At 49.7% G+C, this 51,085-nt stretch overlaps 2 protein-coding genes across 3 annotated transcripts; one reads left to right on the top strand and one right to left on the bottom strand.

Annotated features, from left to right (window-relative positions):
• Positions 1-23,462: 23,462 nt before the first annotated feature.
• Positions 23,463-23,975, bottom strand: LOC129041349 (golgin subfamily A member 7-like). Its single transcript, XM_054496861.2, has one exon. The coding sequence runs from the start codon at positions 23,973-23,975 to the stop codon at positions 23,622-23,624; it is 354 nt and encodes a 117-aa protein (XP_054352836.1). The 3' UTR covers positions 23,463-23,621.
• A 4,423-nt stretch (positions 23,976-28,398) lies between these two features.
• Positions 28,399-45,540, top strand: ASL (argininosuccinate lyase). 2 transcript variants are annotated; one of them, XM_054495120.1, is made up of 17 exons: positions 28,399-28,501; positions 28,684-28,738; positions 34,440-34,634; positions 35,006-35,089; positions 35,541-35,597; positions 35,728-35,825; positions 39,227-39,304; positions 39,386-39,463; positions 39,956-40,008; positions 40,349-40,411; positions 41,422-41,536; positions 41,706-41,790; positions 41,889-41,948; positions 42,225-42,308; positions 44,620-44,700; positions 45,142-45,248; positions 45,353-45,540. In XM_054495120.1, exons 1-17 carry the CDS (start codon positions 28,410-28,412, stop codon positions 45,495-45,497), a joined length of 1,530 nt encoding a protein of 509 aa, XP_054351095.1. In that variant the 5' UTR covers positions 28,399-28,409; the 3' UTR covers positions 45,498-45,540. The 2 variants fall into 2 exon arrangements, with proteins under 2 accessions (XP_054351095.1, XP_054351097.2); XM_054495122.2 differs by lacking the exon at positions 42,225-42,308 and having other exon boundaries at positions 28,408-28,501.
• The last annotated feature ends 5,545 nt before the right edge of the window (positions 45,541-51,085 follow it).

The following is a 51,085-nucleotide window of genomic DNA, read 5'->3' as shown; positions in this document are numbered from 1 at the left end:
TTTTTTTTTTTAGTAGAGATGGGGTTTCACCGCGTTAGCCAGGATGGTCTCAATCTCCTGACCTCGTGATCCGCCCACCTCAGCCTCTCAAAGTACTGGGATTACAGGCGTGAGCCACCGCATCTGGCCCCGTCTGGCTAATTTCCAAAAAAAAAAAAATTATTTGTTGTCCAAAGGGTCAGCTAGAATTTTTTTTTAATTTTTTTGTGGAGATGGGAGAGTCTCTATGTTGCCCAGGCTGGTCTTGAACTCCTGGCCTCAAGTGATCCTCCCACCTCCACCTCCCAAAGTCCTGGGATTACAGGTGTGAGCCACCGCAATGGCCTTTGTTCCCTCCTTTGTAAATAATAAATGTGTTAGATAATCCTCATAAAGTGCCTGACACTTTATTAATTACTGTGGCAGTACAACCATGACTCTCTGTGAAGTAGATTCCATTATTATTGACATTTTATAATTGAAGAAACTGAGGCAGTCTTGGAGAGATTATGATTTACCCAAAGTCATTCATCTAGTAACTTGTCCAGTGGGTATTGAACCCCAGTCAATCTGAACAAATACAAGGGATGCATTAACTAGAGACTGATGAGTGGATGAATAAAATGTGCTACATTTGTACAATGGAAAACTAAAAATAAAAAGGAGGCCAGGCTTGGTGCCAGTACTTTGGGAGGCAGGGGCAGGAGGATTTCTTGAGACCAGGAGTTCCAGACCAGCCTGGGCAACATAGCCAGACCCCCTACCTACAAAAAGTTAGCCAGGTGTGTGGTGGTGAGCACTTGTAGTCTCAGCTATTTGGGAGGCTGAGGTGGGAGAAGCACTTCAGTCAGGAGGTCAAGGCTGCAGGGAGCTATGATCACATCACTGCATTCCAGCCTACAGAGTGAGAGACCTTGCTGCAAAAAATACATATAGATAGATGGATAGATACATGTTACAACATGGATAACCTCCCAAAACATGACACTATTAATAAGTGAAAGACGCCACACACAAAATAATACATAACACCTGGCTGGGTGGCTCATGCCTATAATCCTAGCACTTCAGGAGGCCGAGGTGGGCGGATCATCTGAGATCAGGAGTTCAAGACCAGCCTGGCCAACATGGTGAAACCCCGTCTGTACTGAAAATACAAAAATTGCCAGGCACAGTGGCTCACGCCTGTAATCCCAGCACTTTGGGAGGCCGAGACAGGCAGATCATGAGGTCAGGAGTTCGAGACCAGCCTGGCCGAAATAGTGAAACCCCGTCTCTGCTAAAAATACAAAAATTAGCCAGGCATGGTGGCAGGCGCCTGTAATCCTAGATACTCAGGAGGCTGAGGCAGGAAAATTGCTTGAACCCGGGAGGCAGAGGTTGTGGTGAGCCGAGATTACGCCATGGCACTCCAGCCTGGACGACAGAGCAAGACTCCTTCTAAAAAAATATGTATATACATACTGTAGGATTCACTTTATATAGAATGTCCAAGAAGAGGCCAATCTATGGATACAGAAAGAAGGCTAGGAGAGGGGTTGGGGGCAGGGATGGGCAGTGACTGCTAATAGATATGGAGCTTCTCTTTGGGAAATGAAAATGTCCTAAAAGTATTATGGATGGTGGTGGTGGTTGCACAACCCTGTGAATATACTGAAAACATTGAGTTGACACTTTAAATTGCAAATTGTACAGCATATGAATCCTATATTAATAAAGCTGTTAAACATTTTTTACTCGGCTGAGCGTGGCGGCCCACACCTGTAATCCCAGCAGTCTGGAAGATGAAGGCAGGTGGCTCGCTTGAGCCCAGTTTGAGACCAGCCTGGGCAATGTGGCAAAACCTCATCTTTACCAAAAAAAAGAAATTAACCAGCGCAGTGGCTCGCACCTGTAACCCCAGCTACTCAGGAGGCTGAGGCAGGAGAATCGCCTGAACCCGGGAGGCAGAGTTTGCAGATCACGCCACTGCACTCCAGCCTGGGTGACAGAGCGAGACTCTATCGCAAAACAACAACAACAACAAAAAAGTACTTAAGAGTACTTAACCTGGCCTGGTTAGTGTGGAGAATTCCCTGTACCTTCATTGAGAAGATGGGGCCCCACAAAGATGCTCCTTGTGTTATTCACTCAACAAGTATGTAGCAATGGCCCATTGGGGGCTGATGATACAAATGTGACTAACACACACCCTCTGCACTGGCTAGCTGACAGCGTAGTTGGGGAGCCAGCTCTGGACATAAATAACCACAATGCATTGTGTTTTGACGCGATGGGGCAGGGGAGGGAATGACTAATGAGATGGAGAGGCATCCCAAAGCCATGGGCCTTTGAAGTGGGTGAGGGGAAAAGCACACGAGGCCGAGGGATTGGGTATGGGCTTCAGTGGAAAAGAGCAGTGCCTCTGACAGCCTCCATGATAAAATGGCTCAGGTGTGACTTAGAGTAGGGAGTTAGCTGGGTGTTCAAATGGTACCCAGGAGGCCGGGTGCAGTGGCTCACACCTGTCATCCCATCATTTCGGGAGGCCAAGGCGGGTGGATCACTTGAGTCCAGGAGTTCAAGACCAGCCTGGCCAACATGGTGAAACCCCGTCTCTACTAAAAATACAAAAATTAGCCGGGCATGGTGGCTGGCGCCCGTAATCCCAGCTACTCAGGAGGCTGAAGTAGGAGAACCGCTTGACCCCGGGAAGCAAAGGCTGCAGTGAGCCAAGTAAAAGTTCTTTTTACCGTCTGCACCTCTGGCCCTGAATAGTCGCTGATCACCATGACAATTAAGGTTATGGGCCTTGAGATGAAAAGAAAAGATTATCCTGGATTTTCTACATGGTATCAGCCTAATCACAGGGGTCATTAAAAGCATAGAATCATTCTCAGCTGATGTCAGAACCCAAGGGAGGTGTGGCTAGGGAAGAATGGTCTGAGAGATGCAATGTTCCTGCCTTTGAAGATGGAGGAAGAGACCATGAGCCAAGAAGTGTAGGTAACCTCTAGAAGCTGGAAAAGGCAAGAAAACAGATTCTCCTCTGAAGCTTCCAGAAAGGACTGCAGCCCTACCAACACCTTGATTTTAGCCCAGTGAGACTCATGTAGGACTTCTGTATTAGTCCGTTCTCACACTTCTATAAAGAAATACCTGAAGGCCAGGCACGGTGGCTCACATCTGTAATCCCAGCATGTTGGGAGGCCGCAGCGGGCAGATCACGAGGTCAGGAGTTTAAGACCAGCCTGGCCAACATGGTGAAATCCCATCTCTACTAAAAAAAAAATCCAAAAAAAATTAGCTGGGCATGGTGGTGCACACCTGAAATTCCAGCTACTGGGGAGGCTGAGACAGGAGAATTGCCTGAACCCAGAAGGCGGAGTTTGCAGTGACCTGAGATTGCACCACTGCACTCCAGCCTAGGTGACACACACACACACACAAAAGTAAAAAGAAAAATAGAAATACCTGAGACTAGGTAATTTATAAAGAAAGATTGTTTAATTAGGCTACAGTTCCATAGGCTCTAGAGGAAGCATGGCAGCATCTGCTTCTGGGGAGGCCTCAGGGATCTTCTACTCATGGAGGAAGGCAAGGGGTAGCAGTAGCAAGAGAGGAGGGGAGGAGCTACATACTTTTTATTATTATTATTTTATTTCTCTGTTTCCTTTGAGACGGAGTCTCCCTCTGTCGCCCAGGCTGGAGTGCAGTGGCAAGATCTCAGCTCACGGCAACCTCCACCTCCCGGGTTCAAGCGATTCTCCTGCCTCAGCCTCCTGATGAACTGGGATTACAGGCGTGCACCACCACACCCAGCTAATTTTTGGTAGAGACAGGATTTCACCATGTTGGCCAGGCTGGTCTCGAACTCCTGACCTCATGATCTGCCCGCCTCAGCCCCCCAAAGTGCTGGGATTACAGACGTAAGCCACCACACCTGGCCTTATTTAATTTTTTTGAGACGGAGTCTCACTCAGTCACCCAGGCTGGAGTGCAATGGCACAATCTCGGCTCACTGCAACCTTCGCCTCCTGGGTTCAAGTGGCTCTCCTGCCTCAGCCTCCTGCATAGCTGGGATTACAGGCACGCACGACCACACCCGGCTATTTTGTATTTTTAGCAGAGACAGGGTTTTACCATGTTGGCCAGGCTGGTCTCCAACTCCTGACCTCAGGTGATCTGCCTACCCTGGCCTCCCAAAGTGCTGGGATTACAGGCATCAGCCACCGTGCCCGGCCGGAGCTACACACTTTTAAACAGCTAGGTGTCGTGAAAACTCACTCATTATTGCAAGAACAGCACCAAAGGGATGGTGCTATACCATTCATGAGAACTTCGCCCCCATGATCCAATGACCTCCCACCAGGCCCCATCTCCAGCACTGGAGATTACAATTCCACATGAGATTTGTGTGGGGACACAGATCCAAGCCATATCGACGGCTAATCCAGTGGTTCCCCAACCTTTTTGGCACCAGGAACTTGTTTTGTGGAAGACAGTTTTTCCACTGACTGGGAGGCAGGGAGGTTTTGGGATGGTTTAAGCACATTACATTAAACGTACACTTTATTTCTATTATGATTACATTGTAATAGATAATGAAATAATTATACAACTCACCATCATGTAGAATCAGTGGGAGCCCTGAGCTTGTTTTCCTGCAACTAGACAGCCCCATCTGGGAGTGATGGGAGACAGTGACAGATCATCAGGCATTAGATTCTCATAAAGAGCCCACAACCTAGATCCCGTGCATGTGCTGTTCACAATAGGGTTTACGCTCCTATAAGAATCTAATGCTGCCACTGATGTGACAGGAGGCAAAGCTCATGTGGGAATGTGAGCAATGGGGAGCTGCTGTAAATACAGAAGAAGTTTCGCTCGCTCGACTACCACTCACCTCTTGCTGTGCGACGTGGTTCGTAGCAGGCCACAGACTAGTACTGGTCTGTGGTTCAAGGTTTGGGGACCCTTGTTCTAACCTATAAAATTTTAAGACAATAAATTTGTGGGGTTTTGTGCAGCAGTTTGTTATTGCAGCAAGAGAAAATCAGTACATTCCCGTATATATCTGTTGTTCTGTGCAGACTGTCTCCTGCTTACTCAGGGTCCGACGTTACAAAATGCTGCTTCTCCAGGTCCGTCTCCACCTTTTCTGCAGGAGGCTGAGTACCTCTCAGATACCTCCTAGATAGATCCAGGTGTCTCAAAGTATGATATGCACACACACACACGCATGCATGAGCACCCCCAGAATCTGTGCCCCCAATGGTGGCTGCCACCGGCCTCTGCAGTAGGGGCTGCTATCTTGCTGCGGCAGGCCAGGCTGCTGTTATTCCTGTGCCCTGAGGCATGGCCTCCTGCCTGACAGGATTTCTGCAGATGCCTTGAGATGCTTTAATTTATTATTATCTTCATTCTCTGGCTGCTGGAGTCCATGGGGCCTTGTAGGGGGACAATCAGAGTGACAGTCACAGTGTTCCACTCAGGACTGCCCCTTGGACCTTCCAACCAAGCAGGAGCCTTAACTCTGCACCCGTGGGAGGAAGGACTCTGTCCTGGAGGCTCCATGGTCCTGAGGGGGCCTGCTCTCCACTCCCAACCCAGCCTTCCAGGCAGGCCTGTCTCCTGGGGCTCTGCCGTGGGCTTTTTCCCATAAACATACACAGTCCCCAGAAAAGTGCTTGGGATAGTGCTTGGCACTTAGTAAACACTGCATATGAATGCTTATTGGCCAGACGCCATGCCTATGCCTGTCACTCCAGCACTTTGGAAGGCCAAGGTGGGAGGATTGCCTGAGTCCAGGAATTCAAGACCAGATGGTGCAACACAGCGAGACCATGTCTCTACAAAAAATTAGCCAGGCAGGGTGGCATGTGCCTGTAGTCCCAGCTATTCAGTAGGCTGAGGTGGAAAAACCACCTGAGCCTTAAGGTTTGAGGTTACAGTGAGCAACACTGCACTCCAGTCTGGGTGACAGAGGGAGATACTGTCTCTTTAAAAAAAAAAAGAAAAAGGTTGGGCACCATGGCTCACGCCTGTAATCCTACCACTTTGGGAGGCCTAGGCAGGCAGATTGCCTAAGCTCAGGAGTTCGAGACCAGCCTGGGCAACACAGTGAAACCCCATCTCTACTAAAATACAAAAAAAAAAAGAGACCAGGCGTAGTGCCCCAGCAATTTGGGAGGCCGAGCCAGGTGGATCACTTGACGTCAAGAGTTTGAGACCAACCTGAACAACATAGTGAAACCTCGTCTCTACTGAAAACGCAAAAATTAGCTGGGCGTGGTGGCACTTGCCTGTAATCCCAGCTACTCAGGAGGCTGAGGCACAAGAATCACTTGAACCTAGGAGGTGGAGGCTGCAGTGAGCTGAGATCATGCCACTGCACTCCAGCCTGGGTGACAGAGCGAGACTCCATCTCAAAAAAAAAAAAAAAAAAAAAAATGGCTGGGCACAGTGGCTCACGCCTGTAATCTCAGCACTTTGGGAGGCCAAAGGGGATGGATCACCTGAGGTCAGGAGTTCGATACCAGCCTTGCTAACATGGTGAAACCCCCATTTTACTAAAAATACAGAAAATTAGCAGGGCATGATGGCTTATGCCTATAATTCCAGCTACTTGGGAGGCTGAGGCAGGAGAATCGCTTGAACCCAGAAGGTGGAGGTTGCAGTGAGCTGAAATCACGCTACTGCATTCTAGCTTGGGCAACAAGAGTGAACCTCCGTCTCAAAAGAAAAAAAAAAAGTGCTTATTAACAAATCCTGGCCAGACACAGTGGCTCACGCCTGTAATCCCAGCACTTTGGGAGCCCAGGGCGAGCAGATCACCAGAGGTCAGGAGTTTGAGACCAGCCTGGCCAACATGGTGAAACCCCGTCTCTGCTAAAAATACAAAAATTAGTCAGGTGTGGTGGTGGTTTCCTGTAATCACAGCTACTTGGGAGGCTGAGGCAGGAGAATCACTTGAACCTGGGAGGTGGAGGTTGCAGTGACCCAAGACTGTGCTTCTGCACTCCAGCCTGGGTGACAGAGCAACACTACGTCTCAAAACAAAACAAAACAAAACAAAAACAAAACAAAACAAAAAAACCCTTTATATTTTAGTCTAGTATAATTTCTATAGCACAGGGATTAAGAAAACAAGTCCTGGCCAGGTGGGTGGCTCACACGTGTAATCCCAGCACTGTGGGAGGCCAGAGCGGGCAGATCACCTGAGGTCAGGAGTTCAAGACCAGCCTGGCCACCATGGTGACATCCCATGTCTACCAAAAATACAAACATTAGCTGGGCGTGGTGATAGGAGCCTGTAATCCCAGCTACGCAGGAGGCTGAGGTACGAAAATTCCTTGAACCTGGGAAACAGAGGCTGCAGTGAGTTGAGATCATTCCACTGCACTCCAGCCTGGGTGACAGAGCAAAACTCTGTCTCCAAAAAAAAAAAAAGGAAGAAAATAAATAAATAAACAAAAAGAAATTGACACTTTTGGTCATAAAGCTTGAAACTTACATTTTATTTTACCTGAGTTCCTTCCTCAGGAAAGGATCCCCAGGCCTCTCAAAGTTTATCAAAGAACTGAAACTCACCAGGTCATGGAATCCTGACAATGAGACTCCAGACCCCTCATTCATCATGATTGCTTCCTTACCCCTCCTGAGTTCCTGTGTTCCAACACATAGTTGCATTTCTTCCCTGCTGTATAAACTCCTAATTTTAGTAGTCAGGGAGATGGATTTGAAACTGATCTCCCATCTCCTCAGCTGCAGCACCCAATTAAAATCTTCCTTGGCAATAATCATTGTCTCAATGATTGGCTTTCTGTGCAGCCAGCAGCTGGAGCTAGGCTGAACTCTGCTGCTTTGGTAACACTAAAAGAATGAAATGTGATCATATACACGCAGTGGTTCTAAAACATGTCTGCTAATTTTTTTTGAAATGGAGTCTCTCTCTGTCACCCAGGCTGGAGTGCAGTGGTGTGATATCGGCTCGCCACAACCTCCACCTCTTGGGGTTCAAGCGATTCTCCTGCCTCAGTCTCCTGAGTAGCTGGGATTACAGGTGCCCACCACCAAGCCCAGCTAATTTTTGTATTTTTAGTAGAGACAGGGGTTTCACCATGTTGGTCAGGCTGGTCTCAAACTCCTGACCTTGTGATCCGCCCACCTTGGCCTCCTAAAGTGCTGGGATTACAGGCGTGAGCCATCGCCCCCAGCCCATGTCTGCAAATTCTCTGACACCCCTCATGGAGTGGAGTCTAATTCCTCCTCACCTTGAACATGGTCTGGCTTTCGTGACTAACTTCCTTTTCTTTTGAGACAGGATCTCACTCTGTTTCCCAGGCTGGAGTTCAGTGGTGCAATCACAGCTCACTGCAGCCTCAACTTCCTGGGCTCTGGTGATCCTCCCACCTTAGCCTCCTGAGTAGCTGGGACCATAGTTGCTCACCAGCACACCCAGCTGATTTGTATTTTATTTATTTATTTATTTATTTATTTACTTACTTATTTATTGTTTTTTGAGACAGAGTAATGCTGTTGTTGTCCAGGCTGGAGTGCAATGGCGCGGTCTGAGCTCCCTGCAACCTCTGCCTCTCAGGTTCAAGAAATTCTCCTGTCTCAGGGTCCCAAGTAGTTGGAATAACAGGTGCCTACCACTACTCCCAGCTAATTTTTGTATTTTTTAGTAGAGATGATGTTTCACCATGTTGGCCAGACTGGTCTCGAACTCCTCACCTCAGGCAACCTGCCCACCTCCGCCTTCTAAAGTGCTGGGATTACAGGCGTGAGCCACTGCATCCAGCCCTGACTCACTTCTAAGGAGTAGAATGCGATGGAAGAGACCTGCATGACGGCTGAGGCTGCGTCAGAAAAGGTGATGCAGCTCCCACGTGGCTCTCTCTGGGAATATGGGCCACTGAAGCATAGAGCCAGGCTATAAGAAGCCCAGCTGCCTCCAAGCCACCGTGCTGGAGGGATTACATAGAGAGACCACACGGTTATACTGTGAGATGTCCTGTCTGTACCAGCCCTCAGCCATTCAAGTCTTCCCTGCCTAAATACAAGACATGTGACTGACGAAGCTTTTGAAATGATTCCACGTGGTGGTGCGCACCTGTAATCCCAGCTACTCGGGGGGCTAAGGCAGAATTGCTTGAATCCAGGAGGCAGAAGTTGTAGTGAGCCATGATCAAGCCACTGCACTCCAGCCTGGGCAACAGAGCAAGACTCCACCTTGAAAAATAAAAATGAAAATGAAATGATCCCAGCCTCAGCCAGTACTGTAACCATAGGAGGAACCCTAGGCAAGACCTCCTCCTATGTAATTCAACACCCTGAAGTATCAGAGGTAATAATTCTGACAGTTGTTGTCTAACAATCTGGGATGTCTCCTTACACAGCAAAAGACAACAGATAGACACATATAGTACTTTGCACATGAAAAACACTGAAAACATAGCAGTCCTGGCCAGGCACATTGGCTCACTTCTGTAATCCTGGCACTTTGGGAGGGCGAGGTGGGCGGATGACCTGAGGTCAGAAGCTCAAGACCAGCCTGGCCACCATGGTGAAGCCCCGTCTCTACTAAAAATACAAAAATTAGCCGGGTGTAGTGGTGGGCACCTGTAATCCCAGCTACTCAGGAGGCCGAGGCAGGAGAATTGCTTGAACCTGGGAGATGGAGGTTTCAATAAGCCAAGATCATGCCACTGCACTCCAGCCTGGGCAACAGACTGAGACTCCATCTCAAAAACAAAAACATAGCAGTCCTAATTGTTATTATTTCAAACCAGTTTTATCTTGACCCACTAGGACCTTATGTATTAATCATAGCAACTATTATTTATTGAATACTTAGTATAAATCAGACATAGCACATATGCGCACACCTTGTTATACTGCTCTTTGATTTATTGTGCTTCACAGAAACTGCATTTTTTACAAATTGAAGGTTTGTGGCAACCCTGTGTTGAGTAAGTCTGTCAGTGGCATTTTTCCAACAGCACGTGCTCACTTCATACCCTTTGTGTCACAGTTCGGTAATTCTTACAATATTTCAAGCTTTTTCATTATTACTATATCTGCTGTGGTGATCTGTGATCAGTGGTCTTTGATGTTACTACTACAGTTGTTTTGGGCATCATACACCGTGCCCATTTAAGATGGTGAATTTAATCAACAAATGTGTGTGTTCTAACTGCCTCTCTGACCAACTGTGCCTCCATCTCGCGCCCTCTTGCCCTCTTGAGTCTCCCTATTTCCTGAGACAGAACAATATTGAAATTAGGTCAATTAATAACCCTACAATGGCCTCTGAGTGTTAAAGTGAAAGGAAGGGTCCTATGTATCTCACTTAATGTCAAAAACTGGAAATGATTAAACATAGTGAGAAAGACACGTAGAAAACTGAGATGAACAAAAGCAAAGCCTCTTTTAGCCATTAGCCAAGTCTCTTGAGACCGAGTCTCACTCTGTGGCCCAGGCTAGAGTGCAGTGGCGTGATCTCAGCTCACTGCAACGTCCACTCCTGGGTTACAGTGATTCTCCTGACTCAACCTCTCAAGTAGCTGGGATTACAGGAGTGCACTACCATACCTGGCTAATGTTTGTATTTTTAGTAAACATGGGTTTTCACCATGATGGCCAGGCTGCTCTCGAACTCCTGACCTCAGATGATCTGCCTGTCTTGGCCTCCCAAAGTGCTAGGATTACAGGCATGAGCCACTGTGTCTGGCAGGAAAAGTTCTTGAAGGAAATTAAAAGTGCTACTGCAGTGAACATGTGAATGAAAAGGAAGCAAAACAGCTTTATCGCTGATATAGAGAAAGTTTGAGTGGTCTGAATAGAAGATAAAACCAGCCACAACATTCCCTTAAGCCAAAGCCTAATCCAGAGCAAGGCCCTAACTCTCCTGAATTCTATGAAGGCCAAGAGGGGTGAGGAAGCTGTAGAAGAAAAGTTGGGGCCGGGTGTGGTGGCTCACACCTGTCATCCCAGCACTTTGGGAGGTTGAGGTGGGTGAGTCACCTGAGGTCAGGAGTTCGAGACCAGCCTGGCCAACATGGTGAAACCCCATCTCTACTGAAAATACAAAAATTAGCCAGGCATGGTGGCCCGTGCCTATAATCTCAGCTACTCAGGAGGCTGAGGCAGGAGAATAGATTGAACCCAGGAGGCAGAGGTTGCAGTGAGCTGAGATCATGCCACTGCACTCCATCCTGAGCAACAGAGTGAGACTCCAGCTAAAAAAAAAAAAAAAAAAAAAAAAAAAGTCCGGGCGCAGTGGCTCACGCCTGTAATCCCAGCACTTTGGGAGGCCGAGGAGGGCGGATCACCTGAGGTCCGGAGTTTGAGACCAGCCTGACCAACATGGAGAAATCCCGTCTCTACTAAAAATACAAAATTAGCTGAGTGTGGTGATGCATGCCTATAATCCCAGCTACTCCGGAGGCTGAGGCAGGAGAATAGCTTGAACCCAGGAGGCGGAGGTTGCTGTGAGCCGAGATCACGCCATTGCACTCCAGCCGGGGCAACAAGAGCAAAACTCCGTCTCAAAAAAAAAAAAAAAAAAGAAAGAAATATATATATGTATTTTGGCCAGGTGCGGTGGCTCATGCCTGTAATCCTAACACTCTGGGAGGCTGAGATGGGTGGATCACCTGAGGTCAAGAGTTCGAGACCAGCTGGCCAACATGGTGAAACCCCATCTCTATTAAAAACACAAAAATTAGCCAGGCGTGGTGGCACACGCCTGTAATTCCAGCTACTAGGGAGGCTGAGGCAGGAGAATCACTGGAAACTGGGGGGTAAAGGTTGCAGTGAGCCAAGATTGTGCCACTTCACTCTAGCCTGGGTGAAAGCGAAACTCCCTCTCAATAAAAAAGAAATACATTGGCCAGGCACCGTCGTGCACGCCTGTAATCCCAGCACTTTGGGAGGTCGAGGCAGGTGGATCATGAGGTCAGAAGATCAAGACCATCCTGGCTAACACGGTGAAACCCCATCTCTACTAAAAATACAAAAAATTATCCAGGCGTGGTGGTGGGCGCCTGTAGTCCCAGCTACTCAGGAGGCCGAGGCAGGAGAATGGCATGAACCCGGGAGATGGAGGTTACAGTGAGCCGAGATCACTCCACTGCACTCCAGCCTGGGCAACAGAGCAAGACTCCGTCTCAAAAAAACAAACCATACATTTTGTAAGGCTATGGCTACGAGAGCTAGTGATTCCTCTGATGGATCTGGATGAAGCCATTGAAAACTGGAAAGGATTCACCATTCTAGATGCCATTAAAAGTATTTGTTATTTGTGAGAGAAGATCAAAAGATGAACATGAACAGAATTTTGGAAGAAGATTCCAACCCTCATGGATGATTCCGAGGCGTTCAAGACTTCAGTTGGGGAAGGAACTGCAAGTGTTGTGGAAATAGCAAGAGAACTAGAATTAGAAGTTCAGGCCAGGCGTGGTGGCTCACACCTGTAATCCCAGCACTTTGGGAGGCCAAGGAGGGCAGATCACCTGAGGTCAGGAGTTTTAGACCAGCCTGGCCAACATGGCGAAACCCCATCTCTACTAAAAGTACAAAAATTAGCCGGGGGTGGTGGCACGCGCCTGTAATCCCAGCTACTTTAGAGGTTGAGGCAGGAGAATTGCTTGATCCCAGGAGATGGAGGTTGCAGTGAGCCAAGATTGCGCCACTGCACTCCAGCCTGGGCAACAGAGCGAGACTCCATCTCAAAAAAAAAAAAAAAAAAAAAAAAGGAAGTTCAGCCCGAAGATGGGAGTGAATTGATTGCCCAATCCCATGAGCAAACTTGAATGAATGAGCAGTTGCTTCTTATGATTGAGCAAAAAAAAATTGTTTTCTTCTAATGTGATGTATTCCTGGTGAAGATGCTGTAGGTATTGTTGAAATAACAGCAAAAGATTTAGAATACTGTATAAAATCCTAGTTGATAAAGTAGCAGCAGGGTTTGAGAAGATTGACTCTGATTTTGAAAAAAGTTCTCCTATGTGTAAAATGCTATCAAACAGCATCACATGCTACAGTGAAGTTAGAAGTCAATTGATGCCATAAACTTCGCTGTTGTCTTTTTTTTTTTTCTTTTTTTTTTGAGACTGAGTCTCGCTCTGTCTCCCAGGCCCAAGTGCAGTGGCACAATATCAGCTCACCACAACCTCCACCTCCCAGGCTCAAATGATTCTCCTGCCTCAGCCTCCCCAGTAGCTGGGATTACAGGCGTGTGCCACCACGCCCGGCCAATTTTTTGTATTTTTAGTAGAGACAGGGTTTCACCGTGTTGGTCCGGATGGTCTCGAACTCCCAACCTCATTTGACTCACCCTCCTCGGCCTCCCAAAGTGCTGGGTCCACGGGCGTGAGCCACTGCACCCAGCCACACTGTTGTCTTATTTTAAGAAATTGCTGGCCAGGCGCGGTGGCTCACGCCTGTAATCCAACACTTTGGGAGGCCGAGACGGGTGGATCACGAGGTCAGGAGATCGAGACCATCCTGGCTAACATGGTGAAACCCCGCCTCCACTAAAAATACAAAAAAATTAGCCAGGCGTGGTGGCGGGCACCTGTAGTCCCAGCTACTTAGAAGGCTGAGGCAGAAGACTGGCGTGACGCCGGGAGGCGGAGCTTGCAGTGAGCCCAGATCGCGCCACTGCACTCCAGCCTGGGCGACAGAGGGAGACTCCATCTCAAAAAAAAAAAATCGCTGGCTGGGCATGGTGGTTTACGCCTGTGGTCCCAGCACTTTGGGAGGCCGAGGCAGGAGGATTACCTGAGGTCAGGAGTTCAAGACCAGCCTGGCAAACATAGTGAAAGCCCATCTCTACTAAAAATACAAAAAATTAGCCAGGCATAGTGGTGCACACTTGTAATCCCAGCTACTCGGGAGGCTGAGGCAGGAGAATCGCTTGAACCAAGGAGGCAGAGGTTGCAGTGAGCTGAGATCGCATCACTGCACTCCAGCTTGGGCAACAAGAGCAAAACTCCATCTCAAAAAAAAAAAAAGAAATTGCCACAGCCATCTCAGCCTTCAGGAACCACCACCCTGATCAGTCAGCAGCCACCAACATTGAGGCAAGACCCTCCACTAACAAAAATGTAATGACTTACTAAAAACTCAGATGATCATTAACATTTTTAAGCAATATTTTTTAAGTTAAGGTAGGTACGTTTTTGTTTGTTTTGTTTTTTGTTTTTTTGAGACGGTGTCTCACTCTGTTGCCCAGGCTGGAGTGCAGTGGCGTGATCTCGGCTCACTGCAACCTCCGCCTCCCGGGTTCGTGCCATTCTCCTGCCTCAGCCTCCTGAGTAGCTGGGACTATAGGCACCTGCCACCACGCCTGGCTAATTTTTTTGTATTTTTAGTAGAGACGGGGTTTCACTGTGTTAGGATGGTCTCAATCTCCTGACTTTGTGATCCGCCCGCCTCAGCCTCCCAAAGTGCTGGGATTACAGGCGTGAGCCACCACGCCCGGCCTACAATAGCATTTCTATTCTTTATTTTCTTTCTTTCTTTTTTTTTTTTTTTAATAGAGACAGAGTCTCACTTATTGTCCGGGCTGGTCTCAAACTCCTGGCCTCAAGTGATCCTCCTGCCTCAGCTTCTCAAAGTGTTAGGATTACAGGCGTGAGCCACTGCACCTGGCCAGCATTTCTATACAATAACAATCATTTATTAAAATATTATGAGGCCGGGCGTGGTGGCTCACGCCTGTAATCCCAGCACTTTGGGAGGCCGAGGCGGGTGGATCACGAGGTCAGGAGATCGAGACCATCCTGGCTAACACGGTGAAACCCCATCTCTACTAAAAATACAAAAAATTAGCCAGGCGAGGTGGCAGGCACCTGTAGTCCCAGCTACTGGGGAGGCTGAGGCAGGAGAATGGCGTGAACCCCGGGGGGCAGAGCCTGCAGTGAGCCGAGATCACGCCACTGCACTCCAGCCTGGGCGACAGTGAGACTCCGTCTAAAAAAAAAAAAAATATATATATATATATATGTCTAGGCGTGATGGTTCCTGCCTGTAATCTCCAGCACTTTGGGAGGCTGAGGCTTGTGGATCACTTGAGTCCCGTAGTTCAAGACCAGCCTGGCCAACATGGTGAAACCTCGTTTCTACTAAAAATACAAAAATTGGCTAACCATGGTGGTGCACACCTGTAATCCCAGCTACTCAGGAGGGTGAGGCAGGGGAATCACTTGAACCTGGGAGGCGGAGGTTGCAGTGAGCTGAGATTGCGCCACTGTGCTCCAGCCTAGGTGACAGAGTGAGACTCCATCTCAAACAATAAAAGAAAACACAGATGAAATAAAGATATTTCCAGACATACAAAGGCTGAGAGGATTCATCACCAACAGAACTGCACTACATAAAATATTAAATAAGTTTTTCAGACAGGAGGAAAATAACAAATGAAAATCTGGATTGACAGAAAGGAATAAAGAGCATAGGAAATGGAAAGTACATAGGTTAATATATAAGATTTTTATTACTATTTAAATCTCTATAAGTATAATTCACGATTTAAACAAACAGCAATAAACTAGAAAGAGAAGGAAACTTCCTCAACCTGATTATGGGCAACTGTGGAAACCCCAGTGTAGAGGATTAAACTGTGTCCCCAGAAATATACATTCAAGTCCTAACTTCTAGTACCTGTAAATCTGGTCTCATTTGGAAATAGGGTTTTTTCAGATGTAATCAAGTTAAAACAAGATCATTCTGGATTAGCATGGACCCTAAATCTAAGGACTGATACATTTATAAGAGAAAAGAGAGGGAGTGTTAGTCCATTCTCACACTGCTATAAAGAACTACCTGAAGGCTGGATGCGGTGGCTCACACCTGTAATCCCAGCACTTTGGGAGACTGAGGAGGGCGGATCAAGAGGTCAGGAAATCGAGACCATCCTGGCTAACACAGTGAAACCCTGTCTCTACTAAAAATGTAAAAAATTAGCCGGGCGTGGTGGCAGGCGCCTGTAGTCCCAGCTACTCAGGAGGCTGAGGCAGGAGAATGGCGTGAACCTGCCTCAGGAGGCAGAGGTTGTAGTGAGCCGAGATTGCACCACTGCACTCCAGCCTGGGCAACAGAGCAAGACTCTGTCTCAAAAATAATAATAATAATAAAAATAAAAAATAAATAGAAAACCAGATCTCATGAGAACTCACTCACTATCACGAGAACAACAAGGGAGAAATCTGCCTCTATAATGCAGTCACTTCCCACCAGGTCTCTCCCCCAACACTGGGGATTACAATTCAACAGGAGATTTGGGTGGGGACACAGAGCCAAACTATATCAGAGGGAGACTTGGATACAGAGACACAGAGGCGACCCAGGGAGAAGGTCATGAGACAACGGAGGTACAAATCACAGTGATGCACCTGCAAACCTAAGAATGCCAAAAATTGCTAGGCATCACCAGAAGCTAGAGAAAGGCAGAGGGAACTAGAGGGAGGCTGAGACAGGAGAATCGCTTGAACCTGGGAGGCAGAGGTTGCAGTGAGCCAAAATCGCACCATTGCACTCCAGCCTGGGCAACAAGAGCAAAACTATCTCAAAAGAAAAAAAGAAAAAAAAGAAAATTTTATCTACAATAGCATCAAAAAAGAATAACATACTGAGGCCAGGTGCAGTGGCTCACACCTGTAATCTCAGCACTTTGGGAGGTTGAGGCGGGTGGATAACCTGAGGTCGGAGTTCCAGACCAGCCTGGCCAACATGGTGAAATCCTGTCTCTACTAAAGATACAAAAATTAGCTGGGCGCAGTGGTGGGTGCCTGTAATCCCAGCTACTTGGGAGGCTGAGGCAGGAGGATCACTTGAACCTGGGAGGTGGAGGTTGCAGTGAGCCGAGATCATACCATTGCCCTCCAGCCTGGGCAACAAGAGTGAAACTCGGCCGGACGTGGTGGCTCACACCTGTAATCCCAGCACTTTGGGAGGCCGAGGGGGGTGGATCACTTGAGGTCAGGAGTTTGAGACCAGCCTGACCAACATGGAGAAACCCCATCTCTACTAAAAATACAAAATTAGCCAGGTGTGGTAGTTCGTGCCTGTAATCCCTGCTACTTGGGAAGGCTGAGGCAGGAGAATCGCTTGAACCTGGGAAGCAGAGGTTGCGGTGAGCCGAGATCATGCCATTGCACTCCAGCCTGGGCAACAAGAGTAAAACTCTGTCACAAAAAAAAAAAAAAGAAAAGAAATAAAAGAAAGAAAGAAAGAAAGAAAGAAAACCTTACATTTAGGTCAACTGATTTTTTACAAGAATGTCAAAACAATTTAATGGAGATATTTGAAAAGACAACCTAATATAAAAATGAGAAAATAATTTGAATAGATATTTCTCCAAAGAAGATATATGAATAGCCAATAGACATATGAAGAGATGCTCAACATTATTATTCGCTAAAGAGATGCAAATTAAATCCATGATGAGATACTACTTGGCCATAATTTGTCTTTGCAACAACTACTGCAAAGATGACTACATATCCACATGAAAAAGAATCACTTGCACCCCTACTTCACACTATATAGAAAAATTAACTCAAACTTGACCATAGACTTAAATTTAAGAGCTAAAACTATAAAACTCTTAGAAGAAAACAAGAGTAAATCTTTATGACCTTGGGCTAGGTAAAGTTTTCTTAGATATGACACCAAAAGTACAAAAAAAAAAGAAAAAAGAAATATGTTGGACTTCATCAAAATTAAAAACATTTTTGTTGCAAATGATGCAACCAAGAAAGTGAAAAGACAATCCACAGCATGGAAGAAAATATTTTTAGACTGCTAATAGCTGTGGAGTTCTTTAATGAAAAATTTTTTTGCCTTCTTTTTTTTTTTTTTTCTTTTGTGATGGAGTCTCACCCTGTCACCCAGCCTGGAGTGCAGTGGCGTGATCTCGGCTTACTGGAACCTCTACGTCCCGGGTTCAAGCAATTCTCCTGCGTCAGTCTCCCAAGTAGCTGGGATTATAGGCACGTGCCACCACTCCCAGCTAATTTTTTGTATCTTTAGTAGAGACAAGGTTTCATTCACCATGTTGGCCAGGCTGGTCTCAAACTCCTGACCTTGTGATCTGCCCACCTTGGCCTCCCAAAGTGCTGGGATTGCAGGCGTGAGCCACCATGCCCGGCCTATGAAAATGTTTTTAAATTAAGCTGTGGCAATGGTTGCATAACTTTTGAGTATAATAATCACTGAATTGTGCATTGTAAATGTGTGAATTTTATGCTATATGAATTGTATGTCAAAAGGCTATTTTTAAACAATCAATGTAACTCCTTTATTAAACTAAAAAAGAAAACTATTAATATCTTTCAATAGATTCAGAAAAGTGTTTGACAGGATCAATTCAGCAAATTAGAAATAGAAGAAAACTTCCTCAAACTGATAAAGGGCGCCATCAAACAACCTATAAGTAACAGCATGCTTGATGGTGAAAGACTAAATGCTTTCCCATAAAGATCAGGTCAAGACAGGAATGTCCACTCCCCTCACTTATATTCAGCACTGTACAAAGTATTCTCTCTTTTTTTGTACAAAATAGTCTAGCCAGTGCAATGAGGTTTTTATTATTTATTTATTTATTTATTTATTTATTTGAGACAGAATCTTGGTCTGTCACCCAGGCTGGAGGGCAGCGGTGGAATCTCGGCCCACTGCAGCCTCCACCTCCCGGGTTCAAGAGATTCTCCTGCCTCAGCCTCCCGAGTAGCTGGGACTACAGGCACGCACCACTGTGCCTGGTTAATTTTTGTATTTTTAGTAGAGACAGAGTTTTATCCCGTCAGGCTGGTCTTGAACTCCTGACCTCAGGTGACCCACCCACCTCGGCCTTTCAAAGTGCTGGGATTACAGGTGTGAGCCACTGCGCCCAGCCTCAATGAGGTTTTTTAAAAAAGACATTCAATTTAGAAAGGAAGAAGCAAATTCTAGTTATTCCCAGATGTTTATCTATGTAGAAAATTTAATAAAATCTATTTTTTAAAAGCAGGATATAAGATCAACACAAAATTAAGTGTATTTCCATATGCTAGCAATAACGAATCAGAAATTAAAAGTAAGTTAATAATACAATTTATAATGGCATCAAAAATGTGAAATACTTATGGCTAAATTTGACAAAAGATGTTGTTATGGGTTGAATTGTGTTCTCCAGATATATAGGTAGAAGTCTTAACCTCTACTACCTCAGGTTATAACCTTATTTGGAGACAGGGTCATTTCAGATGGAATTAGTTAAAAGGAGGTCATACTGGAGTAGGTGGGATCTCAATACAATATGACTGGTGTCCTTATAAGAAAACAATGTGAAGACACAGGGGGAAAATGCCATGTGATGATGGAGGTAGAAATTGAAGTTATGCAGCTGCAAATCGAGTAATGTCAAACATTAACAGTGACACCAGAAGCGAAGAGAAAGAAACAGATTCTGGAACACATTCCCCTCTACAGCCTTTGAAAGAGGATGGCTCTGCTGACACCTTTGTTTCAGATTTCTAGTCTCTAGAACTATGAGAAAATAAATTTGTTGTTTTAAGCCAGATCAACAGAAATTTTTGTTCATAGTAATTTGTTATAGCAGCCCTAGGAAGCTAAGACAAATGTGAACGTGTGTACACTTTAAACTAAAAAATGTTGCTCAGAGAAGTTAAAGAAGACCTAAGTAAAAGAGATATATACTTTAATAACATACAAAATTTCAAGAACATACAAAAACTCTTTATTTCCAGCTCTGTTTTCAACGCTTTCAGTTGCTGATGTACAAAATTTTTTTTTTTTTTTGAGACGGAGTCTCGCTCTGCCACCCAGGCTGGAGTGCAGTGGTGTGATCTCTGCTCACTGCAAGCTCCGCCTCCCAGGTTCAGGCCATTCTCCTGCCTCAGCCTTCCGAATAGCTGGGACTACAGGCGCTGGCAACCACGCCCGGCTGATTTTTTGTATTTTTAGTAGAGACGGGGTTTCACCATGTTAGCCAGGATGGTCTCGATCTCCTGACCTCGTGATCCGCCCGCCTCAGCCTCCCAAAGTGCTGGGATTACAGGCGTGAGCCACCGTGCCCGGCCCGCTGTTGTACAAAATTATATCTTTATACATTGCGTGTCCCCAAACAGAAACTAATAATTCTTTTTTTTTTTTTTTTTTTTTTTTTTGAGACAGAGTCTTGCTCTGTCACCCAGGCTGGAGTGCAGTGCTGCGATCTTGGCTCACTGCAACCTCTGCCTCCCTGGTTCAAGCGATTCACCTGCCCCAGCCTCCTGAGTAGCTGGGATTACAGGCACATGCCACCATGCCCAGCTAATTTTTGTATTTTTAGTAGAGACAGGGTTTCACCATGTTGGTCAGGCTGATCTCAAACTCTTGACTTCATGTCCACCCACCTCAGCCTCTCAAAGTGCTGAGATTATAGGCATGAGCCACCGCGCCTGGCCTAGTAATTCTTTTAAATACATTTGTCCCTTAAATTATGTGGAAAACAAGATGTAGAGTTACAAACTAAAGTTACAATAACACTAGCTTTTAGACTACTATTTTTGAAAATGTATTCTTTCTTTAAATCGTTTAGAAAACAAAACGTGGTCGCCAGGTGCAGTGGCTCACACCAGTAATCCCAGCACTTTGGGAGGCCGAGGCAGGCAGATCACCTGACGTTAGAAGTTCAAGACCAGCCTGGACAACATGGTGAAACCATCTCTACTAAAAATACAAAAATTATCCGGGCATGGCTGCCAGCACCTGTAATCCCAGCTACTCGGGAGGCTGAGGCAGGATAATTGCTTGAACCAGGGAGGTGGATGTTGCAGTGAGCCAAGATTGCACCATTGCACTCCAGCCTGGGCGACAGAGGGAAACTGTGTCTCAAAAAACAAAACAAAAACAAAACAAAAAAACAAAAAGTGGAGATACAGACTGTTGTTACAATAATACTAGCCTTTATAATTACCCATGTATTTATCTTTATTGAGATCTCTAGTTCCTCAAATGGCTTGTAGTTACTGACTAGTGTGTTTTCATTTCACCCTGCAGGATTCCTTTGAGCATTTCTTCCAGGGCAGGTCTAGTGGTAACAAACTCCCTCAGCATTTTTTTTTTTTTTTTTTTTTGAGATGGAGTCTTGCTCTGTCGCCCAGGCTGGAGTGCAGTGGCGTGATCTCAGCTCACTGCAACCTCCGTCTCTCGGGTTCAAGCGATTCTTCTGCCTCAGCCTCCTGAGTAGCTGGGATTACAGGCGCCCGCCACCATACCAATCTAATTTTTGTGTTTTTAGTAGAGACGGGGTTTCACCATGTTGGTCAGGCTGGTCTCAAACTCCTGACCTCATGATCCGCCTGCCTCGGCCTCCCAAAGTGCTGGGATTACAGGCGTGAGCCATTGTGCCTGGCAAGCTTTTTTTTTTTTTTTGAGACAGATTTTCGCTCAGTTGCCCAGGCTGGAGTACAGTGGAGCGATCTCGGCTCACCGCAACCTCCACCTCCTGGGTTCAAGCAATTGCCTGCCTCAGCCTCCCGAGTGGCTGGGATTACAAGCATGCACCACCACACTTGGCTAATTTTGTATTTTTAGTAGAGACGGGGTTTCTCCATGTTGATCAGACTGGTCTCAAACTCCCGACCTCAGGTGATCTGCCCACCTCAGCCTACCAAAGTGCTAGGATTACAGACGTGAGCCACTGTGCCCAGCCCAAACTCCCTCAGCTTTTGTTTATCTTGAATGTCTTAATATCTCCCTCACATTTTTTTTTTTTTTTTTGAGACGGAGTCTCACTCTGTCACCCAGGCTGGAGTGCAGTGGCACAATCTCGGCTCACTGCAACCTCCACCTCCCAGGTTCAAGCAATTCTCTTTGCCACCACGCCCAGCTAATTTTTGTATTTTTAATAGAGACAGGATTTCACCATGTTGGTCAGGCTGGTCTCAAACTCCTGACCTCGTGATTTGCCCGCCTCGGCCTCCCAAAGTACTGGGATGACAGGCAGGAGCCACCGTGCCCAGCCTTTTTTTTTTTTTAATCACCCAAGCTGGAATGCAGTGGTGTGATCTTGGCTCACTGCAACCTCTGCTTCCCGGGTTCAAGTGATTATCCTGCCTTAGCCTCTCGAGTAGCTGGGATTACAGGCGTGCACCACAACACCTGGCTAATTTTTGTATTTTTATTTTATTTTTTTTTTTAAGAAAAGTTTTATTAATGTGTTAATATTTCAGCAAAGTTATTGCAATGGGTTGAAAACACAAACACACTATTACAGGCTTTAAAGTGACAAGTTTTACACAATTGAAATATTACACATACTTATGGGATTTATTGAATGATTAACAGACCCATAAAAGAAATTAAATCTGAAAGACAATATCTAGTATTAGCACCTACAATATCTCTGACAGTTAAACTTTTAATGGTTTCTGTCTCCTAATGTATTTTTAAACTCTTTCCCTCATACAGTGCTCTCAAACCTCAAGGATGAACGAAAAGGCATAAGCAGCCCTGATCCTAGAAAACGTACAGCCAAAAGCAGAGCTACAAATATGGACTCAGACTTGAGAGTTTTACTTAGAAGTAACTTACTGTACTTGAGCCAGTCATAAGTTTTCTGTGCACTGAATACTGTATATGAGAAAATTCTGTGAGTCATAAGGTTTGCGTAGGGATAGTTAAAAATTAGTAATATACAATATTATTCCCATCAAATTTTTTTCTCATGAGTTATATTTATAAGAAAACTATAATTAAAATATTTTTATATCTGCTTATTACATATCCAGGGACCCAGCAGGAACATCTATGTGTTTGATGGTTTGGCATCCACTTTATTGTGCTTACTGATTTTTGTGATGAACAAGCAACACACATCACATCTTCACAACATTTAAGGTAATGCAACAATGACATAACATTCTCCAAAGAAATAACTGGAAATTGCATTAAATACTGCTTTAATGAGGAATAATTGCTATAATAAAACAAATAACATTATACATTATTTTTTCAATGAGCTTCAGTTTGAGGAACTGAATAGTAGAAACAGATATTAATATTTGAGTCATGGTAAAACTGGTAAATCTTTGAAATCTAGGAGGTGCATTAGGAAAACCACAGCCACAGCCAACCCTCGCCGAAATCCTGGAGAAAAGCATTTTATTAATTTAGGGGAACAAGATGGAACACTGGCAAAGATACAACTTGTTGAGGTCTAAAGCTACCTGAGAGGCTGGCCCAAGGAATGAAGAGAACCAATGGTACGTACTGGTGACAGATAATAAGCTTTGCACTGGGCTGACCAGCTGCGTTTTATTAAATGGCCTTCAATAAAAAAAGTGAAATGCTTCATTGTGTTTTCTCAGAAACTAGTCAAAAGATTACAGAGTCCTACACAATTTGGAGACAAAAAGTGGATACTGAGCAACTAGAGGTCATTCCAGGTGTGGAATTTTACAAAGTCCTTGGAGTAAATGGCACTGTGGCTCTGGCGGCAGATAGAAAGGAATGATGCTCTAGAGAGGAGGTAGGGACACTCTGCAGTTGGCCAATGGATACATGAGGGGCCTGGCTGGAAGTGGGATCTTTAATTCTATGGTTTATCTTCCATAGCTCATGCCTCTGTCTTCATAAATGGTAATTTCAATAACTCGCAGTCCTCACTCAATGGAGTCTGTCAGAAGAAGGCCTTGTGGAGCATAGATCTTCTCATTCTGCCCTTGAATGCATTTGGAGACTTTCTTCAGAACCTTCTGGTAATGAGTTTCCAAGCATAGGAAGATGGTATATGCAGTTAAACAAGCCAAACAACCTTCGAGATATGATTGGCCACCAAGCTTCTCTGCTTCTGCATAAATGTTATTTAGAGTTTGAACTATTTCTTCAAACTGCTGCCTATCAATCTGGTTCTCCAGCTCCATGGGGAACTTGGTCTGGAACTGGCAGCGTGTGCCACTGCTGTAGTCTCGCTGAATGAATACCTTTCTGGACTCTGGCACCTGCTGCAGCCTCATGGCAAGGACAGGAAGGGCCGCTCTCTAATTTTTGTGTTTTTAGTAGAGACATAGTTTCACCATGTCGGCCAGGCTGGTCTCAATCTCCTGACCTCAGGTGATCCATTCACCTCAGCCTCCCAAAGTGCTGGGATTACAGGCATGAGCCACTTCGCCCTGCCCTCCTATGAGTCTTTAATGCCAAGGATGCTTTGTCAAGATAAAGGCTCACGTCCATTTCAGTGTCAACTGTCAGGGACTCAGCTGCAGACACTTTTGACTCATCTGCTTTTTGTTTATTTGTTTTTGATTTTTTGTTTTTTGCAAGCCTTTATGCTGCCTTCCTGTCTTTTTTTTTTTTTTTTTTTTTTTTGAGACCAAGTCTCGCTCTGTCCCCAGGCTGGAGTGCAGTGACACGATCTCGTCTCACTGCAACCTCCACCTCCTGGGTTCAAGCGATTCTCTTGCCTCAGCCTCCCAAGTAGCTGGGGCTACAGGCATGAGCCACCGTGCCCGGCTTGCCTTCCTGTCTTTCTCCTCTTCCTGGGTCTCTTCCCCATCCCTACAGCATGGCCTCCACGTATGCCAAGCTTGCAAGCTTGCTGTTTGTTGCAAACAAACCTGGACTGACAATCTCTCTTCTGTCTTCTGGGCAGCCAGACTGACTGTCCTCTTCTACCTGGGTGCCTGTGTACATGTCCTCTAATCCCTAACCCTAACCCTTTGTAGCTTCTCTTTCTTTTTTTTTTTTTTTGAGATGGAGTTTCACTCTTGTTGCCCAGGCTAGAGTGCAATGGCGCGATTTCGGCTCACTGCAACCTCCGCCTCCCGATTCAAGCGATTCTCATGCCTCAGCCTCCCGAGTAGCTGGGATTACAGGCATGCACCACCATGCCCAGCTAATTTTGTACTTTTAGTAGAGACAGGCTTTCTCTATGTTGGTCAGGCTGGTCTCAAACTCCCGGCCTCAGGTGATCTGCCCGCCTCGGCCTCCCAAAATGTTGAGATTACAGGCGTGAGCCACGGATCCCAGCCAGCTTCTGTTTCTTTATCTATAAACAGAACTGTCGTGAAGATGCAATGAGATGAATTTTAGCTCAGAGCCTGCCACCCATGTGGCATGTAAGAGCATGACTTACCCATGTTAGGTATTGTGGTTACAGCTCTGCTGTCAAACCACTTCTCCAACTCTCTTTCTAGCCTCAGTTCATTTGTCAAAGGGTTTGGCCCCAGTATTTTGCTGGATATTCAGAAGTACGACCTCACGTCTGCAGAATGCCACTGACTTTCACATGAGGCCTCCCAGGAAGGGATGCCAGGCCTCAGACACTAGCTGTTGGATCTTGGGACTTGCCACTCCACTTTGGCATTTTTCAGGACCACAAGGCATACAGTTGATCTAACAGTCTTTCCTGTCCTCCCAGTGGTCAGGTACAGCCCAGTTCTAGGGCTTCTGTGGGGAAAGACAGGAGAGGGCTGAGAGTCAAGGAACACAAATGTGTCAGATGAGGCTTTGTTGGCAAGGAGCTCACCACTTGGGTAGTCGAGAAGGCCCAGAAGGCACTACTACAGTGCTCCCAAATCAGGAAAAGACTGCTAAATGCCCGTATACTCAGGATCACATGTGAGCCCAGAGTCGGATGCCTGGATCAGCTGGGAGTCTACCTGACATTGATGATGTTTGGCTAGAATACTGATGGATGAGGCCAGGCGCGGTGGCTCACACCTGTAATCCCAGCACTTTGGGAGGCCGAGGCAGGTGGATCACGAGGTCAGGAGATTGAGACCATCCTGGCTAACACGATGAAACCCCGTCTCTACTGAAAATACAAAAAATTAGCTGGGCGTGGTGGTGGGCGCCTGTAGTCCCAACTACTCGGGAGGCTGAGGCAGGAGAATGGCGTGAACCCGGGAGGTGGAGCTTGCAGTGAGCCGAGATTGTGCCACTGCACTCCAGCCTGGGGGACAGAGCAAGACTCCGTCTCAAAAAAAAAAAAAAAAAAAAATACTGATGGACTAATGGGAGGTAGCAAGACCAACACTGAGGGAAGGGCATCCCAGGCACAGGGAAGAGCATTTAGGAAGGCATGAAACAGTTGGGTGCATTCTGGGAACTCCAAGTAATTCCACTCTTGAGTTGAGTGAGGGCTAAACCCCTTCAAATCACAAAACATTCCAGCCATTGGTCTCTTCTTCTCCCTCCATTCCATCCTCAATACTATAGATTTATCTTCCTTCCTTCCTTTCTTTCTTTTTTAACATGGGGTTTCAGCCGGGCGCAGTGGCTCACCCCTGTAATCCCAGCACTTTGGGAGGCTGAGGCGGGCGGATCACCTGAGGTCAGGAGTTCAGGAACAGCCTGACCAACATGGAGAAACCCCATCTCTACTAAAAATATAAAATTAGCCAGGCGTGGTGGTGCATGCCTGTAACCCCAGCTACTTGGAAGTCTGTGGCAGGAGAATCGCTTGAACCTGGGAGGCGGGGGTTGCAGTGAGCTGGGACCGTGCCATTGCACTCTAGCCTGGGCAATAAGAGCGAAACTCCATCTCAAAAAAATAAATAAATAAAAATAAAATAAAATAAATTTGGCTCCTCTGATTTTAAAATCGATTGGGGTTTCCTATGACCTATAGGACCAAGAACAAACTCCCTCTCTTGACATTGAAAACTCTTCACAGCCTTCTCCCAAACTCCTTCCGCCTCTCCTCCCTACCTTTTGTTATAGTTATAGCCACTTGAATGATTTCCTGTTCTTAAAGCAGGCCAGTCACATTTTTTGTCCAGACTTCTCCCTCTGCCTGGAATGTTCTCCCCTTCTTCCCTGGGCAAATTCCCCCCATCTTCCAAGACCCAGTGCAGAAGACAGGTTCACTAGAAGCCCCTTCAGGGTACTCCCAGTGCCTAGAATCCAGCCTGACATTTTGGTTGAATAATTAATTAATCAGATCAAGGACATCTTCCCTGAGTACCCAACATAGCGCCTCCGCCAACCCCTGTGCTCCCTGCATACCTCCTCCATGCTATGTTGGAACTTCTTGAAGTCAGGCTTCATTTCTTTTGTTTCGTTTCTTTCTTTGTTTTCTCTTTTCTTTTTCTTTTTCTTTCTTTCTTTCTTTCTTTTTTTTTTTTTTTTTTGAGAGAGTCTCACTCTGTCGCCCAGGCTACAGTGCAGTGGTGCCATCTCAGCTCACTGCAGCCTCCACCTCCCTGGTTCAAGTGATTCTCCTACCTCAGCCGTCGGAGTAGCTGGGACTACAGGCACCCACCACCACACCCGGCTAATAGAGACAAGGTTTCACCATGTTAGCCAGGCTCATCTCGAATTCCTGACCTCAGGTGATCCACCTGCCTCAGCCTCTCAAAGTGCTGGGATTAAAGGCGTAAGCCACTGTGCCTGGCTGCGTTTCTTTTTTCTTTTCTTTTCTTTCTTTCTTTCTTTTTTTTTTTTGAGACGGAATCTTGCTCTGTCACCCAGGCTGGAGTGCAAAGGCACCATCTCAGCTCACTGCAATCTCCGCCTCCCGGGATCAAGTGATTCTCCTGCCTCAGCCTCCCGAGTCGCTGGGATTGCAGGCGCCCGCCACCGTGCCCGGCTAATTTTTGTATTTTTAGTAGAGACGGGGTTCACCACCTTGGCCAGGCTGGTCTCAAACTCCTGACCTCGTGATCCACCCGCCTCGGCCTCCCAAAGTGCTGGGATTACAGACGTGAGTCACCGCGCCCAGCCTCCGGCCGCGTTTCTTTTCTTTTTTAAGAGGACTCAGGCTGAAGTGCAGTGGCACAGTGGCTCACTGCAGCTTCGAACTCCTGGGCTCAAGTGCTCCTCCCGCCTCAGCCTCCTGAGTAGCTAGGACTGCAGGCGTGCACGACCATGCCTGGCTATTTTTTTTTTTAATTAATTTTTTTGTAGAGACGGGATCTTGTTATATTGCCCAGGCTGGTCTCCAACGCTTAGCCTCAAGCGATCCTCCCACCTCGGCCTCCCAAAGTGCTGGGATTACAGCTGTGAGCCACCGCGCCTGGCACAGGCTTTATTTCTGATGCTCCTTCCTTTTTCCTTGATGCCTTTCTCTGTACCTGGCACATAGAGGTGCCTGGTACGTGTTTGTTGAATGAATGAATGAATGAATGAATGAGCGAACATGCCATTTCACCTTATATATCTTGTGAACCCGCCAGGCCCGGGCCTGATGTCATAGCCTCTACCCCTGGCCCGAGTCTCCAGTCCCCTGCGTGTCTGCTGACCACAGCGCGAACGCCAGGGCACTACCCTCCTCAACCCCAGCCCAGGCCCCTTCCCCGTCGGGGTTCCCCCAACCCTTTCCCTGCCCGCTTCCCCGCCCCGGGGCCGCTTAGCCTCCAGCCCGTGTCCCCGCCCACGGCCAGGATTGGAGGACGGAGGCAACGCCTACCCCGCCGGGCGGCCTCCTATTGGCGCGGCCGCCGCCAGGGATGGACACAGGACCGGCGGCTGCTGACGCCATCCCGGCCAGAAAAGCCCTGGCCAGTGGCGGGCGCGACACTATCCGTGCGGCCAGGCGGAGGTGAGTGCGCGGCGGCCGGATGGGCGGGACGGGCGTGGAGGACGCCGAGCACCGTGGCGCGCGCTCACGTCCGCGTCCCCAAGGGCTGCGCTCCCTCAAGCGCAGTGCCCAGACCTCGGAGCCAGCCCGGCCCGGGGGACTCTGCTGGCCAAGGAGGTCGTCAGTCCGGTCTTGTCTTCCAGACCCGGAGGACCGAAGCTTCCGGACGACGAGAAACCGCCCAACATGGCCTCGGAGGTGAGTGGGACCTCGGGGACTCCGGTCCTCCTAGCCTCCAAAGGAGAGAGTGGAGGCGCCAGACCTGCCTTGGGCCACCCTGCTGGGAATCGCCCTCCAGGAAGTAATTTTGAAAATTACCCAGGAAGCCTGCACCCCCAGCCCTCCCGGGCGCATCTTCTGGAGCTCAGCAGTCACCTTTACCGGGACTCACCAGTGTACCCAGGCAGCCCTTGTGGCAAACCCACCAACCCCCACTACTAGGGGTAGAGTGGCTCTGCCCTCACCTCACAGTGATGCCTGCCTGGCCAGGAAAAGTGGCTCCCAAGCCTTCAGCTTTCCACATCTTCCTTCCTTCTTCCCACGTGTCCTCCTGTCAGGTCCCACCCCACACCACATCCCTTCTCCTGCTAGAGCAATTGTTCCTGTTTATAGGATAAGGCTCAGCCCCTAAGTGTTCTTGTCCTTGACTGTGGCATGTGGAAAGAGCCAGGAAAAAGGGGACGTCGCCTCGTGGCTCCAGCAACCCTGGTGCCTGGTCCCTTCCTGTCTCACTGGACCCTGCCTCTTAGGGTCAGCGGCTTCTGGCCTCTCCTCCTGACCACTGGGTTGCTGGATTCCCAGGCAGAGGTTTCCTTCCTTGGGCCACAGTTGATTTATCTGTCAATGGGGGTAATAATAGCTGTTGGCCTCACTCTGTAAGGCACTAGATTATGAGGCCATTGCTTTGGACCCTTCAGGTGAAAGGGGCTGTTCGCCTGATGCTTGATGAAGGGAACTCCGGGAAGCAGGAGGTCTGGGTTCCAGGCCCTTCTGGCCTTCATTAGCTAGCAATTCACTTCCTCTTTCTCAATGCCCTGCAAGCTCAGTGCCCTGCAAGCTTCTGGGTCATGGCACGGGGGGTAGGGCCTGGACTTTGGAGCCAAACAGACTTGGTTTCTGTACCAGTCGCTTGAGCCCTTTAAACCTCTTTCCTCATTTGTGAAATAGGGGTAATATTGCCCACCTCATAAAAGGCCGTAATAACATATGTGAAATCCCTAGCACAGGGCTGAGCAGCAGTAGGTGCTCAATAAATGGTGGCTAACCACAACAATACTGATATTTCTACTTTGGGAGGCCGAGGCGGGAGGATTGCTGAAGCCCAGGAATTCCAGACCAGCCTGGGCAATGTAGTGAGACCCTGTCTTTACAAAAAGATTTTGAAAATTACCCAGGTGTGGTGGCATACACCTGTAGTCTCACAGGAGGCGGAGGCATGAGGATTGCTTGAGCCCAGGAGTTTGAGACTGCAGTGAGCATGATCTCACCACTGCACTCCAGCCCAGGCAACAGAGTGAGATCCAGTTTCAAAAAAATAAAAATAAAAAAACCTGCCAGGCATGGTGGCTCACACCTGTAATCCCAGCACTTTGGGAGGCCGAGGCGGGCAGATCACCTGAGGTTAGGAGTTTGAGACCAGCCTGGCCAAGATGGTGAAACCCCGTCTGTACTAAAAATGCAAAAATTAGCTGGGTGTAGTGGTGGGTGCCTGTAGTCCGAGCTATTCGGGAGGCTGAGGCAGGAGAATCGCTTGAACTCGGGAGGTGTAGGTTGCAGTGAGCCGAGATCACACCACTGCACTCCAGCCTGGGTGACAAAGCAAGACTCCACCTCAAAAAAAGAAAAAAAACCCCACAAATCCAAACTGGTATTTCCCATGTACATTCGACCTTAACTGTTGCTCATTCAACCCAGCCCAACTCAGTGCCCCATCCCCTGGCCCTGAAGAGACCATTCTGGCCCAAATGTGTCCTGGCATGGAGTAGCACCTTCTGCTACCACACTGGGCCTCCACCCTCCTCAGTGCCCAAGGGGAGGCACCTCACTCTGATCTCCCTGTGGGGTCCTATTATGCCTGCCAGTAAGGATAGGAGTTTGGTTCTAGAGCAGAGTGGTCTGGCTTCCAACAAGCCCAGTGTTCCAGGTGACCTCAGGTTGCCCCAGGCCTTCCTGTAGGTTGGCACTAATTGGTTTGGCTGCAGCTCCACTTATTAAGTAGTTGTTTTTATTACCAACAACCTAGGCAGGGTGGCCCAGGAGCCCGCTGGAGGAGGTGGTGCCAGGCTCCTGGCTGAGGGGCAGGCCGGCCCCAATTCTGACTGGCTGGCTCCAGTGATCAGGACCAGGGCCCCACATGGTGCTTTGCTGGAGATCTAGGCTTGGTGGGGCAGCTGTGAGGTAAGGGGCAGGACCAGCTCAAAGATGGGGTGGGGGTGGAGGCCACCTCTGCAGGGCAGAGTCCTTTGGCAGCCAGGACTGTTGGGCATGGAGGGGTCAGCTCACAGCTCAGGGCCAGAGCACCGTAGAGGTCTCTGGGGTGCATACAGGAACCAGGAGTGGAGCTGAAGCATGTCCTATCCCCTGCCAGCCCTCCCTTAGTAACAGCTGGCATTTCTCGAGTCCTTCCTGAGCACCAAGCACCGTGTTATGTATGCAATTTGCAAATATTATCTGATTAAATGCTCACAACAAGGCTATCAGATAGGTACTATTATTATCCTTATCTTATTATTATTATTATTTTTAAGAAGGAGTCTTGCTCTGTCGCCCAAGCTGGAGTACAATGGCGTCATCTCTGCTCACCGCAACCTCTACCTCCAGGATTCAAGTGATTCTCCTGCTTCAGACTCCCAAGTGGCTGGGACTACAGCTTCCTGCCACCGCGCCTGGCTAATGTTTATATTTTTAGTACAGATGAGGTTTCACCACGTTAGCCAGGCTGATCTCGAACTCCTGACCTCAAGCGATCCACCTGCCTGGGCTCCCAACCCTGAGGGTTTTTGTTTTTGTTTTTGTTTTTGTTTTGAGACAGAGTCTTGCTCTGTCACCCAGGCTGGAGTGCAGTGGCATGATCTCAGCTCACTGCAAGCTCCGCCTCCCGGGTTCACGCCATTCTCCTGCCTCAGCGTCCCAAGTAGCTGGGACTACAGGCGCCCACCACCCCCATGCCCGGCTAATTTTTTGTGTTTTTAGTAGAGACGGGGTTTCACCGTGTTAGCCAGGATGGTCTCGATCTCCTGACCTCGTGATCCGCCCACCTCGGCCTCCCAAAGTGCTGGGATTACAGGTGTGAGCCACCACGCCCAGCCCCTGAGGTTTAATAATAGGTGCCAGGCCAGGTGGTTAATAGAAGTCTGGGGCATTGCAGGGGGACAGAGGAGGATATATGTCCCCATTGGCCATTGTAGACTCCCTTCCACAAAAAGGACGTCAGTGAAGTGACATGCCCACCTCTACCCCAGCCTCCTCCCAGTCCTGGGCACTAGGGCTGCTCCCCAGGTGTTCTGTACCCCCTCCCCACTCTGTCCCATGCCCTGGCCTCTGCCCTCTTTCAAAACATAGATGTGGCCGGCGCCTAGGCTCATGCCTGTAATCCCAGCACTTTGGGAAGCTGAGGCTGGAGGACGACTTGAGCCCAGGAGTTCAAGACCAGCCTGGGCAACATAGTGAGACCCTGTCTCTACCAATTATTTTATTTTATTTATTTATTTATTTATTTATTTATTTATTTAGAGACAGAGTCTTGCTCTGTCACCTAGGCTGGAGTGCAGTGGCGTGATCTTGGCTCACTGCAACCTCTGCCTCCCGGGTTCAAGCGATTCTCCTGCCTCAGCCTCCTAAGTAGACGGGACTACAGGCGAGCGCCACCACGCCCGGCTAATTTTTGTATTTTTAGTAGAGACCGGGTTTCACCGTGTTGACCAGGATGGTCTCTATCTCCTGACCTCGTGATCCACCCACCTCAGCCTCCCAAAATGCTGGGATTACAGGCGTGAGCCACCACTCCCAGTCCTATAAAATTTTTTAAAAAATGTCTGGGTGTGGTGGCGCGTGCTTGTAGTCTCAACTATTGGGGAGGCTGAGGCGAGAGGATTGGTTGAGCTCAGGAGTTTGAGGCTGTAGTGAGCTATGATGGTGCCACTGCACTCCAACCTGGGTAACAAAGTCAGACCCTGTGTCTAAAAAAGAATTTAAAGGCCGGGTGCGGTGGCTCACGCCTGTAATCCCAGGACTTTGGGAGGCTGAGGTGGGCAGATCACGAGGTCAGGAGATTAAGACCATCCTGGCTAACACAGTGAAACCCCGTCTGTACTAAAAAAAAAAAAATAAATACAAAAAATTAGCCAGGCATGGTGGCAGGCACCTGTAGTCCCAGCTACTCAGGAGGCTGAGGCAGGAGAATGGCATGAACTGGGAGGTGGAGCTTGCAGTGAGCCAAGATCCCGCCACTGCACTCCAGCCTGGGTGATAAAGAGAGACTCCATCTCAAAAAAAAAAAAAAAGAATTAAAAAAGATTTTTTTAACGAACAAAACAGGCTGGGCACAGTGGCTCATGCCTGTAATCCGAAGCACTTCGGAATGCCAAGGTCAGGGGATCACCTGAGATCAGGAGTTCGAGACCAGTCTGACCAACATGGTGAAACCCCGTCTCTACTAAAAATATAAAACTCAGCCAGGTGTAGTGGCACACACCTAAAATTCCAGCTACTCGGGAGGCTGAGGCAGGAAAATTGGCTTGAAGCCGGGAGGTGGAGGTTGCAGTGAGCCGAGATCACGCCGCTGCACTCCAGCTTAGGCAACAGAGTGAGACTCTATCTCAAAAAAAAAAAACGAACAAAACGTAGATGCCTACGTACCGTTCCTCTGCCCTTGGCTCCTAGGGAGTAAGGGATCACCCAGTGACCTCCTAGGCCAGTGACAATGGGGGTGTCAGGGTGCTTTTCAGAGCCAAGGGGAGCAGTAGGAATTGGCGTCTTAGTCCAGCTCCAAGCTGTGAGGGAGAGAGTTGCAGGGCACTTAAGCTTGGTGGAGACCCTCAAGACCTCTTTGCCTGTCCCTGTAGCAAAGGTTCTGGACACCAGAGCCAAGTCCAGAAGCACTGGTGGAATGGGTGAGAAGTATAGGTTCTGACTTCAGACTGCTGGGCCGCAGCCCTGGCTATCCCACCCCAGGTGAGAGCAGGCTGCTCTGTGCCTCAGTTTCCCCCTCTTCATAGTGGAATTGTATTGGTGCCTACCCCAGAGGGTTGTGTCAACAATTAGGATGGCACCTGGCACCTTGGTCAGTGGTGGGAAAGGTTCCAGAAGCTCTGCTGTGGTCCCAGGGTGCCTCAGGCCCTGCCACCATCTCCTTGGAGGGGTGCCATGTGGTGGGAAAGAACCCCAACTTCAAGGCCACACACAGTGGCTCATGCCTGTAATCCTAGCACTTTCAGAGGCCAAGGTGGGAGGATCACCTGAGGTCAGGAGTTCAAGACCAGCCTGGCCAACATGGTGAAACACCATCTCTACTAATGATACAAAAATTAGCTGGGTGTGGTGGCACGTGCCTGTAATCCCAGCTACTCGGGAGTCTGAGGCAGGAGAATCTCTTGAACCTGGGAGGCAGAGGTTGCAGTGAGCCGAGATGGCACCACTGCACTCCAGCCTGGCCAACAGAGTGAGAATCTGTCTCAAAAAAAAAAAAAAAAAGAACCCAAACTTTTGGTGTTCAGCCATGTTCCCATGCTCACTCCCAGGGTGGTGACTCTGGGAAGGTCTCAGCCTCCTTGTCTGCCCAGTTAGAATGATCTGATGCCCCTGCTACCATCAGACTTGATAAGTTTCCCGAAGACTCTTTGCAAGAAGTGCTGTTCTGGAGGGTGGAGGAGAGACTAATTGTTCTTGCTCTCCTGGCCAGAGTGGGAAGCTTTGGGGTGGCCGGTTTGTGGGTGCAGTGGACCCCATCATGGAGAAGTTCAACGCATCCATTGCCTACGACCGGCACCTTTGGGAGGTGGATGTTCAAGGCAGCAAAGCCTACAGCAGGGGCCTGGAGAAGGCAGGGCTCCTCACCAAGGCTGAGATGGACCAGATACTCCATGGCCTAGACAAGGTACTCGCCGTGGCCCAAGCCCCACCCAAGGCTCCTTCCCTGGGGCCCCAGGCTCCCACCAAATCCCTGAGCAAACAGTGCAGTGTTGCCCATCTGTGGTTTCACATTGAACTAATTATATACTTAAGTGCTGTTTAACTGTGTGCCTTGATGACCGCCTCTCTCCATCCTTTCATGACCCGTGTGGCCCACATGGCTCATGGGTAAAGATGTGCTGGGCCCCAGATGCCCCCTCCCAGGGTGCGCTTCCAGGACTCAGCTCCTGGACAGGGACAGGCAGTCATCAGGGATAGGGTGGGACCAGGGCAGGGGCTCTCTTGGCTGCTGATGCCTGCTCACCTGACCCCTGGCATTGCTGCTACCTGCTATAGGTGGCTGAGGAGTGGGCCCAGGGCACCTTCAAACTCAACTCCAATGATGAGGACATCCACACAGCCAATGAGCGCCGCCTGAAGGTACGACACCTGGAGCCCCACCCCTTTCCTGGCCTCCCCTCTCCACCTTGCCCCGGGACCACTTTGAGCATTAGCACCATCATTCTGTTTACTTCGCCATTGTCAGACAGCAGGTGAGACCTCAGGACATGAGCCAGGCGCCCTGGCTCATGCCTATAATCCTAGCACTTTGGGAGGCTGAGGTGGGAGGATTACTTGAGGCCAGGAGTTCGAGACCAGCCTGGGCAACATAATGAGGTCCCACAACTACAAAAATTAAAAAAAAAAAAAAAAGAAAAGAAAAGAAAGAAGAAAAAGAACAGGCCTCAGCAGAAATGGCAAGAGATTTGGGCAGGACCCGGAGCCCTGGGGTATGGAGGTAGGTTGGCAGGGCTGATGAGGAACCCTGCCGTGCCTGGGTTGACTCCTCCGGGGATATAGACCATGACCCTGGGTCTCACTTCACCTCCAGGAGCTCATTGGTGAAACGGCAGGGAAGCTGCACACGGGACGGAGCCGGAATGACCAGGTGCTTCTAGCCCCTCCACCCGCTGCTCCGTGTTGTCCCAACCTTGAGGCAGTTAGAGCTCTGCAACGGTCCTGGCTCCTCAGGGAAGCAACACATCGGCCTCCCTGAGCACCACCTCCTCCTTGCACAGGTGGTCACGGACCTCAGGCTGTGGATGCGGCAGACCTGCTCCACGCTCTCGGGCCTCCTCTGGGAGCTCATTAGGACCATGGTGGATCGGGCAGAGGCGTGAGTCCTACAGGGACACCCAGGGGGCAGACAGAGGTGTGATGGCAGCCTGAACAGGAGACCTAGGGGGCAGGGGTGAACAGGGTGGGGGTGCCAGGCCCTAGGGGACAGGGGCATCCCAGAACTCCAGGATCGAGGCAGAGCAGCCAGGAGTGGGACATTTCCTGCAGGCCCCAGTACTCCCATGCCAGTCTAGCTCAGCAGGCAGAGAAGACTAACCCTTTGTGGGGCCGGGTGCGGTGGCTCATGCCTGTAATCTCAGCACTTTGGGAGGCCGAGGTGGGTGGATCACCTGAGGTCAGGAGTTCGAGACCAGCCTGGCCAACATGGGGAAACTCTGTCTCTACTACTAAAAATACAAAAATTAGGCAATGTGGTGGTGTGCGCCTGTAATCCCAGCTACTCGGGAGCCTGAGGCAGGAGAACTGCTTGAACCCGAGAGGAGGAGATTGCAATGAGCCGAGATTGCGCCATTGCACTCCAGCCTGGGCTACAGAGCGAGACTCCCGTCTCAAAAAAAAAGAAAAAAAAAAACAAAACTCACCGTTTGCGGATTTGAGGGCAGGAAGCTAAGCCAAGCACAGCTAGCTTGGCTGTGCCTGGAGCAGCCAGAGTCACTCCCCACCCTGCCTGTCCCCCAATCCCCCATCCTAAGCTTCGCCTCCTCACCCAGCCCATCTGGCAAAAGACAGAGCCAAAGGCTGCCTCCTGCTGGCATCAATTCAGGCTTTAGCTTCTGGGACCTGGTGTCTTTGGGACTGGATTTGTTCCTTGCAGACCTGGACGAAGAGCTGCTGAGGAGTCTCCATGTGTTGTCAGAGACCCCTCCTCTTCCTCAACTCCCTGTGACCCCTGTTGTGCAGACTTGGGGGAAAACAAGGGCACAAGAATTGTCACCCAGCAGGTGGGGTGGGGCTGCTAGGAGGAACAGGGAGTATCTGCTACTGAGTTCAGGGTTTCTTTAATTTTTTGTTGTTGTTGTTGTTTGTTTGTTTGTTTGAGACAGGGTTTTGCTCTGTCGCCTAGTCTGGAGTGTAGTGGCGCCATCTGAGCTAACTGCAAACTCTGCCTCCTGGGTTCAAGTGATTCTAGTGCCTCAGCCTCCCAAGTAGCTGAGATTACAGGTGTGCACCACCATGTCCAGCTAATTTTTGTATTTTTTTCAGTAGAGATGGGTTTTGCCATGTTGACTAGGCTGGTCTTGAACTCCTGAGCTCAGGTGATCCGCCCGCCTCGGCCTGCCAAGGTGCTAGGATTACACCCATAAGCCACTGCGCTCGGCTTAATTTTTAAATTTTTAACTTTAAATTGTCTTTAGAGATGAGATCCTGCTCTGTCACCTAGGCTGGAGTGCAGTGGCTCGGTAATAGCTCACTGCAGTCTCAAACTCCTGGACTCAAATGATCCTCCCACCTCAGCTTTCTGAGTAGCTAGGACCACAGGTGTGTACCACCTGCGAGACGGAGTCTTGCTCTGTTGCCCAGGCTGTAGTGCAGTGGCGTGATCTCCACTCACTGCAACCTCTGCCTCCCAGGTTCATGCCATTCTCCTGCCTCAGCCTCCCGACTAGCTGGGATTACAGGTGCCCACCACCACGCCCAGCTAATTTTTTGTATTTTTAGTAGAGACGGGGTTTCACCGTGTTAGCCAGGATGGTCTCAATCTCCTGACCTCATGATCCACCCGCTTCGGACTCTCAAAGTGCTGGGATTACAGGCGTGAACCACCGTGCCCAGCCATGAATTCTTTAAATTTTTTGTAGAAACAGGGTCTCGCTATGTGGCTCAGGCTGGTCTCAAACTCCTGGCCTTAAGTGATCCTTCCCTCTTGGCCTCCCAAAGTGCTGGGATTAAAGGTTTGAGCCACCGTGCCTGGCCTTGAGTACAGAATTTCTTTATGGGGTGATGAAAATGTTCTAAAATTGGTTGTGGTGATGGTTGTACAGTAAACTGTAAACTTTAAATGAGTAAATTGTGAATGATATCTCAGTAAAGCTGGTTTATTTAAAACAACAGGCCAGGCACTGTGGCTCACGCCTGTAATCCCAGCACTTTGGAAGGCTGAGGCAGGTGAATCACCTGAGGTCAGGAGTTCAAGACCAGCCTGGCCAACATGGTGAAACCCCATCTCTATTAAAAATACACAAAATTAGCTGGGTGTGATGGTGGGCACCTGTAATCCCAGCTACTTGGGAGGCAGGAGAATCTCTTGGACCTGGGAGGTGGAGGTTGTAGTGAGCCGAGATCACGCCACTGCATTCCAGCCTGGGCAACAAGAGCGAAACTCTTTCTCAAAAACAACAACAAAAAAAAACAGGCTAGGTATGGTGGCTCATGTTTGTAATCCCAGCCCTTTGGGAGGCCAAGGCAGGAGAATTGCCTGAAACCAGGAGTTTCAGACCACCCGGGACAACATAGCAAGACCTCATCTTTTTTATTTTTATGAGACGGAGTCTCACTCTGTCGCCCAGGCTGGAGTGCAGTGGCGCAATCTCGGCTCACTGCAAGCTCTGCCTCCTGGGTTCACGCCATTCTCCTGCCTCAGCCTCCCGAGTAGCTGGAACTACAGGCGCCCGCCACTACGCCCGGCTAATTTTTTGTATTTTTAGTATAGATGGGGTTTCACCGTGTTAGCCAGGATGGTCTCGATCTCCTGACCTCGTGATCCGCCTGCCTTGGCCTCCCAAAGTGCTGGGATTACAGGCGTGAGCTACCGCTCCTGGCCACAAGACCCCATCTTTACAAAAAACTAAAAATTATCTGGGCATGGTGGCATGTCCCTTTAGTCCCAGCTACTCAGGAGGCTGAGGCAGGAGGATCGCTTGAGCCCAGGAGATTGAAGCAGCAGTGAGCTATGATCATGCCACTGCACTCCAGCCTGGGCAACAGAACGAGACCTTGTCTGTAAAAATAAAAACAAAACAAAACAACAAGAAAACAGGACCGTCACTCACAGCACCTCTGCCTCTGCCCTGCCTACTTGAATGAGGTGCAGGGCATCTCACCTGCTCAGAGCAGCCCTTGAATGAGCCCCAGCTATTTCTAGGGTCCTCAAACGAAACCTCCCACGGCCAAGTCATACCCAACACGGGCCTCCTCCCCTGTTCTGGCCCCTGCTCGTAGATGCTGAGTGACAGAGGCTGGACTTGGGGTGTTTCTGGCAAAGCCTCACTGCAGGAAGCCCCACAGCTCAGGCCCAGTCCTTGGTTCACACGGTCCCACTTCTGGCCTCTTTTGCCCTTAAGACCGATTTGTCCCTGGGAGATCACCAGATCCCTTATTCAGATGGAGTGCTGCAGGGCGACACTTTTTCCAGGGGTGACCCAGGCCTGCAGGGTCCCAGTGTCACAGGCAGGCCTTGCATGAGCCTCCACCCGACCTTCTGCTCCTCCTCTCCCACAGGGAACGTGACGTTCTCTTCCCGGGGTACACCCATTTGCAGAGGGCCCAGCCCATCCGCTGGAGCCACTGGATTCTGAGGTGAGCCAGGTGAGGTGCAGGGGCTGTGCTAGAGGGGAGGACCCCGGCTGCCCTGACCCTCCTGCCCCTGGCTTCCCACAGCCACGCCGTGGCGCTGACCCGAGACTCTGAGCGGCTGCTGGAGGTGCGGAAGCGGATCAATGTCCTGCCCCTGGGGAGGTGGGTGAGGCTCCAGTGCCCCGAGGGCCTGGTGGGGGTGGCTGCTGCATAGCCTTAGGGATTAACAGAGCTGGGAAGGGCAGAGTGGGACAGAAAACTGCCTTATCTGCTCAGCTGGGGACCCTGCTCTCGCTAAGGTGGGGATGACCAAGCCATTGAATGTGTCTGAGCAGGGCCAGAGCCCTCCAGCAAGGCTCCTGGCAAGCCCAGCCTGCTGCCTTCAGCCTGACATATGGGAACATGTGTCAGGAGACAAGTGTCCTGCACCCAGGGTGACTTGGTGCTTGGGGACAAGTGTTTTGTGGACACTTGGGGACAAGTATTCTGTACCCAAGGAGACTGGGCCAGGGAAGAGGCTGAGCGCCAGGTGGTTGCCCTGGCAACCAGGACTTGGTTCTCTGTGTGTGCGTTCGTGTATGTGTGTGTGTGTGTGTGTGTGTGTCAGGGCTGCCTGCCAGGAGGCCTGGTCACCATGAATCCCTGTCCCTGCAGTGGGGCCATTGCAGGCAATCCCCTGGGTGTGGACCGAGAGCTGCTCCGAGCAGGTGAGACATCCTGCCCCTCCTCCCCAGGGAGAATCACCCTCAGCACCCGCTAGGACCTGCAGACACACCTGAAACCAGAGGGCAGGGGCCTGTGGCTCCTGGTGAAACCTTCATTCATTGCCTACGGGCACTGAGGTCATCAAGTCCAGGGGTCACTCATGGCAGGGATGCCTGGTACTGAGAGACTCAGGGCTCCTGCCTCCCTCCTGGGACTGTGCAAAAGATCCCTCCCCCCAGCTGCTGCCCCACTCTGATCGGGGAGGGGGCTGGGCAACCTAGTTGGGGGAGAGGGGGCCACTCCCTGTCCTCCAGCTTACCCCTGCTTCCTCCCACCCCCCAGAACTCAACTTTGGGGCCATCACTCTCAACAGCATGGATGCCACTAGTGAGCGGGACTTTGTGGGTGAGTCTTGGGGAGCCAGTCCCCTGCCCTGTGCCTCCCTTTAGTCCTTCAGCCCAGCTTCTCTCCAGTTTCCTCCCACACCTCCACGGACAGGCTGGTTGTGGTAATATTGTACGCTGAAGTGTAAACCTTAAATGGGTAAATTGGGTGGGGCATGGTGGTTCATGCCTGTAATCCCAGCACTGGCCAACATGGTGAAACCCCATCTCTACTAAGAATACAAAATTTAGCTGGGCGTGTGGTGGCAGGTGCCTATAATCCCAGCTACTCAGGAGGCTGAGGCCAGAGAATCGCTTGAACCCAGGAGGCAGAGGCTGCAGTGAGCCGAGATGGCGTCAGTGCACTCCAGCCTGGGCAACAAGAGCGAAACTCCATCTCAAAAAATAAAATAAAATAAAAATAAATAGGCCAGGCATGGTGGCTCACGCCCCTAATCCTAGCACTTTGGGAGGCCGAGGCAGGTGGATCACATGAGGTCAGGAGTTCAAGACCAACCTGGCCAACATGGTGAAACCCCGTCTCTACTAAAAGCACAAAAATTAGCTGGGCATGGTGGTGCATGCCTGTAATCCCAGCTACTCGGGAGGCTAAGGAAGGAGATTCACTGGAACCCGGGAGGTAGAGGTTGCAGTGAGCCGAGATTGTGCCACTGCACTCCAGCCTGTGCGATGGGAGCGAGACTCCATCTCAAAAAAATAAATAAATAAATGGATAAATTGTATGTGAGTGATAACTCAGTAAAGCTGGTTTATTTAAAACAACAACAATAACAAAAAACAGGCTAGGTGCAATGGCTCACGTTTGTAATCTTAGCACTTTGGGAGACCAAAGCAGGAGGATTGCTTGAGCCCACGAGTTTCAGACCAGCTTGGGCGACATAGCACAACCCCATCTTTATGAAAAAGGAAAATCAGGCGGGTCCCCCCACCGCCTAACCTCCTCCTGCCGTCTGTATGGTCAGGCTAGGTGGGGATGGGAGAGGCCTGGTGACTGGGAACCTTTTCTCCCAGCCGAGTTCCTCTTCTGGGCTTCGCTGTGCATGACCCATCTCAGCAGGATGGCCGAGGACCTCATCCTCTACTGCAGCAAGGAATTCAGCTTTGTGCAGCTCTCAGATGCCTACAGGTAAGCCCTGAACTGCCACCTCCATCTGCCCCTGCTGGCCTCTGTATTCCCCGCCGCCCGCGGACGTGGCTTCCTTCCTCCCCGCCCCACCCCTCCTCCAGATCTGGCCATTGCGCTGCTGGACCAGCCAAGGGTCCAGCCCCTTCAGCGCCAGCACCTCTGTCCCCAGCACGGGAAGCAGCCTGATGCCCCAGAAGAAAAACCCCGACAGTTTGGAGCTGATCCGGAGCAAGGCTGGGCGTGTGTTTGGGCGGGTGAGCAAGGCAGGGGGAGGGGCGGGGCCTCTGGGCTGATGGTGGGTGGCCGGGGGCAGGATCCCGGGTCCAGCCCCTGTGCCTCCCTCTTCCCGCAGTGTGCCGGGCTCCTGATGACCCTCAAGGGACTTCCCAGCACCTACAACAAAGACTTACAGGTGCGAGGCCGGGGGAGGCCTGGCTACTACGTGCCAGTTCTCAGGGCTCTGGCACACCCAGGCAGGGCCCCATCCCGGGATTGCCATACATCCTCCCATCCTGTGCACACAGCTCCATCCGTGGCTGCCCTTGAACTCTCTGCCCTTCCTTTGTTGGGGTATTGAGTGTTCTTCCCATGGAAGGCAGTGGAGATGCCTCAGTAGGGGAGTGGGGCTGTGGGCACCCTGGGTGCCAGGGGGCTGCTAGGCCCTCACCTCCTGCCATGTGCCTCCCAGGAGGACAAGGAAGCTGTGTTTGAAGTGTCAGACACTATGAGTGCCGTGCTCCAGGTGGCCACTGGCGTCATCTCTACGCTGCAGGCAAGACATCACCCACCTGCTTCTCCTCCCCTAGGTCCCAGGCACTGGGGTGGGCATTCGGGGAGAGTGGCCTTGGGAGGAGGTGAGGTGGGGCTGGAGGACCTGGGGCAGGGAAGGAGAGGTGTGCTCGCTCCTGCTCCTGGGGAACAGGGAATGGACAGAAACTGCTGCCATGCAGTGGAAGTAGATGAGACTCAGGGGGCCTGGGGCCTGTCAACTGGCCTGACCAGAACTCTTTAAAAGAAGAAAATCTATACAAAAGGCCAGGTGCAGTGGCTCATGCCTGGAACCTCACACTTTGGGAGGCCGAGGCAGATGGAGCACTTGAGGTCAGGGGTTTGAGACCAGCCTGGCCAACATGGCGTAACCACGTCTCTACTAAAAATACAAAAATTAGCCGGGCGTGATGGCCCGCCCACACCTGTAATCCCAGCTACTCAGGAGGCGGAGGCAGGAGAATCGCTTGAACCTAGGAGGTGGAAGTTGTAGTGAGCCAAGATCATGCCGCTGCACTCCAGCCTGGACCACAGAGTAAAACTCCATCTACAAATATATAAATTAAATTAAATTAAATATCTTTAAAAAACATTTTTTAGAGACAGGGTCACTCTCTGTCACCCAGGCTGGAGTGCAGTGGTGCGGTAGTAGCTCACTGCAGCCTCAAACTCTTGGGCTCAAGTGATCCTCCCACCTCAGTCTCCAGAGTAGCTGGGACTACAAACATGCGCCACCATGCCTGGCTAATTTTTTTATTTTTTGTAGAGACAGGGTCTCCCTATGTTTCCCAGGCTGGTCTCAAATTCCTGGCCCCAAGCCACCCTCCCACCTTGGTCTCCCAAGGTGCTGGGATTACAGGCATGAGCCACTTTGCCTGGCTGATTTCTTTTAAAATCAATTATTATGGGAAATTTATGTATATAACAGCTAGAGAATGCATAATGAACCCTATGTACCGACACCCAGCTTCAGTGATAATCAACTCATGGACATCCTGGCTCCAGCTGTCTTTACCCACAGCTCTCTCCCACTCCCTTACCCCCTTATTTTGAAGCAAATTCCCATCATCACATCATTTCATTCCTAAATAGTTCAGGATATGTCTTGAAATCAGTGTTTCTTGGCTGGGTGCAGAGCCTCATGCCTGTAATCCCATCAATTTTCAAGACTAAGGTGGGCAGATCACTTGAGGTCAGGAGTTCGAGACCAGCCTGGCCAACATGGCGAAACCCCGTCTTTACTAAAAATATAAAAATTAGCTGGGTGTGGTGGTACACGCCTGTAATCCCAGCTACTCAGGAGGCTGAGGCAGGAGAATTGCTTGAACCCAGGAGATGGAGATTGCAGTGAGCAGAGATCACGCCACTGCGCTCCAGCCTGTGTGACAGTGCAAGACTCCATCTCAAAAAAAAAAAAAAGGCAGTGTTTCTGAAAGCTAGTCCCCCAACTAGCAGCACCAGTGTCACCTCAGAAGTCCTGAGAAATGTGATGTGAGGCCCCACTCCAGATGGCTGAATCAGAGACTCTGGGGGTGCTCCCCAGCAATTTGTATTTTTTCTTACTAAATTCTCCAGTGGCTAGGCCTGGTGGCTCATGCTTGTAATCCCAGCACTTTGAGAGGCTGAGGCAGGAGAAGCACTTGAGCCCAAGAGTTCAAAACCAGCCTGAGCAACATAGCGAGACCCTGTCTGTAAAATTTAAAAAATTAAATTAGCCAGTCGTGATGGCATGTACCTGTGGTCTCAGCCACTTAGGAGACTGATGTGGGAGGATCCCTTGAGCCCAGGAGCTCAACGATGCAGAGAGCTAGGATTGTGACATTGCACTCCAACTTGGGCGACAGAGCAAGCCCCTGTCTCAAAAAAGCCCAAAACAACAACAACAAATTAGCTGGGCACAGTGGCGTGCATGGCTGTAGTCCCAGCTACTCGGGAGGCTGAGGCTGGAAGATCCCTTGAGTCCAGGCTGCAGAGGGCTATAATGGCCACTGCACTCCAGCCTGGGCAACAGAGCAAGACCCTGTCTCCTAAAACAGAAAACAAATCCTCCAGGAACATCTGATGCATGTAAAGATAAGGACTCTTTGAAAACATAAAGGCCAGTAAAACATACAGGCCAGTAAGCGTTAATAGCGCACATAAATATTATCAATAATTATGAGAAGATGGTTCAAGTTGAGAGTGAGACAGAGCCGAGTGGGTAAGAGAGTATCTGCCCAAGGCAGGGACGTCCTGGCAGAGGGGCAGGTCCTGGGCCTGGCAGCTTCAGACCCCAGGGTCCCCAGGGCTCACCACTCACCCACCTGTGCCCCCAGATTCACCAAGAGAACATGGGACAGGCTCTCAGCCCCGACATGCTGGCCACTGACCTTGCCTATTACCTGGTCCGCAAAGGGGTAAGTGTGTAGCAGCCAGGGGGAGGGTGAGGAGATGGGGTGCCCCCCAGAGGGTGGGGGAGCTCAGGAATGGGTGCAAGCGGCCCAGCCTGGTGGCTCACCCCTGTAATCCCAGCACTTTGGGAGGCCGAGGTGGGCGGGTCACTTGAGGCCATGAGTTCGAGACCAGATGGTCTCTTTTGTTGTAAAAATACAACAATTAGCTGGGTGTGGTAGCACACTCCTGTAATCCCAGCTACTTGGGAGGCTGAGGCAGGAGAATCGCTTGAACCTGGGAGGTGGAGGTTGCAGTGAGGTGAGATCGCGCCACTACACTCCAGCCTGGGCAACAAAGCGAGACTTTGTGTCAAAAAGAAAAAAAAGGAAGGGGGTGCAGGCAATGGAGGCAGATCAGGGCATGGAGAAAGCTGCCTCAGCACCATCTTCCTCCCTGGCACCCAGATGCCATTCCGCCAGGCCCACGAGGCCTCCGGGAAAGCTGTGTTCATGGCCGAGACCAAGGGGGTCGCCCTCAACCAGCTGTCACTGCAGGAGCTGCAGACCATCAGGTGCGGCCCATCCCCTTCCCCATGCTGCCTCCTAGGAAGTGAGCCTGGGTGCCTGGAGCCCAGGGTGGCCCGGTGCCCTGGCCCACCTCTTCCTCTCTCCCCAGCCCCCTGTTCTCGGGCGACGTGAGCTGCGTGTGGGACTACGGGCACAGTGTGGAGCAGTATGGTGCCCTGGGCGGCACTGCGCGCTCCAGCGTCGACTGGCAGATCCGCCAGGTGCGGGCGCTACTGCAGGCACAGCAGGCCTAGGTCCTCCCACACCTGCCCCCTAATAAAGTGGGCGTGAGAAGAGGCTGCCGTGTGTTTCCTGCCCCAGCCTGGCTCCCTCATTGCTGGGCTTTCTGGGGCTGGCCAGTGGGGACAGTCAGGGACTGGAGAGGCAGGGTGGGGTGGCCTGTAATCCCAGCACTTTGGAAGGGCAAGGTGCGAGGATGCTTGAGGCCAGGAGTTTGACACAGCCTGGGCAACACAGGGAGACCCCCATCTCTACTCAATAATAAAACAAATAGCCTGGCGTGGTGGCCCATGCATATAGTCCCAGCTACTTGTAAGGCTGAGGTGAGAGGACTCTTGTGCCCAGGAGTGGAGGCTGCAGTGAGCTATGATCACGCCACTGCATTCCAGCCTGGATAACAGTGAGACCCTGTCTCTAAAAATAAATAAATAAATGAAAAGTAAATGGAAGCAGAGAAAACTGGGCAAGGGCAATGAGAGTCATAGACGGGAAGGGAAGAGGGGGCTCCCATCATAGCCTCTGCTCTGTCCAGGCCCCATCCCCTTCAAACAGGGTATCACAGTGACCTCCTAGGCCAGGAGCGATGGCTCACGCCTGTAATCCTAGCACTTTGGGAGGCCTGGGCAACAGCAAGACTCCAGCTACCACATTAAAAAAAAAACATGAATGAAAGCAAAAACAAAACAACTAGCCAAACTGGGCGCGGTGGCTCACACCTGTAATCCCAGCACTGTAGGAGGCTGAGGCTGGTGGATCACTTGAGACCAGGAGTTCGAGACCAGCCTGGCCAACATAGTGGAACCCCATCTCTAATAAAAATACAAAAATTAGCCGGGCGTGGTGGCGCATGCCCATAATCCCAGCTATTCGGGAGGCTGAGGCAGGAGAATTGCTTGAACCCAGGAGACAGAGGTTGCAGTGAGCCAAGACTGTATTACTGCACTCCAGCCTGGGCCACAGAGCGAGACTCTGTCTAAAAACAACAAAAACTAGCCAGTTGTGGTGGTGTGTGCCTATAGTCCCAGTTAAGTGGAAGGCTGAGGCGGGAGGATTGCTTGAGCCCAGCAGTAGGAGGCTGCAGTGAGCTGTGATGGCACCACTGTACTCCAGCCTGGGAAACAGAGCAAGACCCTGTCCCTAAAAGAAAAAAGAAAAGAAATATCTGAAACTTATATTAACAACAAAGATAAACAAGCTAAACTCAAGGAAGAATGAATAACCCCTACCACGTGATTTTGGGAGCAATGACAGATTTTGTTAAAGAACCAAGGCTGGGTGCAGTGGCTCATGCCTGTAATCCCAGCACTTTGGGAGGCCAAGGCGGGCAGATCACCTGAGGCCAGGAGTTCGAGACCAGCCTGGCCAATATGGTGAAACCCCATCTCTACTAAAAATACAAAAAAAAAATTCCCGGGCGTGGTGGGGAATGCCTGTAATCCCAGCTACTTGGGAGGCTGAGGGAGAAGAATCACTTGAACCTGGGAGGTGGAGGTTGCAGTGAACTGAGATTGTGCCACTGCACTCCAGCCTGGCTGACAGAGGTAGACTGTGTCTCAAAAAAAAAAAAAAAAAAAAAGGAACCAAAACCCAGACTCCAACAGTGAGGACGTGACACCAAATCCCCAAAAGGGTCAAAGCTCTGGGTCACAGATAAAATCTTCCAGAGCAGTTGTTCTCAGACTGTCATTCCTGGCCACCATAATTTTCTCCGAGGAGCTTGTTAGAAATGCAAACTTTCTGGCAGGGCACAGTGGCTCACGCCTGTAATCCCAGCACTTTGGGAGGCCAAGGCGGGCAGATCACCTTGAGGTCAGGAGTTCAAGACCAACCTGGTCAACAGGGTGAAACCCCATCTCTACCAAAAATACAAAAATTAGCCAGGCGTGGTGGGGAATGCCTGTAATCCCAGCTACTCAGGAGGCTGAGGCAGGAGAATCACTTGAATCTAGGAGGGGGAGGTAGCAGTGAGCCGAGATCGCGACACTGGCTCCAGTCTGGGTGACAGAGCAAGACTCTGTTTCAAAAAACAACAACAAAAAACACACAGTGACCTAAGAAAAAAAAGAAAAGAAAAAAGCGTGGCATGATGGTGCACACCTGTAATCCCAGCTACTCAGGAGGCTGAGCCAGGATTGTTTGAGGCTAGGAGTTCAAGACCAACCTGGGCAACATTGTGAGACTCTGTCTCATTAGGGAAAAAAAATGACTTCCTGCCTTGGGTGTCATTGGCAGGACTGTTGGGACCTGATGGGTATGGGTGGCCCCGTCAGTCACTGTGCATCTCCCTTCCTTCCCAGCGTCCCCTGGGCTCCCCCTGCCCTCATTCACCTCTTGCTGAACCTACCCTTTCCTGGACCATTCAGGCACCATCACGGGTATTGCTCAGGCTGAGGCCTGTACCAGCACCGCAAGGGTGACCTGTGACCTCCTAAGGGGCATGGTGTATGGAGAGGTAAGGTCAGCCATCCAGCTAGTATGTGATGCCAGCCACTGGGTTAGCTTCCTGCAAAACCGACACCTCCTCCACCCTAGAGAGTGATGTACAGATAAATTCCCCCACACTGACCTTGAGGGGAGGGTGACTGGGATGCAGGGCCTGGAGGGGACCTGCACCTTGCTGCAGTCAAGGGAGGCATGGCTACACCAAGCCTGCAGAGAGCCCTGAGGCCAGGCCGGGCACACGGCAAGTGTTCAGTAGAGAGCCCATGGTGACACAGAGACCTCTTCTATGCAAATCTCACCAAACTCCTGATAAGAGATGTCTGAAATCAGAGGACAAATACGGTGGTTTATGCATGTAATCCCGACAGTTTGGGAGGCCAAGGTGGGAGGACTGCTTGAAGCCAGGAGTTCAGTTCAAGACCAGCCTGGGCAACATAGCAAGATCCCAGCTACCACGTTAACAACAACAACAAAAAAAACAGTCTGGGTGTGGTGGCTCACGCCTGTAATCCCAGCACTTTAGGAGGCCAAGGCGGGTGGATCACGAGGTCAGGACTTCAAGACCAGCCTGGCCAAGATGGTAAAACCCCATCTCCACTAAAAATACAAAAAATTAGCCAGGCACTGCCTATAGTCCCAGCTACTCGGGAGGCTGAGACAGGATACTGGCGTGAACCCGGGAGGCAGAGCTTGCACTGAGTGGAGATCATGTCACTGCAATCCAGCCTGGGTGACAGAGCGAGACTCTGTCTCAAAAAAAAAAAAAAAAAAAAAAAGCTGGATGCGGTGCCAGGCACCTGTAATCCCAGCTACTCGGGAGGCTAAGGCAGGAGAATTGCTTGAACCCGGGAGGTGGAGGTTGCCGTGAGCTGAGATTGTGCCATTGTACTCCAGCCTGGGGAACAAGAGCGTGACTTCGCCTCAAAAAAAAAAACAAGCCAAGCCAGGCACAGTGGCTCACACCTGTAATCCCAGCACGGTGGGAAGCTGAGGCCGGTGGATCACTTGATGCCAGGAGTTTGAGACGAGCCTGGCCAATATATTGGAACCCCATCTCTAATAAAAATACAAAAATTAGCCGGGCGCGGTGGTGCACGCCTGTAGTCCCAGCCACTCGAGAGGCTGAGTCATGAGAATTGCATGAACCTGGGAGGTGGAGGTTGCAGTCAGCTGAGACCATGCCACTGCACTCCTGCCTAGGTGACAGCCTTCTCAAAAAAAAAAAAAAAAAAGAAAAAAAACAACCAAACGTTTTAAATAATTTCATTTCATTTTATTTTTAAAAAATTGAGATGGGCTCTATGTTTCCCAGGCTAGTCTCAAACTCCTGAGCTCAAGCCTTCCACCTATCTCACCCTCCCAAAGTGCTGGGATTATAGGCATGAGCCACCACACCCGGCCTACCACAAATTTAATGGCTCAACATGTGTAATCTGATAATTCTGGACATCACAAGTCTGAAATTGGTTTTACCGAGAAGAAATCAAGTGTCAGCCAGGATCTGGAGGAGGATCCATTTCCTTGTTTTTTCCATTTTCTAGAGGCCACCTGCATTCCTTGGCTTGTAGTTCGTTCTTCCATCTGCAGGAGCAGTGGTGTAGCATCTTCAAGTGTCTCTCTGCTTCCATTGTCAATCTTTTTTGTTTGTTTGTTTTTATTTTTATTTTTTGAGACATAGTCTCGCTCTGTTGCCCAGGCTGGAGTACAATGGTGCAATCTCGGTTCACTGCAACCTCCTCCGCCTGGGTTCAAGTGATTCTCCTGCCTCAGCCTCCCAAGCAGCTGGGATTACAGGCACCTGCCATCAGGCCTGGTTAATTTTTTTTGTATTTTTAGTAGAGATGGGGTTTTGCCACGTTGGTCAGGCTGGTCTTGAACTCCTGACCTCAGGTGATCCAGCCACCTCGGCCTCCCAAAGTGCTAGGATTATAGGTGTGAGACACCCTACCCCAGCCTAATGCCATTACTTTCTTTTTTCTTTTTCTTTTTTTTTTTTTTTTTGAGAAAGGGTCTCGCTCTGTCGCCCAGGCTTGGAGTGCAGTGGCGTGATCTTGGCTCACTGCAAGCTCTGCCTCCCGGATTCACGCCATTCTCCTGCCTCAGCCTCCTGAGTAGCTGGGACTACAGGCGCCTGCTACCAGGCCTGGCTAATTTTTTTTGTATTTTTAGTAGAGACGGGGTTTCACCATGTTAGGCAGGATGGTCTCGATGTCCTTACCTCGTGATCCGCCTGCCTCAGCCTCCCAAAGTGCTGGGATTACAGGCATGAGCCACCACACCCGGCTGTGCCATTACTTTCAATGGCAAAACCTGCAATTACTTTTGGACGGATACAATAGTAACATCAAGGATCACTGGTCATAGATCAGCATGACAGATATTATTACAATAATAATAGGCTGGCGCGGTGGCTCACACCTGTTATCCCAGCACTCCGGGAGGCCGAGGCAGGTGGATCACCTAAGGTCAGAAGTTCAAGACCAGCCTGACTAACATGGTGAAACCCCATCTCAACTAAAATGCTAAAAATTAGCCAGGCGTGGTGGTGCATGCCTCTAGTCCCAGCTCCTTGGGAGGCTGAGGTAGCAGAATCGGTTGAACCCCGGAGGTGGAGGTTGTAGTGAGCCAACATCATGCCATTGCACACCAGCCTGGGTAACAAAAGCAAAACTCTATCTCATTAAGTAAATAGATAAATAAATAAAGCCTGGGTAACAAGAGTGAAACTCTATCTCAATAAATAAATAAATAAATAAATAAAACTATAATGCTGGGCGCAGAGGTTCACGCCTGTAATCCCAGCACTTTGGGAGGCTGAGGCGGGTGGATCACCTGAGGTCAGGAGTTTGAGACCAGCCTGGCCAACATGGTGAAACCCCATCTCTACTAAAAATACAAAACTTAGCTGGACATGGTGGTGGGTGCCTGTAATCTCAGCTACTCGGGAGGCTGAGGCAGAATTGCTTGATCCCAGGAGGCAGAAGTTGTAGTGAGCCAAGATCGCACCATTGCACTCCAGCCTGGGTGACAAGAGCAAGACTCTGTCTTAAAAAAAAAAATAAAATAAAATAGTGGCTGGGCGTGGTGGCTCACGCCTGTAATCCCAGCACTTTGGGAAGCCGAGGTGGGTGGATCACCTGAGGTCAGGAGTTCAAGACCA

The sequence above is a fragment of the Pongo pygmaeus genome, chromosome 6 (assembly GCF_028885625.2).
Source record: "Pongo pygmaeus isolate AG05252 chromosome 6, NHGRI_mPonPyg2-v2.0_pri, whole genome shotgun sequence".
Lineage (NCBI taxonomy): Eukaryota > Metazoa > Chordata > Mammalia > Primates > Hominidae > Pongo > Pongo pygmaeus.
The sequence above is the reverse complement of the archived record's forward strand: the minus strand, read 5'-3'. Positions and strand labels throughout refer to the sequence as shown.

Excerpts from the sequence above, each read along its gene's own strand:
- ASL (XM_054495120.1), top strand. The coding sequence starts at position 28,410 with ATGGACACAGGACCGGCGGCTGCTGACGCCATCCCGGCCAGAAAAGCC. Across the intron at positions 35,598-35,727 it reads GACGGAGCCGGAATGACCAG|GTGGTCACGGACCTCAGGCT; the intron begins GTGCTTCTAGCC and ends CTCCTTGCACAG. Across the intron at positions 40,412-41,421 it reads TAGTGAGCGGGACTTTGTGG|CCGAGTTCCTCTTCTGGGCT; the intron begins GTGAGTCTTGGG and ends CTTTTCTCCCAG.
- LOC129041349 (XM_054496861.2), bottom strand. The coding sequence starts at position 23,975 with ATGAGGCTGCAGCAGGTGCCAGAGTCCAGAAAGGTATTCATTCAGCGA.